The sequence below is a fragment of the Natator depressus genome, chromosome 2, assembly GCF_965152275.1.
Source record: "Natator depressus isolate rNatDep1 chromosome 2, rNatDep2.hap1, whole genome shotgun sequence".
NCBI lineage: Eukaryota > Metazoa > Chordata > Testudines > Cheloniidae > Natator > Natator depressus.
Window position 1 is genome coordinate 179,469,791 of NC_134235.1, and position 72,089 is coordinate 179,541,879.

General features: G+C 42.7%; 1 protein-coding gene across 2 annotated transcripts; it reads left to right on the forward strand.

Annotated features, from left to right (window-relative positions):
* The first annotated feature begins 9,272 nt into the window (after nt 1–9,272).
* DCLK3 (doublecortin like kinase 3) lies at nt 9,273–47,693 on the forward strand. Of its 2 annotated transcripts, XM_074945409.1 has the most exons (5): nt 9,273–9,398; nt 24,728–26,604; nt 38,697–38,829; nt 39,751–39,918; nt 40,522–47,693. In XM_074945409.1, the coding sequence occupies exons 1-5, from the start codon at nt 9,320–9,322 to the stop codon at nt 40,716–40,718; spliced, it is 2,454 nt and encodes an 817-aa protein (XP_074801510.1). In that variant the 5' UTR covers nt 9,273–9,319; the 3' UTR covers nt 40,719–47,693. The 2 variants fall into 2 exon arrangements, with proteins under 2 accessions (XP_074801510.1, XP_074801511.1); XM_074945410.1 differs by lacking the exons at nt 38,697–38,829; nt 40,522–47,693 and having other exon boundaries at nt 39,751–39,912.
* The last annotated feature ends 24,396 nt before the right edge of the window (nt 47,694–72,089 follow it).

Sequence of the window (72,089 nt, forward strand, 5' to 3'; positions counted from 1 at the left end):
GTTGTTCCAGTTAGGAGGAGAAATTAATTATACAGTGAGGTATTTTCTTGTTTAGTTCCAAAGATTATACTTAAAGTCCTGTTTCTCTGAACATAGTAGGAATCAAATCGCAGGAAGCAGCATCTTTGCTTGCTGATCCAAACCTGACTTTCCAGTTAGCACTCAATGCCAAAAAGAGCTTCTTCCCTTAACTTTCTCTCAAGGCTGTGTTACCAGCCCTGGTATTACTGTCTGCTTGGCTTTCTGGCTGCTTCTCTTTCTCTCCTGCTTCTCACTCATGCACTCGCTGCAAAAAAATTCCCAGCAAAAGCACTTTGCCCGCTTGGTTCAAATTCCTAGGGGGACTCACATATGCCTTTGTTTTAGATGGGAGCTGCTTAAAGGTCTCCTACAGCTACCTGAAATGAGGGTTGGCATCACACCCAAGAGTACAAATGAGGTTTAACCCAACCCACGACAGTATTCATCACAGTATAGTATAAATATTCAACCTTAATAGTCCACTGTAGCAGTGTTCTTTAATAGTCATGGAATGGCAGCATCATCTGAATCCTGTAGAAAAACAACTGCTGGTGGATGTGCGGCTCCATCTTCCCTGTAACACTTAAGGAACTTTGTCATATAATATAATCCCCATGGAGAGAGAGGCCCTATTGTGCGAGGCTTTGTAGATACGCATGCCAGGAGACAGTCCCTCCCTCCAAGATCTTACTGTCGAATGAGACAAGACAAAGTGTGGAAGGTGATGTGGAGATGCAGAGCGAAGAAGTGACTTCCGCATCATTACGTAACAGATCAGTGCCTGAGCCAGGAATAGAACATAGTCTCCGCTCCTGACTGGGGCCTTGTCTACACTTGTGGATGCCTGTAGGGTATGTGTAGCTACATGCCACACTGAAAAGCAGGCTGTGTCCATACTGTGGTATGTAGCTACCTGCATCGGTGAAAGGCTCTGGCCGGGGGGAGGCAGCTGGGAAAGGCTCTGGCAGCAGGACATTACACTGTTTGGGCACGAAGAGAGCCAAGGAGGGTGTACGCCCTAGGGTTCTGGCGTGTACGTATTATACCTGCTTAAGCAGTGCCTCACCAGTTACACTGCTATTTATACCCATGCTAGGACATGCAAACTATGTACTCCACACCCTACCATAAGTGTAGACATACTTTCTAAATCCAGGACCCCTTCCCCCAGGCCCTGCTGCCTCTCACCACAGACTGGAATGATTTGGTTTCTTTAATGAATAAAATGTTATTGATGTAGCCTTACAGAGGTAATATATATCTGAAATATAAAAAATATCTGAAATATTCTAAATATAGTGAATCCCAGGGTATAACTGAGGGCAGCATTTGTCCAATTTTCTGTGTGTGTGTGTGTGAGTTTAAATCTTTGTCAAGGCAAAAAAGAAAAATGTAGTTACTTCTCAAGTAGTCTATGTCATCACAGGATTCTTCTTAAGCTCTCATGAGTTATCTTGCTAATATGACCTCTCAAAAGAATTATACTCCAGTTATCTTTTAAAAAAAATATTATAACACTTATGATATGCAAATTCTGGGTTTCTGGCCCTGGTCAGTATAGTACAAATATCTTTGATTCTGTCACATTCTTCACTACAATGTAATTTTCTTTATTGGAGGACTTGTCTTTCTTTGTCATATGATGTAAATTGCAAATTCATACCCGCCCCCTCCACACCCAATTTCTTCCTAAGTATACAGCTGAGTACAAGTTACTTTGGCTATGGAATGATGCTGTCAATGACACAATCAAAAAAAAAAGTTTCCCTTTGTGCTAATTGTAATTTGTTAGAGAAGATCTGTTTTTAAAAGCAGCTTTTTCTCCTCCACACAGCAATGAAATGAAACCTAATCTTCCATACTGTAATGGATTCAAACAGAAACAGCCCACATATTTCCAGTTCACATGCCTGAGGCCGAGACAAAGGCAAAAGCCTACAGTATATTTTCTTAGGCCACGTCTACGCTACCCGCTGGATCAGTGGGTAGTGATAGATCGATCAGGGATCGATTTATTGCGTCTAGTGTAGACACGATAAATCGATCCCTGATCGCTGTGCCATCGACTCCGCTTCCGCCTCTCGCCATGGTGGAGTTCTGGAGTCGATGGGGGAGCAGCGGCCGTCGATCCCGCGCCGCGAGGACGTGAAGTAAGTGATTCTAAGTCGATCTAAGATACGTTGACTTCAGCTATGCTATTCTCAAAGCTGAAATTGAGTATCTTAGATCGATTCCCTCCCGCCCCAGTGTAGATCAGGCCTTAGATAACACAGTATAGCACATAGAAAAAATAATATAATATACATTTATCAAAGGGGTTCCTAAGGGTTTGTCTAAATTAGGGAAAGAGGTCTATGTTAGGCTGGGGTTAGCTAAACACTGACCTAATCACAGTCTTTTCTGTAGTGTAGATGCAGGTTACCTTGGTTTAGCTGGTCCATATGGAATCTAAGCAGTAATCTGGGTCTACATTAAGGTAAAGGGCCAGGTTAGCTAACACATATGAGATAACCCTGGCCTAACCTCAACCTCTTTTTCTAACCTAAACAAACTCTAAATGTTTACAGGGGCAAAGCTCGCTCTTTGTGTTGCACTTGCCTTTTATTGTGACTGGGAGAAAACTCTGCAAGGCTTGCATCCAGGGAAATTCTACCCCCTTTGTCATATCCTGTAGATTTTCCTGTGGGAGGGGCAATTAGACCCACAATCTCTGTGTTCCTCAGCTTCCCTATGTGTAAAATTATTAGTCACGTTTATTATGTTAGTACTTAGTGGGCCTACAAAAAATGGGGCCCTACTTGTGCTAGGCATTATACAAACATAGAATAATAGTCTCTGCCCTGAACAGAGAGGGATAGCTCAGTGGTTTGAGCTTTGGCTGCTAAACACAGGGTTGTGAGTTCAATCCTTGAGGGGGCCATTTAGGGATATGGGGCAAAAATTGGGGATTGCTCCTGCTTTGAGCAGGGGGTTGGACTAGATAACCTCCTGAGGTCCCTTCCAACCCTGATATTCTATGATTCTATGAACAGCTTGTGATCTAAGCAGACAAGACAAAGGAAGATAACACCGAGAATGAACAATGTGATGGCGGCAAATGTCACATTAGTTCCAAGATTTTGGGGGTGAAGGAGTGGACGACGGGGCCAGGGGTGTCAGGAGAGGGGAGGAAAATGAGGATAGTGTTGCTTACCCATCTTTTATAAAGTGCTTTGAGATCTACAGATAAAAGACACTATATATGACATAAGTAGTATTAATGAGAGTAGATCTTGCCCCAGAACACACAATTCAAATGTTGATAGAGAAGGTATAGAAAATCCCCAACCAGGGCTTATTTGTTACAATAAAAATGATTTTAATAGTTGGAGTGTTTCTGGGATCAAATCTGCAACTTTGTAGCCCTTTCTCTACTTCCTGGTTGGAGATGTGGCTGGAGGCATTATTCTGATGACAATCTGTGGCAGACGTCGTCAGAGCAACATCAGAGGGTTGGCAAGTAGGATCGCAGCCCGCTTGCCTATATAAATAAAAACACACTCCATGCCCCTACTCCTTCCCTTCGGGAGCCTACTTTGGGGGAGACAGGGAATTGGATTTCCCACGGTGTCTGACTGCTGTGCATGAGGCAAGTGAGAACACCTTATGTAACAGGGGGATGGGAAGGACAATGGCAGCTACAAGGCAGACCTGAGGCAATAGAAAAAAGCTGCTGCTGAAGAGACGCCCCGGAAACCAGGAAAGTGTTTCCCCCCCGGCCCGTTGCTGGTACCTAACTACCTCCTCAGGCACCAGCTGGCAGGAGCCGGAGCCCTTCATCAGTATTGAACTGCAATCGATTAAATGATGTAGAGATGAAAGGCTCTGTAGCTCTTCCATTGCAATTTCCATCTCTCTCTCTCTCTTGTTTTTTTTAAATCATACTCTGGGTCCACAACAAGAAACCCTACATGCGATCAGTAACTCCAGACTGGCTTCCTGCACACGCTACAAATGGCCATTTTCAAAACTGTGATCCTGCCAACATCACTTCTGTGCTCATCACAAGTAAATTTTCTATTGCCATGGCCATTAGTACCAATGAAAAACATTGTCTCCCATAAGGAGTTCCCCGAAGGCGCCTTTATAATTTACATCAGCACATGAAGTAAACAAAGCAAAATTAGATGAAGGCACAGCAGGTAAAATTTTCACACACCTTTAAAAATCTAGCCCAACACTTTTGGAAACATATCCAGCATCAGTTTCTCCGATATCGGAAAACGTTGTTGTGTTGTAAATTCCGTGGGGCCACTGACTACGTTGTCATATATGGTTGCCTAGAGCCCTGAACCTGTGCATGATTGCCCTATAAATAAAGGCAATAAATGCTGCTGAGAATTTGTCTTGATTTATGTAATAAAAGCACTGATATAGCACTTTTCATCTTCAAATGCTTTGACAATATCAAATGTCCCAACACGGGGGCATGGATCAGCGTTCACGTCGCATTCCCCGGCCCAAGCCAGGGAAGCTCATGATCCAAACAGTGGACCAAATTTGGTAATGAAGCCTGGTCACGTGCCACCTGAGGTGCGCTGTGCATACGCTAAGAAGTAGTCTCCCAACAGCACTGTGATGGTAGGTATCATCATCCCCCACTTCTTAAAGCTGGGGAAACAGAGACAGAGCAATTGGGCTACTTGTTCCAAATCATAGTCAAAGCTTCTCTCAGAGCTAGGATTAGAACTCAAGGCTTCCTGAGTGCCAAGCCTGTGCATGGCTTATTGGACTACACCTTTCTCTTAGGAACAAAGTAGAGTCTCACAGCTAAAAGGGACTGAGAGTCGAAATCCTGAGTTCTAGTCCCAATTCTGCCAGTGACTTTGCTGTGTGACCTTGATTGAGTTTATTGTTTGTAAAACTGAGATAATATTTATCTAGAGTTTTTTTTTTTAAGGTCACCCATCACTGAGGTATCTGAGCATCTCAGAGTTGTTGTGTGGCTTAAATAATGAATGTTTATAATGAGTTTTGACATCCTTGAATGGAAGGTATTACTGCATGAAATTTATTATTATTTTATTATAAAATGTTGCTCACTGAGATATCTGTCCTGAGGGAGACGTCCCATTCTGTGAGTTTCCCAGGGAGATAGCAGTCCTAAACCAGTATGTTTCAGTACAACACACAAGCCATATGATGCGAGGCACAATCTGGAAGAGCAGAGAATGTCAAGCGGTCACAATTTCTGTTCATTTTATTCTGACGAGGCTTTGCTAAAATAATGTATTAGTCATTTCTAAAAGCTTAATTATACAGAATTCTCCAGCCTCATCAAAATGTTGCCATTTATAATATTCCTATGATCAAGAGCCCCACTACATTTTAACTTCTAATTATCCTGATTTGACATTGATTAATTATCTCAGATACTGAAAAACTGAAACAAGGCAATTTGTTAAGAGGAAGATACTTGAAGCTAACATTACTTAATTTTTCCAAACAACAGTGCTTTGTATTTCCTCCCCATAAATAAAAATTCCAGGTGAATTACATTGCTAATGCAATGACTTGCCATTCCAGAACAAAAATGGAAGCAGCCAGAGTTGTAGTTGTGGGTTCAGAAACTTTACAGTATATCTACACACTACAAGTTTCTCCACACATTATAATAATAGTTGAAATTTAACAATTACTTTAAACTGAAACTCAACCTGTGATTCTGGAGCCTCATGCAGCTTTGCAGGACTCTAGGTTTGGCACCCGTAAGCATTGTTGTCACTGGGGAATATTATCAAAATATTCCCACTTGTTCAGCTGAATTGTTGTTAGTTCCAGTAGGAACCCTACTAGGTTTATAAATATAGAGTTGACAATTCAGGAAGCTGCTGGAGCCCTGTCTACATTAGGACTTCTTTGGCTTTTTTTTTCTGATTTCCTAGGAGTCCACAGGTTTCATGGGGGCTAATCTTGCTCTAGGAAGAATGAATAAAAACAACTCCCATTCTCCCAGCAGCCAGGATTTAAGGGGAGGAGAATGCAGAACAGATGATCTCTCAAGATTTCTGCCAGTGGGTGCTGAAATCTGAGGAGACTATGTGCTCATGAGTTTTTGGCACTGTTGTTACAGAAGCTATAGCTCTAGTTCAGTATAAAACAGAAGTCCAACTCAACCCTACAACTGCAGATATCTGGATCCAGACCTGAACATGGCCTCCCTGGCCCTCTGTAATAATATAAACCCTTTTTATCCTGGTATTGAAAATTTTAGATTTTAAAAATCTAATTAAAAAGAAACAATGTATATGTTTTTTCAAACACATACTTGAAATACAAGTTAGTGCTGGCAAGAGGTACAGAATGATATCATTATTACTCCTTGGGTGGTAATGATTTTTCAAAAGCTTGCCTCTCAATTTGAGTCATATTGCTGACTATCGTCATGGTAGTTTCCTTTACTGTTTTTTCTTTGATCTTTTTAATTTACTCAATATTGTTACCTACAGGATTGTATTAGGGTTATTCTGGGACAATACTACTTTTGCTTAGTTCAGGTCAGAGTACACTCAGCATGCCCACTTCGTTCCCTTTGGAAATTGTTCCATTCATTGTATCTAGCATTTATAACCTGAATTTGTTGGTACCTTGATTTTGATAATCTCTGTTGCTCCCATTTGGTTTGATGCGTGTTTGTTACAATTTGTGTTACCTCTATTCTGTATAAGATAACCACCATAGTCTGTTTTGCCTTTTCATTGACTCAGCACCTATGATTTGCAACTGAAATCCTTCTCTGACATAAATAAAGGGATGACAAAGAATTTTCTAATGTTAAACTGAATCTGTTGCAAGATGTGTGTATTTGGCTCTATGATATTATTAAATGCTCCTCCTTTCATTATTTGTGTTAAAATCTATTCAGAAACTTCAAATTTAATGTTATCTACTCAATACATTAATATGGCTTCCTCTATAAGTCAGATCTGAGCAATATGTATAATCTTGGAGATTTTAACACAGGCTGTTGGTATCTTACTGTACAGGCTTTAAGATTTTGCCTCTGAGTTCTAAAAGCTTCAGTCAGATTACATTTCTTCAGCTTTATAGCAATTGCAATCAAGCTGTAGAGTATACTTTCACTGAACTTTAAATATGTGGATTTGGGGGATTCAGTTAAGATTTGTTATTTTAGTCTCTTTTTTTTAGCCTTCAGTAAAGGTTAATTTTCTGGCTTTTGGTTATTTTATGTAAAGTGTTTTGAGATACTTTTTTTGAGCCATGCTATATTAATTGCAGTTCTATCTACAAGAGGGATAGTTTGGAAACATTTCCCACAGTTGCTACCACAGATCCAGTGATAGCAGTATAGCATCTGATGAAATGAGCTGTAGCTCACGAAAGCTTATGCTCAAATAAATTGGTTAGTCTCTAAGGTGCCACAAGTCCTCCTTTTCTTTTTGCGGATACAGACTAACACGACTGCTATTCTTATCCTTATTATAGATACCTATGTTTTAAGGATCACATTGATTATATCTGCTCTGAACAGGCTTATATGACATTATTCTTAAAATGTCTGTGGCAACCAGTATCTTATTTGCACTAGGACTCCCACTATTGGTGATGAACTAATAGTAATAAAAATATTGGCAAATTTTCCCTCAGAGCCTTAGACTGTATTATAGTGCTAGTGTTAAAACATGAAACCTAATGTGACATAACAAGGGCTACTAGCAAGTTGTGAAATAGCCTTGCATGAATAATACTACTACATGAATACAAATCAAGTAACCAATACTTTCTCAGATGAGTTTAATTTTAACACTGTCATGTTATGGAACCCCCATTCCTAGCTTTATTTGTACAGTGCTATGGGCCAGATTTCTGGGCATCAGGAAGACAGATGGCATTCCCAGCAGATGCTGGAAATAAATAGATTAACTTTAAAGCAGCATTTTGTATCCATGGACAGTTGTAGAATATTTTAAGCAAAGTACATAAAGACAACTGGGGGTAACTACATTTGATTTAGGACTTCATCTGCTCCTGTTACTTATTCCTGGTCTGCAGTAATAAACCTGTTCTGAAATAATTTTCCCAACAATCAATTGTAATATCACAAACAAAGGATTATAGCAACAGGAGTGGAGCAGGAATGGTTAAAAGTTAAAATGTAGATTTTATTTTCATGCAGCCGTCCCTAAGCAATAACAATGTGAGATGAGAAATTAAGAAAATGCAGTATCACACCCAATGATATCTAAATAGAATGCTTTATTAGAAGAATCAGTGGGTCCTTAAATTCAAATGGCGGTGTGGTACGAAATCCCAGCCCTTGTGAAACAGATTAGGCGGGAAGGATAAAGAGAGAAGAGGATGATGGTTTGAGAAGTGGACTTAAAGGGTTTGAAGAGGGAGGAGGAAAGGGTTAGAAGATTTGGGGTGAGGTTATGAAAAAGAATGGGTTTTTAATTAAAGAGGCTCAACCAACCTAATAATTTTTTCTAAGTTCTTCCCCCATTTTTAACTGCTATGTCAGCCATAGGTGGGTGAGAAAGTGTTTGAAGAACACAATTTATATAATTGAAAGTTTTTGATGTTAACGTTAGGCTGGTGGAGCATCAATCTAGCACATTTTAACCCCTTGCTTTGATCCATAGATTTAAAGACTGTTTAACACCAGAAGGAACCATTAGATCATCTAGTCTGACCTCCTGTATATCAAACACAATTAAGTTTCATCCCTTTACCCCTGTACTGAGACCAGATAACTTTGAGTTTGGCTAAGGCATAGGGGCTATGCAGTCTTGATTTGAAGACATCAAGTGATGGAGTATCTCCCATTTCTCTTGCTAGTGTGTTCCAGGATGAGGTGTGTGTGTCCGCATCGGGGGGGGGGGGGGGCGTGGTAAGTGGGGTAGGGCCTGGGCTGAGGTGGGGAGACTGGGGGAAGTAGGGGAGTAAAAGGATTTGATGAGACCCTGCAGGTTTATGTGCTGGGCGCTGGTTAAGAATCAGAGGAATCCACTCTGATAAACTGGCCGGGCTGGGGAGGGACGAAGGCGGGATGCGAGGGGTGACAGAAGCTTAGGGGGCGGAGGGTAGTGGGGGGAGAAGGGCGGGGGCAGCGCCCTGGGAGTGGGGCCTCGCCCGCGCCCCTCCCGCCTCGGCTCATGGGCTGCGCCTCTCGAGCCACCTCCCCCGGGGCCAGCCCTGGCCCCTCCCCGAGCAGGGGGCGGTGCCGCCGCTGCTGCCGAGCGCCCAGACAGCGAGAGCGGCCGTGGCCGCAGCAGCTGCCGGAGCGACCCCCGGGACGATGCCCGCCGCGGCGCCTCCCCCGCTGCACCCCCCAGCGGGGCCCGCGGGCTCCTGCTGCCCCTACGCCCACCACCCGGGTAAGTGACCCCGCCAGCGCCATTCCCCTTCCAGCCCCCGGGCAGTGACCTCCCCACGCCTCCCGCCCTGCCTGCTCTGGGGCGCGGGGTCCTGCCCCCCATCGCTGCCCCCTTGCCCCCTCTCTGGTGCAGCAGCCCCCAGCTGGTCCCTCGGGATCTGTGGGCTTCTGTTTCGCAAAAGCGGAACAAAATATCATTTCCCCCCCCCCAGCCCATTGGAGCAGGGGGACTGGGTCCTGGATCACCCCCATCCTGGCTCAGGGCGCTGACCACCAGGCTGTCGAGCCATTTGCATCTGCCCCAGCCCACGTGGGGGAAGCTTTGATGTTTATCAGTGTGACTGCATTGGGGGAAGGGGGTGAGTGGGTGTGGTGGTGGCAGGTGTGTAGCATTGAGGCCCAGGGCTTTAGTTAGCTAGGTTTCAAAAGAGATTGGACTTTGATAACTGGATATTTTTGTTATCCATATAAGAGTAAATATTACAGTGAAATAAGAGCTTTGGAAGGGATGTAAACAACCCCCCTCCCCCAAGCTTTGGGGCAGAAGCCAAGCTCTGATTATTGGGGCTTTAGGAGGAAACTTTCCCCGGCCATCAGTGCCTATGGCAGAGTTTTCTCCTCTGAAGCAGTTGGGACTATTCACCTTCAGAGAAAGGCTACTGGACTGGATGAACCACGGAGCAGTTTATGGGCAGCAGTTCCTATGTTGCTTTGTGAAAATCCATGTTGTGCCTGATGCCTGCCCTGCTATGACAGGGAAGCCAAGCCCTGCAGGGCAGTTTCTGGGGAGAGTCTGCCTTGGAGAGGATGTAATTGTATTTAGTTTGGTCAGGGACACAACCCAGGCTCTAGGTGTCCCTAAGCCTCTGACTGCCAGAAGCTGGGAATGGGCAACAGGGGATGGATCACTTGATAATCAACCTGTTCTGTTCATTTCTTCTGAAGCACCTTGTATTGGTCACTGGGCTGGATGGATGGTTGGTCTGGCCCATTATGGCCATTCTTATGTTCGTCCCCTCCCCACACTCCATGACTTTTCTCCTAGTTATTTCTGTAGCTGCTTCCCGCTCCCCAAATCTTGAAGAATATTTTATGGATGATTTTCCCCTTAATACACATAGTACTTTCTCTATGAGTCTCTCTTATGGTTGTGAGGGTTGGGATAAAAAAAAGTGTGTCTCAGATTTATAACTCGATGATGTCTCAGAGTAGCTGTAAAGCCAGTGTTGTTGCTCATGAACGTTTTGTTATATGTTATTAAGGTAGTAGTTGTACCATGTATAGCAGGATAAGCAGCTCAATAAATCATGTTTTACAAGAACAGTTACAGTATTGTTCTCCGAGTACAAACTTGGGGTGGGGGTATGGTATTCACTTTTGGTGTGTCAAGGGGGAAAGAAGAGAAATATTTGTTACATTTTAAACTTGGAACTATGTAATAGCAAATTATATTAAAGATAAATGACTTCTCACATTGAGGTAAACTTATGAATACCCAGCTGATCAAACTAGGATTATAGTTTTGTTTTTTAAAATATTTACAGATTATCTGAAGTTGGTATCTCTTTTCATCTTCCCATTTATACTGTGCTCATTACTGAAGTATCTTGAACATGGGATTTTTTTATTCATTTTTTTTAAGGAAGGAGAAGTGCCCTTATGTGATGTGATAAACAGTAAAAGCCAGTGAGGGGTTTAACTGCAAGGCCTGTGGGAAAATGCTGAAAAAGGCTACTAAAACTTGAGTAATTTTTTTGCTGTTTGTTGCAGAAGTATTAGAGGTCAGGTAAACTTACCTTTTCCCAGGCTGTAAGACCCTTTAATAAAAGTAATAAATCATGGTTTTAAATTCACAAGGTAAAATTCATGGTTTATTGTTCAGACAGGCCTGGGCAGGGTTCCTTTATATTACAGTAAGAGCCAAAGAGTAGAAGTTACTTGCGGTTCTGGAAAACATTCAACCTCTTGTAGTATTTGCACTATATACATAAAATGAATGCAATCCAGTGGACCGATAAAGAGCAAACAAGCTTTGTGAAATTAATAGCTCTTGTTGTACAGAGATTTAGGTATTGCACAACTGTGTGTTAAAACAAGTTTAAGGATTGTGTATTAGCCTTCAGTTTTAAGTTGTCTTGGAAGTAACTAAAACTGCAACTTGTAGTTGTACATGCGTATCCTCATTTCAAAGGGTGGGGAAGATTGTCACATGCCTTGCATGTCAGAAGCAGATTCTTGGACATAGGGAGTGGAGCTACATGAATAAACACGTGGACAGAGTTCAAGATTCTACTCTAGCATTGAACCCTCTGACTTCACCGATTATTTCAGCTTTAGAAAACAGGAGTTAAATTTGTACATTATAAACAAATGGAATAGATATTTATGGATAAGGTATTCCGTAATTTTCCATTATGGGGTTTCTTGAGATTTCCTCAAGAAAATGTGGCAAAAACCACTGAGAGAGAGAGAGAGAGAGAGAGAGAGAGAGAGAATAGATGGATCATTGGTCTGTTCTGGTAGGGCAATTTTCTGCTTCTCTGGTCACAACACATGGAAGATTCCCCGGATGCTAATGATATTTTTGCCACATAATATACTAAAAGGTTTCTTAAAAACCAAAACAATAAAACCTTCTCTTAGGAAAAGATCTTTTCTTTCTAATGCGTAAACTATTATTGTGGGTTATCTCAGAGTTTGCAATATGGTTTACAACCATAAACTAATTGTTTATTTGGAGTATTTTTGCCACTAACATATAAAATATTTTAAAAACCTACTTAGAAGTTTGTCCAATTCATGATTGTTTTGCTGTACTACAGCTTCTGCTCTGACTTGCTTTTCTGTCTGCCTGGCTGCAATTTTTGATTGTATATTTCATGCATTCTTTTTCCATGGAGACTGGTCTGGAGAAAAATCAAAGGAATTAAATTATTCATAAAATAAATAAAAACAAAGGAATTGAGAAGCAAGTAAGTCAGAGAAAAACCTAAAATATTTCTGGAGCTGAAAAAGTGGGAACCAGGGAGAAGCATTTACAAATTAAAAAATTCCTTTGGTTTGATGGTTTCCAAGGAAATACTTCCTGGCAGCAAAGGAAAGGGGTGGGGGGGAAAAAAAAAGGAAGGCTCAGTTGGAAAAAATTTAAACATGAACAGTGAATTTCCTAGAACAAATTTAAAATGTTAGTGTAATATCCCCTTCTGAAGTCAATGACCTGGACATCAAAGTACAATGTCCCTCCCACCCTACCCCCTGCAGCTTCTCTAGCCATTCTTTCCATTTTTCAGTTATTTCCCTTCTCTCCCACTCAGAATGCAGTTTAATTCCTTGAAATATTGGGAGCAATACACTTATGAGAATATATAAGAATAGCCTTCAAGTGATGTAAAATGCGCACGAAATCTTCCTGGTCTAACTTGTCGGATGCATCTGTCATCTGCTCAACAGCTGTTCCATCATTCCCTTCTCAACCCCTGCATTTCTTATCAGTTGAAGCTGTCTTTTCCTTTTCTTGACAGAAAACTCGGACAAATTCCTGACTGATGTCCCTTGTAGTAGATTGGGTGGGGCAGTGTTTGGATCTGCTGATGGGGTAAGAGGCATAGGTTTCCTGAGGAAAAAAAAGGTATGGAGGGTTAGGATATTCTTGCAGTCTCCCTGTGTCATCAGGGGACTGTTCCTTTCCTTCAGTATTGCGTCCTTGAGCTGTGTTCTACCACTGCTTCTTCATCTGCTCCAAGGAATCCTTGGGAATTTCCACATTTGATTGTTAGGCGAGGCTGATGGGTAAATTCCCTGGTTCTGTCCTCATTCTGATTAGTCCAACACTGTGAGCCCTTGCCGTCTGGCTTGCCACAGGGACAAGCATACATATGGAAAAAGGTGAATAATGATATTTCAAAAAGAAAAGGAGTACTTGTGGCACCTTAGAGACTAACCAATTTAGTTGAGCATAAGCTTTCGTGAGCTACAGCTCACTATTTCAGTGGCTCCCTTTCCTTATCTTCCAGCAGTTTTAGGTGTAATCAGATGGGATTCTACTACTGTTACCACCCTCCAGGCTTTGCCTTGATTGTAACTAAAATATTTGACAACTTTTGACGTCTGTTTTTATATTCTCAAAAATGTATGTAGCATCTGGGCACTACTGTGAAATTAGCATCTCATTTAGGATATTATTGTGCTCCTTCTGTAGGCAAAGTGAGTTGGATCAGCCTATTGAAGAGCTGAAGATTTAGCGAGGGCAAGATGCAAATCTGCCACTGCTGCTTTTCAAAGTGTATTGCTCCCAGAAAAATAGATGGGTGGTCTGGAAAATATGCTATACACACTTAAATAAGTAATTTTCCTTTTTTATATTTTCTTAATTGATTCTAGTATGCACTTGAAGTTTCCATAACACTTGGAAGTTGTTAAGTTACCTAGAAGTAATTTGTTTTCATTGCAAATGAAAATGAGATACATTTCCCTGCTTCTCTCTGTTCCTAATGTAATTTACTCAGTCTAATTATTACAAGAATGCAAAACAATTACCTGTGTTAAGTAGTCCTAGAGGAAGCTTCCAGTAATCATAGAATCATAGAATATCAGGGTTGGAAGGGACCCCAGAAGGTCATCTAGTCCAACCCCCTGCTCGAAGCAGGACCAATTCCCAGTTAAATCATCCCAGCCAGGGCTTTGTCAAGCCTGACCTTAAAAACCTCTAAGGAAGGAGATTCTACCACCTCCCTAGGTAACGCATTCCAGTGTTTCACCACCCTCTTAGTGAAAAAGTTTTTCCTAATATCCAATCTAAACCTCCCCCATTGCAACTTGAGACCATTACTCCTCGTTCTGTCATCTGCTACCATTGAGAACAGTCTAGAGCCATCCTCTTTGGAACCCCCTTTCAGGTAGTTGAAAGCAGCTATCAAATGCCCCCTCATTCTTCTCTTCTGCAGACTAAACAATCCCAGCTCCCTCAGCCTCTCTTCATAAGTCATGTGCTCTAGACCCCTAATCATTTTTGTTGCCCTTCGCTGGACTCTCTCCAATTTATCCACATCCTTCTTGTAGTGTGGGGCCCAAAACTGGACACAGTACTCCAGATGAGGCCTCACCAGTGTCGAATAGAGGGGAACGATCACGTCCCTCGATCTGCTCGCTATGCCCCTACTTATACATCCCAAAATGCCATTGGCCTTCTTGGCAACAAGGGCACACTGTTGACTCATATCCAGCTTCTCGTCCACTGTAACCCCTAGGTCCTTTTCCGCAGAACTGCTGCCTAGCCATTCGGTCCCTAGTCTGTAGCGGTGCATTGGATTCTTCCATCCTAAGTGCAGGACCCTGCACTTATCCTTATTGAACCTCATCAGAATTTCTTTTGGCCCAATCCTCCAATTTGTCTAGGTCCTTCTGTATCCTATCCCTCCCCTCCAGCGTATCTACCACTCCTCCCAGTTTAGTATCATCTGCAAATTTGCTGAGAGTGCAATCCACACCATCCTCCAGATCATTTATGAAGATATTGAACAAAATCGGCCCCAGGACCGACCCCTGGGGCACTCCACTTGACACCGGCTGCCAACTAGACATGGAGCCATTGATCACTATCACTAATCATGTTGAAAACACGAGCTCCCACTCAATTAGTATTTGCCTGCTTGAAAAAAAATTGAAATTTGTCATTTTTGTCCCATCCTAAACAATGAAGTTAATAGAAATATTTAGCAATTAATGGCTGTCGTTATACTTTTAAATATAATTAGCACTGGCTGACAGTCGCTTTGCAGAAGACACGTTCTTTCACAACTGTTCCAAAGCAACTCTCTATTTTTTAAATGGTCCTGTTGCTATTGGTGTGGTTCTACTCTTAAAAAGATATTGTATAATATTGACTTTAAGGGCATCCCATGTTTGTGTCTGAGGCCAGGTATCCACCACAGAACTTTGTTGGCATAGCTATATTGGTCAGGGTTTGAAAAAAACCACCCATCCTCACCAAGATAGCTGTTCTGTGTAGGTGCAACTATGCTGTCAGAAGAGTGCTTTTACTGACTTAGCTAATGTCCGCAAAAAAATTCCTTGTGTTGGCATACGTTGCATCTACACTAGGTGGCTCTGCTGGTATTACTATACTGGTATAGCTGTATCAGCAAAGCCTGTGTAGTATACGTTAGCTCTGAGTGACTCTGTATCAGGTTTGCTCAGTTTACAAGTAAAGTGATCGTTTATCTAATTGCCAATTCTGCAATCTAAACATGGCATCTGACAGTCAAGTGGGGCCTTTATTTCCTTATGCAACATCATCACAAGTAATAAAGGTTCTGCAGGCCTAATTATGCCCTTAGTTGACACTTGTGCCTACTCTTTGTTTTCATTGAATTTGCGCAAGAGTAACTGAATCATTCTCTGTGTGGATGAAATGGAATCCAGAAAAATACATTTGGGGAGCAGATCTGATGAGTCAGAAGTGCCATTCTTTAAACCTTGTTTTGGTGTAGAACTTTAATTTATCTTTGACATTTTGAGGTGTAGTAGCTTAAAAAAGAGGCATTAGGAAATCTCTTTAAAAAATTTACTGACTTACATTTTGTAAAGATGTGATGCACTGTACACATAAATAAAACAGTCATTTGGAGTGTAGTTCAAAGCTATTAAGTTATGACTTTGCATAAAACATTAAAAAGAAAATTCTGCAACTGCTCACTTATTTTTGTGTTTTTATTTTAAATGGTAGCTTGTATATTTTACTCATAATGATGCACTTGCCTGGCAAGCTCTAAGTGCATCTGTGGTCTGGCATTGTTCATTGTTTTTTTAAATAAGTGGGGAGTGGAGTTGCCTAATGGACTGTTTGAATAATTCTCTACCTACCTAAACTCAGTAAAAACCTTGAGTTCAAAAAACAAAACGGGAAACCAAACACTGTGAAACTAAACAGACTCCCTCCCACCAATTGTCTCAGCACCACTGGGGCAAAAGCCTGACTAAATAAATGGGGTTATGGTACCATTGCAGTTACTGTGCTGGCTGAGCCTCCAACATGTGTAACATATCACAGCCCCTCGAGGGTGTGCCCCTCCCAGATGGAAAGGACCCATGTTTCGAGAAGTAGAAGGTGTGCATGCTTTTGAGTCTGCAGCGCCAGCAGCAGGAGGGGAGATTTCTCTGTAGCCCCTTCCAGTAATAAAGAGATGTTCTTTTGTTTGTTGAGCTCTCACCTGTGTCATCATTTTGGGGAGTATACCTGCTTGTGCTAACCCACCAATAAATGCTACAGTTAAGAGACTGTGAGGTCATGCAAAACCCATTGGCCTGGAGCGGCGAACCGCGGCTAGTGGGAGCTGCTGTCGACTGAACCTGCAGACGCGGCAGGTAAACAAACTGGCCCAGCCCGCCAAGGGGCTTACCCTGGTGGGCCGCATGCCAGAGGTTGCCGATCCCAGATCTGGGGATTCCTCAGCAGTGACCTGGTCTCTGGCTGGGCTCCATCAGGCAGTACACGCAGGCAGCCTTGCTGACAGAATTCAGAGTGGAAGCTGATTTTTCCTTTCCCGCCACAGGATATGTGGGTCATGGATCAACAAACATGAGATGCTGAGGATTATGGGAAAGTGTGATAAGCAGACCTTATGGTGTCTCAGTGGTTCTGAATAACAACTTCCAATGGCACAGTGTCCTATGTCACTGGGCCCAAGGACAGGAGTGAGCCATCTGTTCTGTCTACAAGGTTGGGCATTGCCATTGGCTGCACTGGCATCTATGAAGTTGTCCACAATCCTGGAGTCTGTGAGTACCCATTGCAGGGGAACTTATTGAGACCTGCTTGGGATGTAGAAGCGGATCTGAACTTGGAGGTGTAATGAGGGCTTGACGTGCCTTGGGCATGTTTCAGTAAGGGGATGAGTGGCTCGGGGCCCACGCAGACCAGCCCCCTTTAGTGGGCCAGGGTTTGGTTGTTTCCTGAATGTTGCCTGACTGTGGTCCTTGACGGGTAACCGGCAACTAATTGTGTGGCCAGTTCCCCACAGTAGGAACAAAAATCGTGGCAGTGATGGCATTTTCTTTCCTTGGGAGTCACATGGCAGTGGGCTGCATTGAGTTGCATAGGCTCTGGGACTGGGCCAGGGACCAAGTATTGCCTGGGATGTGGCACGGACCCCTTCCTTTCTTCACATTGCTCACGCGGTCTGTTGTCGATGCGTATGGCCTGAAGTGGATGACATAGGAGGCGACTTGTCAGAGTTTTCGCAGGGCCAGCTTAGCTGAGCAAGTGCAGAGGGGGTTGTCAAAAACAATGCAAAAATGTTTCCACTCAGTGTCTTGCATTCCTTTTTGGCTCTTCCTTGCAAGATCGTGGTTTCAGTATTTATGCCTTTGCAGTGCTTTTCCCTGCAGCGAGATGAGGTATCATGTCACAGTTTCACTGGGATGAATATTTTAAAAGCAGTATTACAAAGCGACTTTAAATAGTAAGAAGCCATATAATAGTTAGCCGTGGCTTCACTGTTTGTGAATATCATTTTTATTAGGTCGACACTTTAAGTACAGAACCCCTTGGAATAATTATAGAGAAGAATAGTCATAACATAGTACAATCTAAGGCCCTGATCCTACACACACACACATGCATACAAGAAGTCTCCTTAAAGTTAGTCGAACTACTCGCACAGGTAAAGTTACACACATGCTTAAGCCTTTGCGGAACTGGCACCTTGTGAGATAGTGATTTGCTTTCCTCACAGCACAAACACAACAATTTTATTGTAGGAGCAGAAGAAGTATCTCATACAAAGAGCATTCCTATTAGACAATAAAATCTCTTCAGCAAAGGATAGCGAGGGACCTGTGGAGGCAATCTAAAGCTCGACAATCTTTTGCTTCATTTATCTAAGCATCCACAATTCCTATTTCAAAGCAGGTGAAACAATGGAGAACATTAGGGTAAAAATAATCTTAACTTGAATCCAAAACATTTCATCAAATAAGTTTTAAAAAGAGTGAAATCCACTAGTTCTCAACATTTTTTGTCCTTTCAGTTTCTGGTGATGGGGACGGTGGTATCAGAGTGTAAGCTTTTTCCTGCCGGATCAAATAAAGGAGCTAGGAATTTGAGTATCCACTTCCTTTACTGACTGAATCTCAACAAGGAGAAAGATTATGTTGTTATTCAACTCTTATTTAAAGCAGAGCTACAAAATGATATCTGAATGCAAATGATCAGTGGCCCCGCTACACGGTCAGATGAGAGATTTATGGTCAGTTTATATATCCGAAGAGGACTCTAAAAATAAATGACTTCAATTCTTTTATTTCTAAAGATAGTAGATCAATGGTCCCAACAGTACTAGAACTACAGTATTTGAAGGACTGCATTGTTCCAGGGGTGACACAGATCACTGCATATATGGTTATCTGAAAGCAACTGATGGCAGAGATTATCTCTTAAGTATGCATACTTGATCTGCACTCAGTTCAGAGCAGTCCTTTAAATGTCATGGTTTCCTTAGGTAATTCACACAGGTTACCAATGTGCATCAGCTGTTATCTGTAGGATGTAATCTGAATCTTGCAGAACTATACTGCCTTGATCTCCTGTTCCTTATTGTAAATTATTAACTCTTGCAACTTGCAAGGCTAATATATACCAGAGAGTAGGAAAGGGGCACAAAGAGGGAAGGCACAATATAACAAGTTTCCTGAACGTATTAAATTAGTCAGATGGAAATAAAATGTGATCACAGGCATCCTTTTACAGTAAGTAAATTTTACATAGGTATTGTTTACGCAGTCACTACAACTGGAAACACTAGCCTATTCGTCTTGGAAAAGTTTTGTTCAAATGTATAGCATGTCCGTTGCAAAGATTATTCTTAAAAGCCAGATATTGATTACAGGTTGGGACTGGAAGAGAGGGGGAGCTGGGTGGCGGCTGCGGGTGGATTTGGTGGGGAGGCTGACACTGGCAGCTAGGGGGCAGGAACTAGTTGGGCATGGAGACTGGGAACCAAGGGGGTGACTGGGACAAGGGGCTGGTGGGGAAAACTGGTGAGGAGACTGGGAATCAGTTGGCTGAGGGGGGGAATACTGAAACAATATTTTTGTGCTTTTTCACTTGAATGTCAATTTCCATCAAATAGAATTCAACGCAAATCTTAAGTAAAAAATTAGCCATCTTGTAAACAAGAAAAACACCATTTTCTAACCTAAAAATGTAAAAATTAAAAATCTGTATGTTAAGCTATATAATTGCTTAAATACATGTGAACAGATATAGTGGCCTCCTGCTTAGCAAAAAGTAGTACCAAATATAGTGTAAAGCCTATATTTAGTTGCAAATCAACATGGTTTAATGATTACCAACCTATAAGAATAAACTTTTCTTTAAGAAAATAACTAAAAAGTACAAATGGAAACCAAAATATAAATTAAGGTTTCCTGTTTGCTAATTTAAATCATGATTAAAATTGGTGATTTAAATCACTTCGATTTTAATCAATCCATCCATCCTGTCTCCTTGTAGATAGTTATTTATGTTAGTTATTTATTTATTTGGATAGTCACCACTGTTTATTTTTCTTCCTACATGTGTCTACATCTCCCAACCCCCCCGAACTGCATACCTTTTACATGTCTTTTTGCAAAACTTCATGGCCCCCTGTGCTCAGCTTGGCTTACCCCAATACTGATTCTCCCCAGCTTTGCTCCCTTCCCATGTTTGCCAACAGCATCAATCCTCAACATCCTTCTGTCACATTCAGATTTTACATGTGGATATGTATTGACATTTGTATATGTCCATGGTGATACATGTAAAGATAGATTCATATCAGCATTTACAAGGAGTAATGGTCTCAAGTTGTAGTGGGGGAGGTTTAGGTTGGATATTAGGAAAAAATTTTTCACTAGGAGGGTGATGAAGCACTGGAATGCGTTACCTAGGGCCGTGGTGGAATCTCCTTCCTTTGAGGTTTTTAAGGTCAGGCTTGACAAAGCCCTGGCTGGGATGATTTAGTTGGGGATTGGTCCTGCTTTGAGCAGGGGGTTGGACTAGATGACCTCCTGAGGTCCCTTCCAACCCTGATGTTCTATGATTCTAAGGACCTTGTAGCTCCCCCCCCCCGCCACCCCAGTTATGGGTCACAATAAATATGGAAAGAAGAAATGCATTTCCTGTCCGTTGGCTTTCCATGACTTCAGCATATCTCCCACAAAAACGGTTTGGGTGCTTAATCCATACTTTATTTCTTTGCAGCTAGTACAAGTATAGGGACAAGAATGAGTTTAAATTCTGGATTTCATGATTTTTGCACTTTGCATATTGTTTGGCTCTCTGTTCTCTTCTGCACATTCACACTAGAGTGCATATATACTATGCTATGACGTTGCTCAGAACATTTCTTTTAGTGTTACCAGTTTCAGGAACTTCCAAGCTGGAAGCTGCTTACATTTTTTATTTTCCTAGTTAGTTGCTTTTATTTGTTGTTTTAATCACAAACTGGAATAGCACATGTAGACTCCTCAGCTTTTGATGGTTTTGTTTGACAGAATTCCCAGCACAGATGAACCATTCATTCCAGCCCTATCATTAGTATTATTTATACGGTGCCATAAATGTGCATAGCACTCTACAGACAAAATTTCAGTGTCCTTGACTTGAGGAACTTGCAAGAATATATGGCGGGAGGGTAGAGGGATGAGGGAACACACCTTATGGGTGTTTTAGGTTAGTGATGCATGCTTCTTGAAGGTTTTATTGTTATTATTTTAAATACATTGACTTTGAGGGAAGATTAGGCTAAGACGCATGCTTGAAGGAGAAACATAATGGAGGACAGGGTGGAAGCATGCTAGGCAGAGTCAAGAAGAGGGTTACAGTCATGGGTGATTGCCTCGAAAAAGGTCTAGAGAGTGGGAAAAGATAAAGGGGTGGTTGTGGTCAGGCAAGCTGCAGGAAAGGAATGAAGGGTGGCGAGGGAGGTAGTGGGGGAAAAAAGGGTAGGAGAGAGCTGATTTGTGCAGGGCCTTGAAAGTGAGAACAAGGAGTTGAATTTGATATAGAATGTGAGCAGAAGACAATGAAAGTATCTGAAGAGGGGCTGGGCATCATCCCGGCGGTGGGGATGTTAGAAAAGTTTCACAGCTGCATTCTGGTTGGAATGTGGGGGAGGAAGAAAAGAGTCAGGGAGGCCAAAAAAGGGGAGTTTACAGTAGTCAAGGGAGGTGGAACCAGGTCTGCACAAGAGTTTTGCCATAAGGAATGGATGGATGTTGCGAAGGGAAAAAACAGCAGGATTTAGGAATAATATCAATTGAAGAGGAAGAGAGGAGTAAAAACCAGCACTGAAGTTGCAGACTGAGGGACAAGTAAAGATGGTGGAGTTACCAACAGAGAGGGAGGAAGAGGATAAGAGCCCTCTATGGAGTTGTCCTGATGTTGATATGTAACATTAATGTTAGCAAATATATTTGGCATAACTTGGAAACTTCCATTTAAAAATATCATATCTAATTATCCCCTAAATGCCTGGCTTCAGCTTGGTGGGAGTTCAAACTGGAAAGTCTTTGTTAAAATAACAATCAGTCAACAACCTACCCAAGGGATTTTAATAAATGGGTATTTTTGCAGACACTTATAGCAGTACACGTGGGAAGCCAGAGAATGATGATCTGTAGAGAAGTTAATTCTCACCGCACCATTGTGTTCATACTGCAAGAGGATAATGTGATGTATCACTTTGTCTTGCATTGTTTCCATACAGTGAGGTAACATTTTGACAGTGGCAGATGCCTGTGCGCACAGGAAGTGTGGACATACAGATGTGCATGAAATTCAGAACTTTATCACTTCCTAGAAACCAGCATGGTTTAGACTTCATTTATAGGAGAGCATCAGTTCTTTTTCTGTCTCTTATTTCAGAGAACTAATATATTATCTGAGTTACATACATTCACAGTAGGCTTCCGTTCTGGATAAAATATAAATACATACGGCTGAAGAGTTTGTAGAGCACATTGACCTTTCAATAACCAGGACATCATCATGCTTATAAAATGAAGACAAAAATAACTCTCTCCAGTACACCATTGGGCATTAGTAGTGCATAGCACTTACATAACGCTTTACAGCAGCCTGAAAGACATTAATACTTCTTCACAACACTCCTGCCGAGGAGAAATAGCCTCTCATTTTACAGATGGAGAAGATGATGAGACAGAAAGCTAAGTGACTTGCTGAAACCATCATTGCTGAGCCACAATTACAGCTGAGAAACTTCTTTTTTTCTTTTCTTTTCACATTGCCTCTCAGATGGGCCGTTTTAGGGAAAATGGAGGATGCTGAAATACTGTCCATTTAAGAATGGCTTTCCCTTTTACCCAAGGTTTAGGAAAGGAGTCATGTTCTCCTTCACTTACTCTGAGTTAATGAAAGGAACAAATAAAGATACATAGTTTAACACATTGAAGATGATGGTCCCAAAGATGAAAAGCAAAACACTATAGCAGAAGTCCCGAGCCCTGGCAGGTGTTCCCTGCAGGACTGAAGCCCTGAGGCCCCCCTCCCCGCTGGGCAGAAGCCCCTATCACCCCACCCCACTTCAAGGCAGAGGTTTTGAGCTTCCCCCCGAGTCTGGTAGGTGGAGAATGTGTGTGTGTGCGGGGGGGCTCCACGAGCCGCACTTTAATGGTAAAAGAGCTGCATGTGGCTTGCCAGCCGCAGTTTGGCCACCCCGCACTATAGGCTTGAAACCTGCAAGGTGCTAAACACTCTGACCTTGACCCATTGAAGTCAATGGGACTATTCCTGTGCAGTTAGACAAAGGTTGAAGTGCCTTGCTGGCTGGGGTCACAATGCTCAGCACCTTGAAGACTGGAGCCCTGAATGCTGCAGAAGAAAACGGAGATTTGAGAGAAAGGTAAAGAAGGATGTTTGAAACATTGTGTCTAAAGGATGGAACCATCTGGACGACTGAAAAGATTGGATACTGGACTTTCTATCTTCACTGTCCAGTAATTGTTATAGCTCCCATTTAACGTCTGATCCTTTTGGCTACAAATATGTTGAATAGGCCATGTGATAGGGTGCTCAGAGGGCTGGGTGGTGCACCCAACTTCTGGCCTCTCTCTGTCAGGGTGGTAGAGGTGCCTGTTTCTGACCCTAAGCCAGGAATCTTCTGTTCTCCATCCACATCTAGGTCTCAGCCCTTAAAGGGGCTTGTCACAGGGATTTTATTTTTTATGGAGTCCCCTACACCGAATCTATGTCGGTATTTATAGGGTCGCCACTACTATGGTATCTGAATGAGTGTACGTAGCACTTTACAACCACATAAAAATAAGATCTTCGCTCTGAAAAGTTTACATTCCAGTTGAGACAGACAAATATGAAACACAGGCAAACATTTCAGAAAATGATCTTTTTTTAAAAGACAAGCAACCATAACTCAGGTTTCAGAGTAACAGCCGTGTTAGTCTGTATTCGCAAAAAGAAAAGGAGGACTTGGATGAGCTATTGCCAGCAGGAGATATGCATCCGATGAAGTGAGCTGTAGCTCACGAAAGCTCATGCTCAAATAAATTGGTTAGTCTCTAAGGTGCCACAAGTCCTCCTTTTCTTTTTGTGAACCATAACTCACTATTTCCTTGGTTTCTAATATTTGGTTTGGGAGGTTTTTTTCTCTCTAAAATTCATGAAAGATCTTGTTTACTGAAAACACTGCGACCACACTTGAAAGGTTTCCACGTAGGATTTCAGTACAGAGTGAGTATACCCTTGTCTGGAAGAGGCCTTCAGAACCATACCAAATACCAGGTTGTAAGTGATTATTCTGAGTTCTTAAAGATATATTTTTATGAATTTTGATGATATATTTCTCAGCGATATATCATGATGGAGTATACATGTTAAATGGTATGTTGCTTCAAATGATAAAATGTAACTATTTTTATTATCATTTGATGTTATTTAGAACCACAAAGTAATAATTTTATACTACTGTAGTTTTACAAGCAATTAGTGCAAAACGCTGTTTATAGAAGAGTAGAATGCAAATTTCATTTGTTTCAATATATTACATAGGAAAATTCCAGTTTGCCATTCTTGTTAGAATGAAGTGTGAGAGAGTGTGTGTTTGTGGTGAAACCCTTACCACAAAAATGAAAATACTGTTGGAGATGCAAGTATATACTGCCTTCTATCAAAGGATTTCAAAGCACTTCAACAATATTTAATGAATTTAGCTTTACTTCCAGAAGTTATATATACTGATGTGTAGAAAATTGTTAACTGGAAATTTCCTCTGATGGAAAACGAATAATCTGCATTCTCTATATTTGTTGCAGGACACCGAGGCTTGTTTGACCACACTTTAAACAGCATAAGCTCAAGGATAACACAAAGGAGACTACAAGGGACTTGTCCACCCATCGGTCATGGAAATTTTGGAAAACCTTTCTTCGGTGCAAACAGTTATAGTTCCCCATTTTTAAACCCCCGGAATGGTTTTCACACTATCCATTCAGAGAATAGCCCTGTAAAGCCGAGGATTGTTACAGTGGTGAAACCAAGTGGACACACACTCAGGAAGATCACATTGCTTCTGAACAGGCGATCTGTCCAGACCTTTGAACAGCTGATGGCTGATATTTCAGAAGCTCTGGGATTTCCACGTTGGAAAAACGATCGTGTGAGAAAACTTTACAACCTGAAAGGCAGAGAAATAAGAAGTGTTTCTGATTTCTTCAGAGATGGTGATGCATTCATTGCTATGGGAAGGGAACAGCTGACTTTGAAGAACCTTGAAGTGGTAATGCAAGAACTTTATCCCAGTAGCCCATATGCTCTTGGTATAATTCAACAAAACTTGGAACAGTCCCAAAAACTTAAGAGCAGGCTGTGTGACAAAGCTGTGGATAGTGGCTTTGAGACAGAGATTGCCAAGAATGGCAATGATGCCATATCTTCCCAACTAGTAGGCAGGCATGAAGGAAAAATTCAACCTAAGACCAGGCAAGAAGAAAAGGTGAGGGCCAAAAAAAAATGGGGCAGAGAGAGTTGGGGCAGAGAGCAAGATGTGAAGCCATCTAGACAAGCCAGAGAAGGAGAAAGGTACTTTAATCAAGAGAAGAGTCTTGAGAATGAAACAGAAAAGAGTTCAGATGAGATAATGAGATGTGAGAAGTGTCAAAGAGAGAGACAGCTCAGGCAAAAACTACAAAGGGAAAGGCAGGCTGATGTCTCATTTGAGAGCAGAGACCTGAATGTGGGAATGTGTCAGAGATATAATTTAGAAAGGAATGTAAAAATGAGGAATTGTAGGAAGTCTTCAGAAAACTCCTTAGAAGGTGAGGAAGTCGAATGGAAGGATACTGGCTGTAGAAGGAGCTGGAAACCCTTACAAAGGAATGTTAATGAAGAGCTAGAAAACCAAAAAAGGAGTTTTGAGAAGGAAAGGGATCCAGAAAGGCATGAGAATCATGACAAAGAGTTAGTAAAGATAAAGAAAAATACTATGGAAGCTCTGCAGGTGGCTCCTGAAGCAAAGAAAGAGAATAGAAGCAGTTCCAGAAGTAATCAAAGTTGTTGGTTAATGAAGGACTGTCAAGGAGATGCAGGGAAGCCTATAAAAGCAAAGGGAGAGGGCAAAGAGGTGCGGAAGGCAAAAGAGGAAGGTGCTGGAGGGGAAGAGAATGTAGTGCATGGAGAGAATGAATTGACAAGGATGAAAAAGATGGGAGAACATAAAGCTAACAAAGATGAAAAAAAGCCACAAGAATTTGAAAGCACGAGGCTGAGGCGAAATGTCCATACTAGAGCTGATGTGGAGAGCTATTATGAGATAGGCAGAACCATTGGGGATGGGAACTTTGCTATTGTGAAACAGTGCCGGTGCTGCAACACCAATGAAAACTATGCCATGAAAATTGTTGATAAGTCCAAGCTGAAGGGGAAGGAGGACATGATGGAAAATGAGATTTTGATCATTAAGAGCCTTTCTCATCCCAACATAGTGAGCTTGATTGAGGTGTATGAAACTGAGGCTGAGATCTACCTAATCCTGGAGTATGTTCCAGGAGGGGACCTATTTGATGCAATCATAGAGAGCATAAAGTTCACTGAGCACGATGCTGCTCTCATGATAACTGATCTGTGTGAGGCTCTAGTTTATATTCATGGCATGAACATTGTCCACAGAGATCTGAAACCAGAAAATCTTCTGGTAAGTACTGAAGTTTAGTATGTTGCATCTGTCCAGAAATTATTGTGTTTTTTTTTTGTTGTTGTTGTTGTTTTTTTTGGGGTGGGTGGAGAGTTGTAGATATGTAATTTTTTTTAACTTTTAAACAAGTACAGTACAGAAAAAATCCAGTAGTCGGGAAAAGATACACACTGTACTGTTATCATTTTCAAAGAAATAAATGTACAAAGGTGAAGAGAAATCAGTCTTATAGTTTCCTTAACACAAATACAGAGAGGCCTACCATATAGTGTGGATGCCTGCAATTGTGCACTAAGTAGGTGCCCTGACTTTCAGGGATGCTGAATGTTTGCAGTTTTTCTGAAAATCAGGCCTCTTATTTAGGGACATATTTTTAGGCACAGAAGCTCAAACGTTTTGCCTGAAGTGTACTCTGAATCATAAAACATTTCACATGGTGAACCAAAAATTATTAAATAATGCCCATTCAACCTGTTAATTTGAAGGTCACTTTCTCCATCGCAGCTGTATCATTCAGTCCAGCACTCCAGTCCTCTATTGGAAATTGTATGGTTATTTCTAACGTTGTAAGGATTATGCCTGTTACTGATGATAAGTGCATGATGCAATTGTTTACTTCATGCACCTGGAATTTACTCACTGATTGACAAATCTCCTGAAATGAAAACATATATGTCCCAGTGAAGTATGGTACTGAAGTCAGCTGAAGTATTAAGCTCCTCCCAAAGAGCAAAATTCTAACTTGGCTCCCAATGCCAAAAACATTTACACACGTTCTTAACTTCAAGCATGTGAGCAGTCCCATTGAAGTCGATGGGATGACTCGTGATTACATGTAAGCATGTGCATAAGTGTTTGCATGACTGGGGCTTTGGGTTATGCCCTATACAAGGTGGTAAAAGTGAGTTATTCTGTCTTGCTGGTCATGCATTTTGTACTCTTCACCAATATTCCAAAATTCTGACCAGATGGAAAACCACAGATGGCTGTATTTGCATGTCTTGAACAACTCTAATTCTATCTGGTAGAAAAGGAACGTAGAAAAAAAACTGGACTCCTTGCAAGCCAAATCCCTAAAGGAACATATGCGTCTCATGAAAGTATGTCCAGTGTGACAAAGAAGGAAGTAGCCTGTGGGCAGACAGAATGAACAGGGATAGATATGAAGGGCTTGCTTTGGAACCCAGATGGATGTGTCTGACAATGTGGGGACTGGCTTCTGGTGAGTACTGGTCAGTCTCAGGAGTACTGGTCAGTCTCAGTCTTGGGATCTGGTCTGCATGAGAAAAGATGGAGGACATGGTGTGGATTGAAGCAGCTGGGTGTGTGGAGAAGTGTATTTCTATGCTCTGCCTTGAGCAGGGCCTGCACACCCTATTATTTTGGCATGTGTGATGGTGCACCCCATAAGGCTTTATGGAAATATGCTTATGAGTGTGTATATGTATATGTGTATGTGTGTGTATGTGTGTGTATGTATGTATATATATATACATGTATATGTATATATATATACATAACTGGAATATGTTCTATGCTACATATGCCATGTAACATATCTCTGTAAAGGTTATGATCTAGTGAATCTATTCATCCTATTTGTATGCATGTATCATTTTTGTATTCAAAGTTATGAATATTGGCTGTGTACTGGCTTGATTTCTAAGTAACCTTAGTAGAGCATTTGGTCAGTTCCTTGAGAAAGGAATGTGCAAATTAGGTGCCCAATCAAGAAACACTTAAAGGACAATGAATCTTGTAAGGCTCCAATGCACATAAGAAGTCTACCTGAGGACGTTCAAGGAAACATGTGAACCATGGCTGCCACCTGTAAGTTCTGAGTCAGGCCTGGACATGTGACTTGCCCATGTCACTCCAAAATTCCATTTTGTAGCTGGACTTCTGCACAGGGGGAGGAGGGGTATCCACCCACAAGAGAAAGTGTATTTAAACCCCTGGGAGACCCCTCCATTTTGTCTTCAGCTGGCTAAGGAGATAGCCTCTCACCGCCAAGGAAACCTGGAAGAAACTGGAACAAAGGACAGTAACTACAGGGGGTGTGAGTGATTGCTGGATCCAAACTAGAAGGAGTCTAGTCTGTAAAAGGAAGCTTACTGGAATTCCTCTAAGGGTGAGGTTTTTATCTGCATTCAGAGTTCTTACTGTATTAGACATAGACTTGCGTGTTCTATTTTATTTTGCTTGGTAATTCACTTTGTTCTGTCTGTTACTACTTGGAACCACTTAAATCCTACTTTCTGTATTTAATAAAATCACTTTTTACTTATTAATTAACCCAGAGTATGTATTAGTACCTGGGCAGGAGCGGGGTGGGGGAGGGGAGGATACAGCTGTGCATATCTCTCTATCAGTGTTATAGAGGGTGAACAATTTATGAGTTTACCCTGTATAAGCTTTATACAGGGTAAAATGGATTTATTTGAAGTTTGGACCCCATTGGGAGTTGGGCATCTGAGTGTTAAAGACGGGAACGCTTCTTAAATTGTTTTCAGCTAAGTCTGCAGCTTTGGAGCATGTGGTTCAGACCCTGGGTCTGTGTTGGAGCAGACTGGTGTGTCTGGCTTAGCAAGACAGCGTGCTGGAGTCCCAGGCTGGCAGGGAAAGCAGGGGCAGAAGTAGTCTTGGCACATCAGTTGGCAGCCCCAAGGGGGTTTCTGTGATCCAACCCGTCACATCATGAAAGGCTCAGAATTCAAGTGCACTCTTTCTGAAGCTAGTTTTCCATTATGAACCAGGTTTTGACCCTTCCTCCAAACTTTACCAGAATTACATCAATGCTGGTAAAATACTTGGGGCTTGATACTTCATTTCCCTGCGTGTGTGTATGTACTTATCCCGGTGCAAAGATTTTCTGGCACTTTACTCCCACTTTGTACTGGTATAAATTACTACACAAGGTGCAAAGTAATGGAGAATCTGTCTCCTAGTGAACATTTACAGGATTAACATGTTCATGTTGGCCACCCTGTTGCATACAGATAAGGTACAATGGGATACAGAAGATTTTATGAAGAAAACTTGCCTAATGTTCAGCAGATATTTGTTCGGATTAGAGCATGGATATTTAAAGCTAATGAGAAATAGCTGTTTACAAAATTGTGTTTTAGAGGCCTTCTGCTGTTACGTGGCTGAATACCTATAATAGATACTGTCTTGCTGGTCATGCATTTTGTACTCTTCACCAATTGGAATGCACCAATATTCCAAAATTCTGACCAGATGGAAAACCACCTCAGCTGGTTGTAACTGGGTATATCAATCATATCACATTCAAGAGGTTGAATGGGCTATTAATACAAATGAGTTTAGGAACCTCCAATATTGTTTTGTGTATTTGTAGATACTGCTGTAAAAGGCTGTTTGAAATTCTCTTATTTATGAAAGCCTTGTAAGGAAAAAGGAAAAATTCCTTTTAAACAAACAAACAAATCCATAGTGGCCACAATATTTTAAAACTCAATGTTAAAAGAAGTATTACACATAGGGGTATTATGGAAGGAGCTGAAATTGAGGTCATGGCTATTTTTTAAATATATAGTTCTTAAACTTTTACAGTTACAGTGATGGTTGCTTGTCAGTCTGTAGGAAATGAATTTATGCTCCACATCTCAAAAACTGCAACCACAACTGGCACTAATTAGTCCCCTTGTTGGCAGTCTTGGCAGAGAGGACAAAGTTTGAATGAAGCAGAGAGGCTGACCTGTCCTTTCACGCATAAATGTCTTGAACTGTGCTATTGCTGAGCTTAAACTTTGTTATTAATCTGTCAGGGAGTTTAAACTTTGTTATTAACCTGTCAGGTTCTGCAGAATGTCAGCTGTCATTTTGCTGTTTTTGCTTTCCTTTTTCTTTAGTTGCCAAGCCCCTTTCTTTTCCCATTCTTCATGTTAACCAGGAACTTGCTTGTCTCTTGGGTCTTGCATTTGTCCTTATGGTGGACCTTAGTTTTTGATTGATATGCTATTTGGGCCGATTGATCTTTATTTCTAATTATAATGCTTGGTGGGGGTGGTTTTTGTAAGGCACTTATGTGCTGTCCAATAAGCACCTTTATAAACACAATACATTCAAGAAATAGTTTTTAACTTTCTGACCTTTTAATGTGACCCATTGTAGTACTGTTTCCCTGAGTGTTCAGACAGACTGAAAAAATGGCTTAGGAGGGACTGCTCCCAGTAATCTTAAAGTGCTGTCAATTGAAGACTAGCAATGACAAATGTCAAACCCAAGCTAATGGTCTCATCCCATTGTCATATGCATTTGGCAGGTAATGGGGTGTGGAATGGGTCCTGGGGAGGGGAGTCTCATCAGTTTAAACAAAGAGTGCTGCTGCGGGTGTTGGAACCCTACAGTGTTTCCGTTTTCTCCTTGACTATCAGAGCCTGTCCTCATACTGGATTCCCTGAAACTTCCAGGACTTGGGGAATGGGAGGTGTAGTTGTTTGTTTGAAAAGTGTGACTGTTTGACCATGTGGTTGGTTGTTTGAAAAGTGTGAATTGGGAGTGCTTTTTTCCAGGTGGGCCTTGAGTCGTTGATTGGAGGGAAGGCTTTGAGCCGGGGCAACTGCTTCGAGCCAGCAGCCTTATAAAAAAACGAGCCAACTACGAACGGAGTCAGCTGTGAACCGAGGAGAAGCAAAGAGAGGGAGTTCGCCTAGGGGAGTTCCCACAGAGTTTTTGCCTTTTCAGGCTTCTATGAGCAGTAAATATGATATCTGAAGAGGCTCTTAGAAGGAAGACAATATGGATAATGAGCGATCAGCTGTTGGAACCTGCACAGGATGTGTCATGTTTGTCTTTCTCCCAGAGGATAGAAGTTACTTCATCTGTACAAAGTGCAAGCTGGTCTCCATATTGGTAGAGAAGATTAAAGGACGAGAGACCCAAGTATCAACCCTACGTTGCAGAGAAAATGAAGACTTTCTGGATAGAAATCAGTGTTTTGGTACTGCAGGCACAGCATGCTGAAGAATCAGAGAAGGCAATGTAGCCCGGGGAAGAAAATTGGCAGCATGTGACCTCCAGAAGAAGAAAGAGGAGAACCCATGTACCCCCAGTGAGATAGAGGTAAGAAACTGTTTTCAGGCTGTCTGCACAGGTACTATGACGGAGAATGGTTTGGAAGAGTCATCTGAGGGAAGGGATCAGAAGGGGAGACCCCATCGACTGGAATGGGATGCATTGTCTTAGGGATGGGGGTTCCATGACCACCACTCCCAAGCGGAGGGACAGAGTCATCCATCTGCTGTCCAGACTAGGAAACCTGAGAAGTGTGCTGTTTGCTTGGAGCTAGAATTCAGGATGTGACGGAGTGCCTTTTTGCCGAGACTGATCATGCCCTCGGACTGCTACCCCTGCCTACTTCTCCATGTGGGCACGAATGATACTGCCACGAATGACCTTGAGCAGGTCACTGCAGAGTATGTGGCTCTGAGAAGAAGGATAAAGGAGTTTGAGGTGTAAGTCGTGTTTTCGTCTATCCTCCTGGTTGAAGGAAAAAGCCCAAGTAGGGACCATCGAATTGTGGAAGTAAATGTATGGTTGCACAGGTGGTGTCAGAGATTCTTTGACCATGGGATGTTGTTCCAGGAAGAAGGATTGCTAGGAAGAGATGGGATCCAGCTAAGGAAGAGAGGGAAGAGCATCTTCACAGGCAGGCTTGCTAACCTGGTGAGGAGGGCTTTAAACTAGGTTTGCTGGGAGATGGAGACCTAAGCCCTGAGGTAAGTGGGGAAGTGAGATACCGGGAGGAATCTCAAGGAGGAGGGTGCAAGAGGGGAGGCCTCCTGATTCATGCTGAGAAAGTAGGGCAATCGGCTAGTTATTTTAGGTGCCTGTACACGAACTCAAGAAGCCTGGGAAACAAACAGGAAGAATTGGAAGTCCTGGTACAGTCAAGGAACTATGATGTGATTAGAATAACAGAGACTTGGTGGGGTAACTCACGGGACTGGATCACTTTCATGGATGGGTATAAATTGTTCAGGAAGGACAGGCTGGGGGAGAAAAGGTGGAGGAGTTGCACTGTACGTAAGAGAGCAGTATGATTGCTCAGAGCTCCAGTGTGAAGCTGGAGAAGCCTTTTGAGAGTCTTCGGGTTAAGTTTAGAGGCGAGAGCAACAAGGGTGATGTCGTGGTGGGCATCTGCTATAGACCACCAGACCAGGAGGCTTTCTTCTTTCTAGATGAGGCTTTCTTTGGACCACTAACAGAAGTTTCCAGATCACAGGCCCTGGTTCTCATGGGGGACTTCAATCACCCTGACATCTGCTGGGAGAGCAGTACAGCAGTGCATGGACAATCCAGGAAGTTTTTGTAGAGTGTTGGGAACAACTTCCTGGTGCAAGTGCTGGAGGAACCAACTAGGGACCGTGCTCCTCTTGACCTGCTGCTTGCAAACAGGGAATAATTTGTAGGGGAAGTAGAAGTGGGTGGCAACCTGGGCAGCAGTGACCATGAAATGGTAGAGTTCAGGATCCTGACAAAAGGAAGAAAGGAGAGCAGCAGAATCTCTAGACCTCAGAAAAGCAGACTTTGATTCCCTCAGGGATGGGCAGGATCCCCTGGGAGGCTAATATGAAGGGGAAAGGCATCCAGGACACCTGGCAGTATTTTAAAGAAGCCTTATTGAGGGCACAGGAACAAACCATCCCAATGTACAGAAAGAATATCAAATATGGCAGGTGACCAGCTTGGCTTAACAGGGAAATCTTCAGTGAGCTTAAACACACAAAAGAAGCCTACAAGAAGTGGAAACTTGGACAGATGACTAGGGAGGAGTATAAAAATATTGTTTGAGCATGCAGGGGTGTAATCAGGAAGGCCAAAGCGCAATTGGAGTTGCAACTAGCAAGGGATGTGAATAGTAACAAGAAGGGTTTCTACAGGCACGTGAGCAACAAGAAGAAGGTCAGGGAAAGTGTGGGACCCTTACTGAATGGGGGAGGCAACCTAGTGACTGATGATGTGGAAAAAGCTGAAGTACTCAACACTTTTTTTGCCTCAGCCTTCACAGACAAGGTCAGCTTCCAGACTGCTGCACTGGGCAGCACAGTATGGGGAGGAGGTGAGCAGCCCTCAGTGGTGAAAGAACAGGTTAAGAACTATTTAGAAAAGCTGGACATGCACAGGTCCATGGGGCCGGATACAATGCATCCGAGGGTGCTGAGGGACTTCGCTGATGCGATTGCAGAGCGATTGGCCATTATCTTTGAAAACTTGTGGTGCTCTGGGGAGATCCTGGATGATTGGAAAAAAGGCAAATATAGTGTCCATCTTTTAAAAAGGGAAGAAGGAGAATCTGGGGAAATACAGACCGGTCAGCCTCACCTCAGTCCCCGGAAAAACCATGGAGCAGGTCCTCAAGGAAACCATTTTGAAGCACTTGGAGGAGAGGAAGGTGATCAGGAAGAGTCAACACGGATTCACCAAGGGCAAGTCATGCCTGACCAACCTGATTGCCTTCTATGATGAGATAACTGGTTCTGTGGATATGGGGAAAGCGGTGGACGTGATATACTTTAGCAAAGCTTTTGATAAGATCTCCCACGGTATTTTTGCCAGCAAGTTGAAAAAGTATGGATTGGATGAATGGACTATAAGATGGATAGAAAGCTCACTAGATCGTCGGGCTCAACGGGTAGTGATCAACGGCTCAATGTCTAGTTGGCAGCCGGTACCAAGCGGAGTGCCCCAGGGGTCGGTCCTGGGTCCGTTTTTGTTCAACATCTTCATTAATGATCTGGATGATGGGATGGATTGTACCCTCAGCAAATTTGTGGATGACACTAAGCTTGGGGGAGAGGTAGATACGCTGGAGGGTAGGGATAGGATCCAGAGTGACCTAGACAAATTGGAGGATTGGGCCAAAAGAAATCTGATGAGGTTTAACAAGGACACTTAGAACAGAAGAATCCCATGCACTGCTATAGTTTGGGGACTGACTGGCTAAGCGGCAGTTCTGCAGAAAAGGACCTGGGGATTACAGTGGACGAGAAGCTGGATATGAGTCAACAGTGTGCCCTTATTGCCAAGAAGGCTAACGGCATATTGGGCTGCATTAGTAGGAGCATTGCCAGCACATGGAGGGAAGTGATTATTCCCCTCTATTCGGCACTGGTGAGGCCACATCTGGAGTATTGCATCTAGTTTTGGGCCCGCCACTACAGAAAGGATATGGACAAATTAGAGAGAATCCACCGGAGGGCAACGAAAATGATTAGGGGGCTGGGGCACATGACTTATGAGGAGAGGCTGAGGGAACTGGGTTTATTTAGTCTGCAGAAGAGAAGAGTGAGGGGGGATTTGATAGCAGCCTTCAACTATCTGAAGGGGGTTCCAAAGAGGATGGAGCTAGACTGTTCTCAGTGGTGGCAGATGACAGATCAAGGAGCAATGGTTGCAAGTTGCAGTGGGGGAGGTCTAGGTTGGATATTAGGAAAAACTATTTCACTAGGAGCGTGGTGAAGCACTGGAATGGGTTACCTAGGGAGGGGGTGGAATCTCCATCCTTAGAGGTTTTTAAGGCCTGGCTTGACAAAGTCCTGGCTGGGATGACTTAGTTGGTGTTGGTCCTGTTTTGAGCAGGGGGTTGGACTAGATGACCTCCCGAGGTCTCTTCCACCTCTAATCTTCTATGATTCTATGATGAGGAAAACTATTTTTTTCCCCATTTAGTGTTGCCCTCCACCTACCAGTGGCAATTTTTACAGCAGTCATTTGCTCTCATTGTTTTTGTTTTTTTTACTCCTCTGTCTGCCAGCTCCTTCCACACTCAGTGCAGCAGAACTGGGAGGCGTAAGGGCTGTGGCTGCACTACAGAAACCAAATATGCTCAACAACAGGTGAATGCAGCTGCTCTGTCTCTCTCTGAGCAACTAACTCAGTCAGCTGAGCTAAACTTCGATGTTGAGCAAGCAAACTTCACTACCACGGATGTTGAGTGTGGTTGACTCTGTCCCACAAAAACAAGACACCTGTTTAATTCCAGTTGAACGGGTGTAGGAGGAGCAGTATTTGACACCTCCTGTTAAACATGGCTCAGCTTCATAGTGTAGACATGGCCAGAGAAAAGGAGCAGGAGTAGCTGTGATCAGGGTAATGGAGAGGGGGAAAAGAGGATCCGCTGCTGCAATGTTCCTTCCAAGTCAAATAGTGGCTTGATAATAGAAAGAATATGGGTGCACAGTGATGGATGCATTAGAAACCCCTAACTATGATGGTGGCAGCACTAACCACCTTGTTTTGTTGGCAAGATTGTACTCTGTTCCGTGGAACATACGCTGTCGGTTTGGGAGAGGCAGTCGGTTTTCAGCTCAAGTAGGCTGTGGAGCTGTGGATCTCTGTCACATCACTAAATATACTTTGACCTCAGAAGGAAAAAGAGATTGACAAGTAATTTATTCTACCGGAGTGCATAAACATTTGTGTAGGGGAAGTCTACCTGCTTTTCTGCTGCCTGATGAAAGGCTCTATAGCAGAGAAAGAGAGATAAGGACAGGGATAAAAGGACTGTGTGGAGCAATGGTAGCCACCCCACCTGGCTGGCTTTTAAATTGTTTCCAGGCACAATGAGCTAGTATATCACTATGTGGTTGGGGCCTCCAAGCAGCTCAACAATTTACAGCACTTTCTTTGAAAGGTGTGTTTGTTACACAGCCATAAAGTATGTCAAAGATGTTTAGTATTCCTACTTATTTCGCTGCTATGTGAAAGGAAAACAAATTGGTGGTGTTCTGAAATAACAGGTGGTGCACCATCGCCACCTTGTGTTGTAATGAGAGAGTAGAGTTGAAGATTGGTTGAGAAAAGAGAAAATACAATATCGCATTCAGCATGGGTGGTACCCATGCACTTCTCATTGAGTTGAGCGGGGTTCTGCACAGGAGCGGCAGTCTGCCTGCATGGAACTCATTGCAGGACTGGGGCCAATGTCCCCAAGTTTGTAAATGAGGATGTGAGAATTTCACTTTTATTTATTTCTTAATAAGATAATTTGCAGGGTTTGAGTGGTAGTTGGGTATATTTGATATGCATTTATTAAATATTTGCAAAATGTTCTGTGTATATGTACATAGGTATACATAGATATCCAGATACAGGTGACACATACATACATACACAGTGTACATAAAGACTTTATGTACTTCAATTGTATCCTTGTATCCATCTTGATTTGTTGCTTGTATTCTTCGAGTGTGAGCTCTGTTAGGTAACCTGGACTGAGTTTCCCTCTATGTCAGTGGTGGGCAACCTTCCGCCCATCAGGGTAATCTGCTGGTGGGCTGCCAGACCGTTTGTTTACATTTGTGTGGCTGCCCGCAGCTCCCAGTGGCTGCGGTTCACTGTTCCTGGCCAACGGGAGCTGCAGGAAGTGGTGGCTAGGCTCGTGCCGCTTCCTGCAGCTCCCATTGGCCAGGAATGGCGAACTGCAGCCCCTGGGAGCTGCGGGCAGCCGTGAAAATGTAAACAAACAGTCTGGCGGCCCACCAGCGGATGCGGGCCGCAGGTTGCCCACCACTGCTCTATGTATAGACAATGCTCTAGAAAACTGTGGTTGCTACCTTTGTATAAATAATAATGTTTTTTGCATTTTGTCAGCTGTGCTGCTGAGAAATTAGAATACAAAATGTCATCAGGGAAGTTGACTAATTCTTAAAAAACCCCAGCAGGTTTGGGTGTGCATTACTAAAGAGTAGTATGGATTTTTTCTTAACTATATTATTAATACAGACCTTATTTTCTTTTTTGAATTGAACATGTCTTTTTTTAAAAAAAGTTTTGCTTTAATGGATTCCGGGAGCATTGCTATGTTTATAATTTTTGCAATGAATACAAATGTACTTTGACTGGGTAGTGCATATGGGATAGCCGACCTCATCCCATCTGTTCCCTCAGTTGTTTTGTTACAAGGACCATCTTGAATTTTTGGCTATCTCGAGCTGTGATTACAGGGTGTGAGGTGTGCTTGGCATCTCACATTCTAACTTATCCCTTTAAAACCTGTGAAGTCCAGATTTCTCTGGATTTTGCTGGATTTTTTGCAGAAAAGTTAGTCACATTTCTTTGTTTCCTATTTTGATAGAGGCTAACACTTTCTCTTTCAAAGCAAAGACATGATTAGTTTTCTTTTAAAAATTTAATATGAATACTAAGTACTAATATTAAGAATATTTATATACTCAATAGCATTTTTCTGTTGCTGGACTTTCTAGTACTTTGGTTTCTCAAATGTAATGTTTCTTTAATTATGGTTTTTAAAAAAATTAATATTAAATATCTGTACTAACAACACTAGAATGGAAGATACATTTTGAATATTTTCCAGAGGGGTATCAGAGATGTAATCTGCCAATGATCTATAGCGATGAGAAGAACGCTCCAGAATCAGGGTCCTTCTCTTCTATCCTTTCTATATTATTCCTGTGTTCAACCTCACCAATATCCATTTGCATAACAGGATGTAGAGTACAGATTTGGGCAGAATAATGTGCAAATTTTAGGGTTTTGAAAACCCTTAATAGTGCCATATAAATGAATCAAGTTGAGGGGAATCAGTTTGCAGTGCTAAGACAAAGTTGATATCTTATCTGAAATACCTGTGCAACATTGATGTGACCAGAAGTGTTACGAGTGTGAAAGAACCCCACAGCTTTTTTTCTTTGTGAAGCATTTAGTTTCCAAAGGTGGTGATGGTGGGTAAATTAACATTGAAATCTCTGTCTGAAACAAGAACAATTTCGTCTTTATTCATACCTGCCACACCACTTGTTTTTTCCTTGGAAATTGCTGAGTAACACAATTTATAGAAGAGTGAGTTTTCTTTTTCATTTATAGCCTTTTCTTCTGAAAATGTTCATTGTCTTTTTGACTTTCTGAATGTACAGACTGCTCTTGTTTATTGGTATGTTGATTTTACTTCATTTTGGCTAACTTGAATTTGTTACTGTTGGGCTAAAGATTTTATCCTCTCTGTTTATCCCCATCCTGAATTTAATTTGTTCATTTGCTTCTGTCCCTCAAACACCATTGGATTAAAGATCTGTTTTGGTTTTGGTTTTGTTTTGGTGCAGGTTCAGCATAATGCAGATAAATCTACTACGTTGAAACTAGCAGATTTTGGCCTTGCAAAGAAGGTTACAAAACCCATATTTACTGTGTGTGGAACACCAACATATGTTGCCCCTGAAATACTTGCTGAGAAGGGTGAATATAATATCTGTTTTTAAAAAATCAAACAATTACTCTGCCTTTTCTATTCATAAAATATTTCTGTGCATTGCTTGTCACTAAAGAAACCTCACTAACCTTTCTATTATTAATGTATTAATACTAAAATGTATATTCTTCTCAGTTGACAAGAATCAAACTAGCATAGATTATGTTTGTTAAAATTATATAAAGAAAGAAGAATTGTTTTGGTGTTACTCACTGAAGATTCCTGTTTTCTTCTGCCCCATGGTCGAAGCCCCTACAACCTTACAGTCCCATCAGTGCAAGAGAAGGCAGTGAACCTGAATGGTCACACTAAGCAACAACCCAACATATTGGAAGATCAAGAGAGAGAAGGAAGATTTGAGGAGTTTCTTATCCAAATAGATTCAAACCTGGAAAAGGTTTGGGGTTCAATTTGGCTCAGGGCATGAGTGTGCCTTTTATGGTTCTTGTTTTGTAGAGCAGACTCACGCATCTCTAGTCATACAGAATTACAAAGGAAACTTGGGATCAGTTTACTGCTTGTGGAAGGGAATGTGAATCTAAAAAGAACTAGTTTACAAGGGTATTTTTTAAATGTATGCTGCATTTTTTCATTTAAGCTATAAATGACACTCGTGACACTGACACTGTTTGAAGAGGAAAGATGCTATGGAAGGACTATTATTATAAAAGGATAGTGTAGTGTAGTACACAGTTTATCAAGCGGTGCCTTGGTCACTTCTTCTTCCGTTCACCACTCTTGATCAGTAAATTGACTTTCTGAACAGCGGGCAAAGCTGTGTTTCTTAAAGAATGTTATATGAAGCCGGCAGTTCCTTGCAAGTATGAATTTCGTCTCTAAAAGGTCTTTTTGGTAAGAGGCATTTAACCTGTGGTATGAAAAATGGTATTTTCCTTTCTTTTCCCTAGGCTATGGACTGGAAGTAGATATGTGGGCTACTGGTGTGATACTCTATATTCTGCTGTGTGGCTTCCCTCCTTTCCGAAGTCAGGAGCGAGATCAGGAAGAACTGTTTCAAATCATACAGCTGGGTCATTATGAATTCCTTTCACCATACTGGGACAGTATTTCGGGTGGTAAGATTCATTACTTATAACCTACTTCAGGATCTTACGGACTCTGTCGCAGTATTTTTTAAAACATGACTTTAGTCCTCAGTTCATATCAACAGCTGTGTGTATGAAAATCAGATCTGATACATTTAAATTGAATATACTTCCCTTTCTGAAGATCAAGGGGTTTTTCTGCAGTTTGGCTATAAATGTGTCCACAAATAAGGCATCAAAGCAGTACATTTGGTGATGTTAGAGTCTGAAGGTCTGTGCAAAAAGACACACAAGGATAATGTCCAAGGGTGACACCATGGCCCCATTGAAGTCAATGGGATTCCTTATCCAGTTTAGTACTTTATCTGTCTGCAGTATCTCTTTTGAAAACCTGGCTTCTCCTGGGGGACAGTGGTGATGCCAAAAGTCATATTAGGGATATGTCACCTCATGGCATTAAATTCTGATTCCAGTCACTGCACTGACTCAGTGATAGTCATACATATTGTTATGACAAAAGTGGTAAGAAAATGAAGATAATGTTTTCTTTGGTTGTAACTGGACATCAGGCCATCCACATAATCACACTGTACTTTTTTCCCCCTTCTCCTATTTTTTTTTGGCATGAAATAGCAGCGAAAGATCTGATAACCAGGCTGTTGGTGATAGATCCTCTAAAGCGTTACACGGCTCAACAAGTTCTTCAGCATCCCTGGATCAGAACAGCTGGAAAAACCAACAGCAGAAACCTGCAGAGGGAAGTGACAATAAATATCGAGCGCCACTTTCGGAGCCAGCGCAGGAAGGGAGTTGTAGATGACAATACATGAAACCCTTTCTTGTTAATTTAGTCCTCTTTGTTTTTTCCTTTCCTAAATGAATTGGGCCCATAGCTTGTTGTTGTTGTTACCTGACCTTTTTTAGATTTTGAGAATCTGGGGAAGTACTGGATTTCCAGGGCCTGGTCCAGCTCCCACTGAAGTGACTGAGTCTTTCCACTGACTTCAGTGGGCACTGGATAGGTCTACAGGTGTCCTTTTTTAAAACACTGAACTGGGCCTTTATGTTACAAACTGTTTCTCTTTTATAGATTAAAAGTATTTGCTTTTGCAGTTAACATCAGTAATGATTACAGAGTGTTTTCTGTACTCATTTTGTATGGAAGCTGCCAAAAGTTTTGTGTTTATGGCACCTTGTTATGGTAATATGTATATGTATGTACACACCCTGCACTTAACTTCTAGACCGAGCCTTTATACCAGTTACTGCTAGTGACAGAAATGATAAGTAAACAAAATATAAAGGAATATATCCTTTAGCTATAGGTTACATTAAATATGATGCAAGCTACTTGTATTCAGTATAAATAGTGGTGAGTTGATCCAGGTAGAGAAAAATTTGAACCCCTCTTCTTTCAGCAGTGGGATGCTATATTATAAGGTCAACTCAAACCTCTGTGATTTGTCTTATCATGTGAACACCTAAGTATGTATGAGGGAATAAAAATCCTTGCAGTCTTACAAAATTAGTTACCCAATTAGCTATTTTATTGTATTAGGTATTAGGAAACATCGTTCCTTGGTCATTCTCAGAGACAGAGAAGTAGAGTGGACCATTGGTCTGTTATGGTATGCAATTCCTATGTTTCTACATTGGCTCTTGAGAGAGAGGAAGGATGTCATGGCTGGTAATTTTTCATGGCAGCTTTGCAAGACTGTTGTAACATTTTGCTATATGCTGCTGAGGAGTCTCTTTTTTCCTTCTCTGGGAACAAAAAGTCCAGGAACATGAGCAATTTCTGTGGGAACTCTGGCTCTCTTTTATGAGGTGGAGTGTGGAGAACAGTTACTCAGTATTTTTTCAAGATCAGATTTCTCCTCTCAGATCCACGCTGGTGGATTCCAGTATTCTCATGTGCTTCAAGAGGGGGAAAAAGTTGTGGGACTCTTTTAAATTCTCCTTAGCCCCTTCCCTGATCTTTTTCCTTCTCTCAATGTGGTGGCTGCTTAATCGTCTTTTGACTCTTCTGGTGTCTGTTGCTGCCCTCCTTCCTCTTGCCACCTTCCCCTGGTGGCTTATGCCCCCCTTCCCTGGTGTTTTACTCGGCTAGTCTATAAGTATGAATAATGGGATGAAATTAAATAAAAACTAAACTCAGGAAAATAGTTGCTATTATTCTATGGGAAAGTCTCCCAAGGGAAGTGGAAAAATCTTCATTTCGTGAGTTATTTAAAACTGGACTGGACAAAGTGGAAAAAAAAATTCTGTCAGGAAAAATCTGGTCCAGGGAATGAGTCTGACCTAATATATCTTTTGTATTCCTGAGTTATTTGTTATCCAACCAAAATCAACAAGCACATTTGTTGTCTGTTTCTAGTAAAATTGTCCAACAGCTCACAGTTAACAATATTGACATTTAAAATGTTTATTGATATTAGCTTTGAGTTAATAGCTCATTGAGATGAAGGGGGCACACTCAGAGCTATTGTTTCAGTATTTGTGTCTGTAGATACAGTAAAACAATGTTGTATTGTTTATTAATCAGAAGGATATTTTAGTAACCATAAGGACTAGAATATTTTTTTAAGCTGAAAGTTTAAACTGATTGGACTGCCAGGAAAATGAAAGGTGTTGCATCACGTGTCCATTCTAACAAAGCATTCTGCAGCAAGATGTCAGAGTTGAGATCTGGTAAGTGGCCAGAGAGAAGAATTGCACCTTCAGTACTTATGATCAAGTTGAACTGGCTTATGTTTAATACTTACTGAATTAAAAGTTGCTGTGGAATTCAACTACTAATCAGAACTCTCAGACCTTTAAACTATGCCAGTAATTATATTTAATTGATATGCTGTACATTTGTGTCTAGGCTCTGATTAAGGAAAGCATCTCTTTTTGGGAAAGAAGTAAAGCACGGGCTCAAGTGCTTTCCTGAACACGGATGGGTTTAAGCATGTGTGTAAGTGCCTTCCTGAGTCAGGCCCATAAAGAGCCCCGGTATTCCGGAGGCCTTGTGTGGTAATTGTGTGTGAGTAATAATTTTCCCTCTGTAAACTTATTAATTCTTTGACAGGAAGCTATTGGAAAACACAACTTCTAACTTGCAATATCAAATATTGCAATTCTCTTAATTTACTTGATATTTTAATATAAGAATAAGCTTGAAGTGACATTTTTAGGTGCAGTGAATCTGCCAGTCTGGATTTCAGACTATCGGGTTGTCTGATCACCTTTAAGAAATTGTGTGTAACAGCTTTATGGTACTGAAGAGGCAGGACGCACTAGTGATTAATATAAAAGAGATTCTTATTTCTGCTGCTACAAGGACAGGTTCTTGTCATTCTCTCTGGCTCTCTAGATACCAGACTGACTAAACACAGCCTATACTGCCTAATGTCATTGCAAGGTCTCCTTCAGTCCTGGCTCTGGACTATGCAGTTATGGAAGGGAATGCTAATACACAACACTGTGAAGGAAGCACTGAAGAGTTTTACCATTGGTCTTGCACAGGACAAAAGGAGACGCTCGGCCATGGATTCCAATCGTCTGCCTCAATTGAGATGTTTAGGAAGCATCTTGGTGCTCCTCGGGGATTTCACCTTGTCCTTTCCCTTCCCTTTTAGCTATTCTCTTCTTTTCTCTTCTTTTCTTTTCTTCCCTTGCTTCCAGGGCCCAGTCTCTGCAGCTCTACACTCGCCAGTTCTGTGGATTCAGAGGCCTAGAGTGGTCTAATCCAAGAGCTTGAAGCAATGACTCTGCAGGGGGCCAGAATGTTTCGCTTGCCCAGTACCACCAAGGATCCCCTGCTCATGCTGACATTTAACAAGTGGAGGAGGATTCAGCTAGCAAAGAAAGCTAGCAAAGGCAGGCAATCTCTGAAAGCCCCTCAGTCTTGAGGGCTCGCAACCCTCCCCCCATCTAATACTATCTCTTCTAAAGCATTCCCCTTCCTATTCCAAGACCTTCCAGTCCAGACCCAGTCTTTATGGTGCATAGAACCCAAATGTTCTTCTATATGGATATGTTCATTGGAGGGAGCTTTTCCCCACTTGCATGTCGTCGTCTTTTTTTTTTTTTTTTTTTTACCTTTCCCTCCCACCATTCAGCAATCTCCTCCGATCACCCCTTCTCCCTCCTTTGGTTCCCTGAGATTGAGTCACCTTTCCCTTAGATTTGGCCCATCGTGAGCCAGTTTCTTTGCCTCAGCAAAGCAAAAAAACCTAAACCAACCAAACAAAAAACAAGCAAACCCCAAACCACACAGGAAAATAGCCAAAAGCAATAGAAGACTAAAGCCCGCATTGAGATCTTGTTCTCACTTTTCCTCTTCATCCTCCTGAGAGAGTGAAATTTCTCTTTCTTCCTTGTCTTCCTCTGATTAAATTCTTACTTAATTAAGTTTTCCCCAGACCACCTCCTCTTTTTGTCCACAGAGGGCAAGTCCCACTTCCACCTGAACAAAAACATAGCATTGCCTTACTTGGGTCCTAAGTCTCTAATTTATCTACCTTAGATATTTACATGTCTCCATTACTGTAATATCTCATTATCTCACAATCTTTAATGTATTTATCCTCACAACAACCTTCTGAGGTAGGGAAGTATTGTTATCTGTATTTACAGATGGGTAACTGAGGCCCAGAGAGACTAAAGATGCAGATAGGTTCCTATCAGGAACGTGCTTAGGCACCCAACTTCCTTGAAATCAAGGGAGTTAGGCACCTACATAACTTTAAAAATCTAGTCCTAACTGGTTTCTACAAGGCCCCACCGGAAGTCTGCAGCACAACAGGGATTTGAACCTAGCTTTCCTAAATCCTAGGCTAATGCCCTCACCACTGGGTTATCTTTCCTCATCTGAGTGCTATTTGTTATATAGCTACTTTATGGGTGCCTCAGAACAGAGTCATAATCAGAAACCTTGAAAGCTACCAGCTGGTCCTTGATATACTCCTTCATCAGACATTATGAGGTAGGTTTTCCACCCCTCTGCTGAGGTAGCCTTGGTTGCAAGGTAATGTAAGGACTTATGGAGAATCACCCTCAAACTCTGGTCTGACTGGTGGTTCCACTGAGAAGGAAAAATTGCCTACTGCTTGCCTTTCCCCAGTGTCCAGAATTCAGATTGATAGATGCAGTCTGCCTGGGAATGTGACAAGTTTATTCTGTCTGTAAATTGATCTTCTCAAAGGCATGAATCCACCAGTGTACATCCTTCCTTCCTAGAGTTCCTTTCTCTTGCCTCCTAGATTTCTCCTGAAACTTCTTTTGGTGTCAATTTTCTGTCCTACGCAAATCCAGCAGTAGAATTCTACAGGGTTGTGTCATGGGCTTCTCAGAGGAGTGTGGGCCATGACAATGTTTTGGCATCTGTATCAGTACTGTTGGTCCTATAATAAGACCAATTTACAGGTAGGATGAAATTGTACCATTATTCCAACTGACATTGGGATATAAACTTTAGCATGAGAACACTGTATATCATGTTTTCTAATTTACTATATTACAAGTACTGGCTGTAAGTGTATGGGTTTTCTAATAATATTTTTTTTTATCAGTTTTGAAAACATATGTTTAAAAAGTCTGATGCTGGCACTGTCCAGGTGTAATGTGTGTCTTCATTTTCACTGGGAAAGACCCATTCTAAGGCCCTGGTCATACAAACACACACATGCCTAACTTCAAACTACAATCACTTCATTGATTTCAATGGAGGCTACTCACAGTAGTAAAGCAAAGCAGATATGTACATATTTTCAGTATAGGGGCATAAATTAGTGTCCTTATTTCAGTGCCACAACTAATCATGTCCATTGAACATTTTGTTCCTGCAAGCAAGCATGACAACTGAAGCTATTTCCATTAAAACCGCATGTACCTAGCAATTCACTGAAATGTCATATATTCATTTCTTAAAATTCTAATTTATTTATTTAAAAATGTATTTACTTTGCTTGAGGAAACAAGCAATTATAAGTAAGATTGACAATTATTACAGAAACTCCTTCTTCAAAAGGACTCATTTTTTCAGCCGTTCATATATATTTCAGTTCTGACATTGAAAAGTACTGTTTTCCTACAGGTCTTCAGCATCAGTACTCCTGTACCTGAAACAGCATAAGTAGAAATGTATATAATATATTGATGACATATTAAGAAGTTACACAAGTCAAAGGCTTTCTCTATAGCCAGTGAATGCCTGTGATAAAGTGGTTGCCATTTAAAATCAGCATGTGTCCACATTTACTGTAACATGATACCTGCAAAACCACAGCTTCCCTACTATTCAACTAGGAATAGCTGTGTGGTATCTGTTATCAAATAGTGGCCTTTTTATAGCAATCACTCTAATTTATAACAGTGCAGTATTGCATTTTAGTGGTGTGTACAGAGGGCTAATTACGACTGTGGCTTAATGCTTTGATCTTAACAGCTGAATATAGTTATGTTTCCTCCGTTGCTAATAAAGTCCCAGTCTGGCAATATTTTACTGCAGTATGCTTTTAAAATTGTCACAACCGGATGCTATTCGTTGGGAAGGGAAGGGGTGATTTCTTGTAACATCCAGTCTACTGGTTCACTGTGTCAGCCTTGCATTACAAAACAGAGATTTTATTTACATGCAAATAAAACCTGCACTGGCACTTCAGAAATTGCTTGGATAGTGCAGAAAGTTAGTTTTAATCATTAAAAAGGAAATGGTTCAGAACAGGAAAAAAAGTACATTGTGTGCTGCCGTCAGGGCTGATTGTGATAAATAGGGATGTAAGTAAAGAACTAATTTCTGGAGCATTAAGGTTATCTCTAAGTACTAAATTAGATCAGTGCAGCTTAATTTAGAAATAAAAGGGCTTCTGCAGTAAAGTAGTGGGAATATCCGCCCAATGGAAAAATTCAACCAGACTATATTGATTGGGAGAAACATTTAGGATCTATTACAAACTATTTCCTAAGTCCTTTGTGGATAGCTGTACTGTACTGGATGCTAGGTTTGATTGCTGGAGGAGTGTCATGTCTTAAATGAAAGATGGTCCTATTATTATTGCTGTGAGGCAATGATGCCTCTTAGAATACGATTGTTGGTGTCCCTTCAGAAGGCCTGTCTCTGGAAAGATTTCAGCACAAAACTTTCTGAAAAATATTTAATCTCAAAGGTTTCAGTAATGAAGACAGTTTTTCTAGAGAGACTTGTAATTACAGAGTGGATCAGCAGTCTGTGGAATTCATTACAGCAGCCCATTACCAAGCAAATTCTGTTACTGAATTGTTAAAAGGAAGGTATAATTTTGTGACCGTAAACGTTTGTAGATATAGGGGTTGAGATGTTGACAACTTTAATTAACTACAGAGCATAAGCTTATCACCTGCTGGGCTCAGATAAAATCCACCCTTGCACCCACTTTATGTATGGCACTGAACTGGCCAGGTTCGTTGTTTTTGTTTATTGTCTTCCCTATCATCTGATATTGGCCAATATTGGAAGCAGAACCAAATAGGATATGCTAATGTCTACATACTCATGAGTGTAGGATACATTGTGGGCCAACTTTCAAACACAGAAGCAGTGGTAGCCTGAAAAAACACATGCATGCATGTTGCACATATAGAAACTCACCAGATATGCAGTAACTCTGTTGGTGTGCACCTTGCACCTATTTTAAAAATTGTGGCCCTTGTGAAGTAACAGCTAAACAAAAGAAAAGGAGAACATGAAGACAGGCAAGCACAGGGGATGAAAATGTGAAGAAACTCTTTACTTTTTCCAAGATGTCTTTATTTTCTTGAAGTAAATCAATGCTGTAAACGAGGAGAACGAATCTTTAATGAGTAAAATAAAAAATGTGTTTCCTTGTATGTAACTTTCCAGTGTTTGTTCCCCAGTTATTTCTACGTGTGTCTGTGGAAAAGTGGTTTTGAGTATGTACCATAGCAACCCTAATATTCTCCCGTCTGGGTCATCACTCCCAGACAACAGAATTGGGGGTTGGAGGGAGTCCTAAAAAAAGAAATAAAACTGAAACCTCTCCACCATGTAAATAAGTCTGAATAATGATTCAACCAAGTAAGGATTTCATTGGAATTTAATTTTAAATGGCTTCATAACTCTCTCAGGCAATACTCAAGGGTACTAAAATGTAATAACAAGCCCTTAAGAAAGACAAAAAACACAAGTTTATGGAAAAGGGGTGGGAAGGTTGTTAAACAAAAATGTGCTGAACCTAGCGTCCAGATACCATGCTGAACTTTAGAAGGGATGCAGGAAATGATGAACAAAGCTCTACACACAAAACCACTGAAGGCAGGAGAATGAATCTGAGATTTCTAATTTTTTTTTAATGGTCACACCGCTATATAGCTGACCCTAGTTTTATGCAATGACACTCCTTAAACATTTAGGATGGCATCTTTTAGGTCAGCTGAGGAGTTTGCATGCCAAGGATCTGTACTGCAACCAGTGGTGTTCAACATATTCAAAAATGTCTGGAAAGAGGGGTACATGGTGAGGTGGCAAAGTTTTGAAACAAACAAAAGGAAGTACTTCACACAATGTACAGTCAACCCATGGAACTCATTGCCGTGGGATGTTATGAAAACCAAAATTGGATTCAAAAAAGAAATAAGTTTCTGGAGGATAGGCCCATCAGTGGTTTAAACCAAAATGGTCAAGGATGTAACCAATGTTCCCTCTAATTTTTCCCATCCATGTGCGAAATTAATTTTGTTATGTGAACCAATATGAAGGTGATGTGTGGTGGGGTTGGGGCTGAGGAATTTGGAGTGTGGGAGGGGTCTCAGGGTTGGTGTGCAGGGGGTGAGGGCTCCGGCTGGGGGTGTGGGCTCTGGGGTGGGGGTTTGGGGTGCAGGCTGCCCTAGGGCTGCAGTGAGGATAGAGAACTCCTCTCAGCCCTCTCTCCCTGTAGCAGCACCTGGGCTGGGGGAGAGCATCTCTTCCCACTGCAGCAGCTCCAGGGCTGGGGTTGGGGGAGAGCGTCTCTCCCTGCCACAGCAGTTCCGGGGCTGGGGCCAGGGGGAAAGGCGTCTCTCCCTTCCACAGCAGCTCCGGGGCTGGGGTTGGAGAAGAGGTGTTTCTCCCCACAGCAGCTCCAGGGTTGGGAGGGAGAGGCATCTCACCCTGCCACAGCCCTGGGGCTGGGGGAATTGCCGCAGCTCTGCATGCTCCAACCTCCCCCATCAACATCCCCACCTCACCCCACTGCACCCACCTCCTCCCTATTCCTCACCTCACCTCATCTTCCAGGCCCACCTGTGGCCACACCCCTGAGTGCAGTGTGAACGCCTGCGCGGCTCTGCTCATTAAGTGCACAGTTCTTGGTGGCCTTCTGCGTGGCCGCGCAGGCGCACACCTTAGAGGAACCTTCAATGCAACCTCATGTTCTGGGTGTCCCTCAATCTCTGACCGCCAGAAGCTGGGACTGGACGATAGGATGGATCACTCAAGTACTTCCTTATGTTTGTTTTAAACCTGCTGCCTATTAATTTGAATGGGTGACCCAGATTCTTGTGTTATGTGAAGGGCTAAATAACACTTACTCCCTTTCTCCTCACCATTCATGATTTTATAGTCCTCTATCATATCTCCCCTTAGTCATCTCTTCTCTAAGATGAACAGTCCTAGTCTTTTAATCTCTCCTATGGAAGCTGTTCCATGCCCCTACTCATTTTTGTTGCCCTTCTCTGTGCCTTTTCCAGTTCTAGTGTATCTTGATAGAGATGGGGTGACCAGAACTGCACGTAGTATTCAAGGTGTGGGCACACCCATGGATTTATATAGTGGCATTATGATATTTTCTGTCTTATTATCTATCCCTTTCTTAATGGTTCAGAACAGTCTGTTAGCTTTTTTGACTGCCGCTGCACACTGAGCAAATGTTTTCAGAGAACTATTCACGATGCTGCCAAGATCTCTTTCTTGAGTAGTAAGAGCTAATTTAGAACGCATCATTTTGTATGTATAGTTTGGATTATGTTTCCCAGTATGCATTACTTTGCATTTATCAACATTGAATTTCAATTGCCATTTTGTTGCCTGGTCACCCAGTGTTATGAAATTCCTTTGTAACTCTTCACAGTCTGCTCTAGTCTTAACTATCTTGAATACTTTATTATCATCTACAAACTGGGTCACCTCAGTATTTATCCCCTTTTCCATGTCATTTATGAATATATTGAACAGCACTGGTCCCGGTTCATATCCTTGGGGGGACCCTGCTATTTACTACTTTCCATAGTGAAAACAGACCATTTATTCCTACCCTTTGTTTCCTATGTTTTAACCATATACTGATTAATAGAGGACTTTTCCTCCTCTTCCATGACTGCTTGCTTACTTTAAGAGCCTTTGGTGTTGGATCTTGTCAAAGACTTTCTGAAAGTCCAAATTCATTATACCAACTGGATCACCCTTGTCCACATGCTTGATGACACCCTCAAAGAATTATAATAGGTTGGTGAGGATTTCCCATTTACAAAAGTCATGTTGACTCTTCTCCAACATATCGTGTTCGTCTATATGTCTGATAATTCTGTTCTTTACTATAGTTTCAACCAATTTGCCTGGTACTGATGTTAGAGTTAAGGGCCTGTGATTGCCAGGATCTTCTCTGGAGCTTTTTTTAAAAATCGGTGTTACATTCGCTATCCTGCAGTCATCTGGTACAGAGGACGATGTAAGCAATAGGTTACATGCCACAGTTAAGTAGTTCTGCAATTTCATATTGGAGTTCCTTCAGTATTATTGGGTGAATGCCATCTGGTCCTGGAGACTTATTACTGCTTAATTTATCAGTTTGTTCCAAAACCTCAGTGTCATAAATATTAAGGGAAGAGTAAACACCTTTCTGTATACAGAACTATAAAATCCCTTCTGGCCAGAGGCAAAACCCCTTCACCTGTAAAACATTAAGAAGCTAAGATAACCTCACTGGCACCTGACCAAAATGACCAATGAGGAGACAAGATACTTTAAAAGCTGGAAGGCAGGGGCGGGTGCGCGGGGGGGGGGGAGGAGGAAACAAAGGGTCTGTCTCTCTGTGTGATGCTTTTGCCAGGATCAGATCAGGAATGCTCTTCAGAACTCCTGTAAAAAGTTAGTAAGCAATCTATCTAGAAATGCGTTAGATTTTCGTTTGTTTAAATGGCTGGTAAATAAGCTGTGCTGAATGGAATGTATATTCCTGTTTTTGTGTTTTTTGTAACTTAAGGTTTTGCCTAGAGGGATTCTCTATGTTTTGAATCTGATTACCCTTTAAGGTATTTACCATCCTGATTTTACAGAGGAAATTCTTTTTCTTTAATTAAAATTCTTCTTTTAAGAACCTGATTGCTTTTTCATTGTTCTTAAGATCCAAGGGTTTGGGTCTGTGTTCACCTATGCAAATTGGTGAGGATTTTTATCAAGCCTTCCCCAGGAAAGGGGGTGTAGGGCTTGGGGGGATATTTGGGGGGAAGACATCTCCAAGTGGGCTCTTTCCCTGTTCTTTTGTTTAACATGCTTGGTGGTGGCAGCATAGGGTTCAAGGACAAGGCAAAGTTTGTACCTTGAGGAAGTTTTTAACCTAAGCTGGTCAGAATAAGCTTTGGAGGTCTTTCATGCAGGTCCCCACATCTGTACCCTACCTAGAGTTCAGAGAGAGGAAGGAACCTTGACACTCAGTCTGGGACAGTTCCTCAGATTTGTCACATAAAAAGAACGGCTCAGGTGCGGGAATCTCCTTTACATCTTCATCAGTGAAAACTGATGCAGAGAATTCATTTAGCTTCTCCACAGTGTATTCCTGTGGGAATTCTGCACCACTGCACAAGCACAGCATTAATGTTCCTCACAGATTCGCTCGGCCTCCCCCCCAGCATAATTGCTTCTGATGGGGAGGCAAAGGGAAGTGTAATTACACCTTTCGCCCACCAGGTTGTGTCAGAAGAGAGGGCAGTGGGCTCACGGCCTGAAGCAGCCACCAGCGGAGAGGGAGAGGTTGTTTTTCTCACAGCCCCCTGTCTGCAGGGACAGGTGAGGAGGCACAGGCTATGGGAGGGGCGGGGATAAACAGAGTGGGGCACACAGGGCTGCTGGGGGGGGGTCACACAGGCTGGGGTTCAGAAGGGCTAGTGGGGGGAACAGATTGGGATGGGGGCACAGGAGCTAGTGGGGTGATAGCATTGAGCCAGGGGCTGAATGGGAGTAGGGGTGCAGGGCCACATGGGGAGAATGGGGGTGTAGGGATACATAGGGACAGGGGGAGGAGGGTGCACAGATACATGGAGACAGGGGCAGCTATGCCTGGCTGAGTGAGAATACAGGGGAACATGTGGGACAGGGGAGAGTGGAGGTGCAAGGCCACATGGCAACATGTACAGATGTGCTTGGTTGAATGGAGAATGGAGGTTCAGGCACACATGGGGACTGGGGCAGATGTGACTGACTGAATGAAAGAGGCTAGAGATCAGCCAGGGTCTGCATGGGTGAGGCTCCCCAACTCCCTAACAATCCCTTCCCCCGCAAAAAATCTGTTTCATACTTCCCCTGCTAACCCTCCAGGTTCACTCCCATGCTTCTTCCTAGTAATTGCTTCCCTCTCCCTCAGCTTCTCCGTTACCCTGACTCCCCCAAGCCTTTGCACTGCTTCTGAGGAGTGGGGGAAATACATTTCTGTATTGTAGTTTAAATGAATTATTACTCAAAGTTCTATATTAATATGCCTAGTAAGGAACCTATTTGTCAAAAAACATTTCCTGAATCTTTTTTATTCTCTGTATTGTTATAGACGTACTTGGGGACAATAAATTACCAATATAATTGACACTGGCATGATTATATTGTGTTATTTTGACTAATACAATATGCAGAATTTTGCAAAATTTTAAAATAGTGTGCAGAATTTTTAATTTTCAGTGCAGAATTCCCCCAGGAGTAGCAATGATCTTCTCTGCCGTGAATGCTCCTTTAGCACTTGATCATCTAGTGGCCGCACTGGTTATCTGGCAGGCTTTCTGCTTCTGATGATTTAATTTTTTTTTTTTTTTTTTGCTGTTAGTTTTTATGTCTTTTACTAGTTGGTCTTCACATTCTTTTTTGGCCTGGCTAATTATACTTTTACACTTGCATGTAGCAAGGAGAGCTAGAGAGAGCTGTTACCAAGGGAAAGGGATGGCGAGAGGGTGCACTGTCTGAAAGTGAAGGCCCAGGGATTCTGTACTGGTCATTTGGGCCTACATTATAAGAAAAAAATAGATGCTTACGTTTATGTATCACAGAAGAATGCCATCATACAAGTGTACTATCAGCTGGCTTGAGGCTGAGAGCTCTCTATAGATGTAAATCATTAGTTTATAGCTAAAGGGCCAGTAGATAGCACTCAAAGTATGTAGTGTTGTGCTTTGCCACAGCTCTTAACCATATGCAGGCACTGGTGGCCATCTGGGGAGATGTGGAGATCCATGGTCAGCTGAATTCTGTACACTACAGTATTACAAATGACAATCTTTTATTGGACCATGGATTACCTCATCCACCGTGTCTCTAATATCCTGAGTCTGACATGGCTAGAGCTACACTGCAATCAGGTGTCCAGGTTACTTCCTCAGATGGTAAGCAAGCACCAGTGGGATTATGGGAGTTTTCCAGGGCATTATGGAATCAGCCACTCAACAGGATTGACATTTGTGCCCAAATGTATGTTTCCTGTTACATCACCAGAGTTAGGGTAGATGCAATTTCCAGGTTGAAGCTTATTGTCTGACCTGAATGGATCCTTTCTTTGTGCCGCTCCTATCCTACGTCACACTGTGAAGCAGCATGGGGCATTCTAAAAAGTGGCTTGAGGCATCTGTATTGGGGAATAATGCTCTCTGGTATTAGTGCTTTTATGGCAATGTTATCTGAGGAGTGCTTTTCTTAGGTGAATAAGTGTGATAATTCTAATGCTAGAGACTGGGAAAATGAGGCATAGAGAAATTAAGTGACTTGCCCAAATTCCAAAGCAAGTCTGTGGTAGAGCTGGGAGTTGAAGCCTGGTCCCTGACTCCTAGTCTAATAGTGCAGGAAAAAGTCAGGGAAATTGGTTGTCAGGTCTTTTAAAAAAATGAACATTATTATTTATTCAGTGTTAATACTATGATAGCACTTAGATGCCAGCCAGATTGGACTCCGATTGCTTGCAGGTGTACAAACATAGTAAATGACGTCTTACAAACTGAAGACTACTAATTTCTTCTCCAGAGACATAAGTACTGAAAATTGCAAGGCATGTTTATGATTTGAAAATTCATACTGAAAGTGAGCAGCACATGATATCCATTCTATTGCTACAGGTAAACTGTTTTTTCATGCTAGAACCTGTAAACATGCCATTAAAAATAGATAGGGCTGTACATTCAATCTGACAGGTTTCACATTGCCAAGTGCATCTTGAAAATATGACATAATGAAAGAATATGTTTAGGAAGGACTGCTATTAGGAAAGCCATGGTAGCATAAAAGAAAATTACTGCTTTACATATTGTGACATTAATATAATTTATGTCAACAAAAAGACAAGTAATAGTATCATGTTTTTAAAACAGATATCACTTTAGAGATGACTAATTTCTTATACTCATATAAATAATGCACACAGGATTTTTAAACAAACCAATCAACTTCTCAGAAGAACTTTAAAATGAGATAGATAGTTTTAGGGCAGGGGTCGGCAACCTTTCAGAAGTGGTGTGCTGAGTCTTCATTTATTCACTCTAAAGTAAGGTTTCGCGTGCCAGTAATACATTTTAACATTTTTAGAAGGTCTCTTTCTATAAATCTATAATATAGAACTAAACGATTGTTGTATGTAAAGTAAATAAGGTTTTAAAAATGTTTAAGAAACTTCATTTAAAATTAAATTAAAATGCAGAGTCCCCCGGACTGGTGGCCAGGACCCGGGCAGTGAGTGCCACTGAAAATCAGCTCACGTGCTGCCTTTGGCATGCGTGCCATAGGTTGCCTACCCCTGCTTTAGGGTCTTCCTCATTTTGCATCTACCATGGTAAAATTTGTAAAGACAGGCTCTGTGGTGGTTGACAGCTGGGAAAAAACATCTGTTGGAATAATAGTGATGTAACCATTGAAATGGAATGTGTTTATCTTTTTAATTGCATGGTGTAAAATTGGGCTTTTGAAGTGTTTTTGGAAATGAAAACATGAGATTGCAACGAGATACTGACATGAATGTGAATATAATATACACTGTATAGGTGTATGTCCCTCTAGTGGCTGGTCCCAGCAACTATGCAGCCTGCAATTTAATTCATATGTGAAGGCATTATCCTTTAGCTCAAATGGTGGAGGCTTTTGAGGCGAAAATGCCCAGATTCAGTCCCGCTTGATAACTGTGGCTGAAACTTGATGTCTGATCTGTCAAAGATCCATATAATTCAAAGGGTCAGCCCATACCACCAGTAAACATCATTTCTTTAATTTAAGGCTCTTTCAGCAAGTGTTAATGTTATAAATGAAAAAGATCCTCTCTCTGGAACCTTAACATTATGTTCCTCTTGGCTAAAAGATTGCAATGTATTTACGTAAAGGTGATAGCCAGGTGACAAACTGGAGAGGCATGTGATAAACTGCACTGGTATGTGATACATGTGTTTATCACACATCCACATAATATATTACGCTTATGATTGCACATCCTGCCAGTTATTCCATTTACAGAGGATACAAGCCCTAAGGGAAGAAAATGAGAATGGAGATGAGGAAGAGAGAAAGAGAATTAAAGAGGCTATTTGACCTCTGATGTTATATTTCTACCAATCTGTGAATCCAGCATTACATACCAAAGCATCATACGACCCTATGCTGCTCACCTAGGGTTATACTGTATTGTCAGTCTGCATGTGCTGGTCCCAGTGATCTGTGATTGTTTCTCTGAGGAAATTAAATGTAGGTAATTTGCTCCCAAATTATCTCTGTGTGGCCTTTTTTCTCTTTAATGGTTATGTTCTGGATTTTTCTCTTTAATGGTTATGTTTCTGGATTTGCTCCATTGAGGGTAACTTACCAGCTAAAAGAGGCCCTGAGCCTGCGGAGGAGTGAGTTTTCTGGCTTCCGAGATGGAAAAGGGTTTAAAGGACAGGGTGGACCAGGTTCCTGGGAGATTTCTGGCTCCCCACAGGACTTCTGTTTGAATTTTTTTTCCAGGTCTTCCTCTCCGACCGTGATCACACCACTCAGCGGAGCAGCCTTTCATACACCGATTGGGATTCCCCTTCAGACTCATTCAATTCCTAGGAAATATCCCAAAGTTGTGTTTTATATTAAACACTGCACAGTTTTCGTTGTCTTTGCTTATCAGTCAACCAGGCAGAGCCAGTGGGAGTTTTCTGTTAGAGACACGTTCTTCTTTTTTTTAATAGACATGCACATTTTTCCCTGTTAAGATTTCCATTAAACAGTCATATACTTAGATAAATGATTTCCCACAAGGATGTCTCCCTTAGCTCACTTTGAATTATTTAATGTATTTCTGCAGCAGATAGCTCAAGAACACACAGATAGACCCTACAGGACCAAGTTCTTTATTTATTGTACCCAAGGGAGACGGATGACTGTGAAACACTAGCTGAAGCCTGAGTGCAGCACAGAAATAATTGCAAATGAAGAGGAAGGCACGAGTCCCTGGTCACAGTGAGCAGGAAGCATAAGGCCTCAGAGGAGTAGTGTGGTCTAATAGCTAAGATAGCATTGTAGGAGGAAGAGACTGCAGTTCTATTCCTGGCTCTGCTACAGACCTGCTGTGTGACCCTAGTTAAGTCAATTCTCTGTGCTTCTGTTTTCCTTCCCACCCTTAGTCTGGCTGGTCCATTGAGATGATAAACGTTGGGGCAGGGACAGCGTGTATGTACAGTGCTAGCACTGCAGAGGCCCAGTCTCAGTTAGTATCTCTAACCACTACGGTAATGTCCACAATGAATGATGATAACTTCCTCCTCCCACAATGAACTTTAAATGCTCCTTCCCCTTGAGAGGAGTAAAAGAGAAGCTCAAAGGCAGGGTAGCAACTGAGTATTCCAAGCTTCTTTCACCTGCTACACTCCCTAGAAACCAGCAGGGAGCAGAGACTGGCACACCTTCCCTCAATTTCCCAGATAGGTGCAACAGGAGCTCCAGGGAGTTCTTCCTCCCTGCTATGCTGGGAGAAGCAGGTAGGTGCAGGATGTTGATGCCATCAATGGAATGATCCCTATTGCAAAGTGAAGGGTGCGTGTTAACACTAAAAACTGGTCAGGTGGAGAATGGGAAGAGCTAGCCTGTGGGGGAAAAGAGTGAAAAAGGGAAGTAACATTGCAGCCAACCTATGGTTCCCAAGGTTAAAATAAATGAAAAATACTTTTAAAGCAGGTAAAGATTGATTGTCACTGAAAGAAGGAGGAAAAAGAGTTAAATATACAGTGTTTTAAAACTTTAACACTCTATAAGGCCAGGGTTAAATAAAACATTGAGTGGGGATAAGGGTAAATATGTAAACTTAAAAAGAAAGTTTGGAGTAAAAAATTGTATTTAAGATTTCTTTAAGAATGTGGTAAATAAGATGTGCATCTATCAGTCATCACCCTGGTGACTGGCTTGGAATGTTTTAACCCTTCTTTCTCCCCTCCCCTTTGTTTTTGTCTGTTAGGCCCGATCCTGCAATTAGATCCACAGGACGTCTTCAGTAGGATTCCAGAGGGTTCTGTGGGTGTAGATCTGGTTGCAGGATTGGGATTTTAGATGTGAGCTCTTTGGGGCAGGGGACCATTGACTTTAATGGGTTTATACAATACCTAGCCCAACGTAGGTCCTGTAGGCAGTGCTGCAATATAGCTGTGACTCAGGGTATGGCTACACTGGCAGAGTTACATCGCCAGCAGTTACATCGCCACTCGGAGAGCGCTGAAGGGAAACCTCTGTTGTGTGTTTACACTGTCAGCTGCCTGCACAATAGTGTGTTCACACTTGCAGCACTTGTAGTGGTATTTGGAGCAGAGCACTCTGGGCAGCTATCCCACAGAGCATCTCTTCCTCTTCTGCCACTAAGAGTTGTGGGAAGGCAGAGGGGGTCGCGAGGCATCCTGGGTCCTGTCCCAATGCCCCGTGATGCATTGTTTTGCATCCCAACAATCCCTGTGCTTCCATCTGCATTTGGCGCCATCTTTCAACAGTTTATGTACTGTGCATTCTGCCTCTTTGGTCTGCAGGAATGGATCCCGCACTGTTGACCAGTATGCTGCTCGCTCTGACTAACACGTCATAAGGGGCAGTGGAGTTATTCCTTAAACTACAAAGGCAAGAGGAGTTCGACATTTATCTTGCCATGTGTAGTAGCTACGACCCGAGATAGCTTGTCATTCACGGAGGTGCTGACCACAGTGGAACGCTGCTTTTGGGCTCAGGAAACAAGCACTGAGTGGTGGGATCACATCATCATGCACATCTGGGATGGTGAGCAGTGGCTGCAGAATTTTTGGATGAGGAAAGCCACATTCATGGGACGGTGTGATGAGCTCACCCCAGCCCTGCGGTGCAAGGACACGAGAATAAGAGCTGCCCTGTTGCTGGAGAAGCACGTGGTGATGCACTGTGGGAGTTGGCTACTTCAGACTGCTACCGATCAGTCGCTAACCAGTTCGGAGTGGGAAAGTCGACCAATGGATGCATGTTGATGGAAGCGTGCAGGACCATTAATTGCATCCTCCTCCGAAAGACTAACTCTGGGCAACGTGCGTGACGTTGTGAATGGCTTTGCACAAATGGGCTTCCCTAACTGCGAAGGGGCGACAGATGGCACGCGTATTCCGATTCTGGCACCAGACCACCTAGCCACTGAGTACATTAATCAGAAGGGGTATTTCTCCAGGCGCTTGTGGATCACCGTGGGCATTTCACGGACATTAACACAGGCTGGTCCTGAAAGGTGCATGACGCATGAATCTTTCGGAACACTGGCCTGTTCAGGAAGCTGCAAGCAGGGACTTTCTTCATGGACCAGAAGATCACCATAGGGGAAGCTGAAATGCCCATTGTCATCCTGGGAGACCTTGACTACCCCTTAATGCCATGGCTTATGAAGCCATACACGGGGCACCTTGACAGCAGCAAGGAGTGGTTCAGCAATGGGGGGGAAGGATAGCTCAGTGGTTTGTGCATTGGCCTGCTAAATCAAGGGTTGTGAGCTCAATCCTTGAGGGGGCCATTTAGGAATCTGGTTCTGCTTTGAGCAGGGGGCTGGACTACATGACCACCCGAGGTCCCTTCCAACCCTGATATTCTGTGAACAGGCTGAGCAAGTGCAGAATGACTTTTGAGTGTGCTTTTGACCATTTAAAGGCCTGCTGGCACTAGCCTCTATGGGAGACTGGACCTGGCCGATGACAATATTCCTATGCTTATAGCCGCATGCTGTACACTCCATATTTATGAAGGGAAGGGTGAAAGCTTCACTCAGGGCTGGACCGCTGAGGCGCAGTGCCCAGAGGCTGAATTTGAACAGCCAGAGACCAGGGCTATTAGTGGGGTGTGGTGTGGGGCCATAAGGATCAGGGATGCCTTGAGGCAGCAATCTGAAGCTGAAAGCCGCTAATATTTGTTGCTATGCTCAGGAGCGCAGTGCTTGTAATGCTAGGAGGTGACTGTGACTGGCACAGAGGATGCACTGTGAAGGTGTAAGAAAATTGCCTGTTGCTTTGCAGGGCTCCGTTTGCTTTCAATTACTGGAATAAAAATTGCTTGCAAACCAACACGATTCTTTTATTAAAAAACAACAACCGGAGGAGAGAGACAAACAAAAAAACACATCAGCACTGAGGGGGATGGGGGAAGGAAGGGTCCCAGGAGAAGGTGGGGTCCCGGGACGGCTAAAGAATTGTGTGTGTCCAGGTATCATATGCAACCTTGTCCTTTGGAGTACAATGCAGTGGGTACTGTACTTCAGCAGGGCCAAACCGCAGAGGGACGGGTGCTCGGCTTGCAGTGCTAGTAGTGCCTGGAGCGTGTCCGCTTGGCGCGCCATAACATTTAAGAGCCACTCCGTGGCTTCATTCTGGCGTGCCGCATTCTCCTTTCGGTCCCTCTTCTCTCTGTCCCGCCTCTCCTTCGATTCTTGTTTTTCGGCTACGGAGTGCATCATAATCTCACTGAGAGAGTCCTCCTTAGTTCTTCTTAGACACTTTCTAATTCTACGCAGCCATTCAACTGGCTAACAAAGAGGGAGGCTGGGCTCCCAAGGTCTTATCTGTGAAGCCAAAATGCAACATTTTACAGAAGCAGTATTGTTTGCAACACACAGACCACTGATTTAAAACACAGTCACTATTCACATACCTGTCATGAACTGGCTGACCCCAGGCAAACACACATGAGCCACAAGACCCCCAAAATGGTGAGTAACTGCAGGGGCAGGGGAAATCAGAGTTCCAGGACTGAACTGTATGCTGGGCACGTCGCTTTTGGGGAGAACCAGCACTGTAGGGTGGGGTCTTATAATCATTCCTGTCTCCACATTTTCCACAGGCTGTGTTCGTTATGGAAGATATCTTGCTGCTGAGGGTGAGCAGGGACTCAAGGAAGGGTCTTCTCCAAGACTGCAGCTTCTGCCCTGGCCCTTATGCAGCTCGTCTGTGTGCAGCATTGGTCCTCCCCTCCGCCCATCCCAGTGAGGGCAGAGTGGCGTGGGAAAGTTACCCTTAATGGGGCAAGAAACAAAGCAGCTCTGCCAAAGAACCTGTGGCAGCAGATTGCCCAGTATCTCCATGAGAGTTTTGTGGAGATCTCTGAGGCAGATTCCCGTGAAGTGAGGGAGTCAATCGACACTCTGTTCTGCCGCTCAAAGTAGGCATATAGTGGTACGTGCATCATCCTCTGCCTGCTTCCTGCAACCCTCCTGCCCCCAACAACTCGCTTCAGTGATTCCCAAAATCAAAGCCACTTACCAGGGGCATCCTCTCCTGTTTGCGCTTCGCCAAGCTCTGACAGCTGTGACTAGCTAGCCTCCTCTGGGGTAGAGAGGAGCTCCTGGCTGCATGCATCTCTGGCCTCCAAGTCGTCCTCTGCCTCTGGGTCCCCCTCTCCCTCCACATCCTTGCCCAAGATTTCCTCCTCCTGGCTCAGTCCATCCTCGACTGGCATGTGAGCCACCGAAGTATCCACAGTGGAGGTGGGGTCGCCACCGAGTATCGCGTCCAGCTCTTTGTAGAACCGGCAGCTCGTGGATGCAGCACCGGAGTGGCGGTTTGCCTCCTGCGCCTTGTGGTAGGCGTTCTGCAGCCCCTTCACTTTGACCCTGCACTGCAGTGTGTCCTGGTCACAGCCCCTTTCTGTCATGCACCGTGAAATCAGTCCATAGGTATCATCAGTTCTATGGCTGAGGCGCAGCTGGGACTGGACAGCTTCCTCTCCCCAAATGCTGATGAGGTCCAGTAGCTCGGCATTGCTCCAAGCGGGGGATCGCGTGGTGCGTGGAGCAGGCCTGGTCACCTGGAAAGATGTGCTGAGACCACTGCATGCGTCACCGAACAAACAGGACAGGGACTTTCAAAATTCCCAAGGAATTTAAGGGGTGGGGTTCATGGTTGGTCACCTGAGGGCGGGGCAGTAGAATTCAAACCAATGACCAGGGAGGTGAGAACAGGCATTGGGGGACACCTCCCGGAGGCCAATTGCAGCACTGTAATCGACCAGGGTGTCTACATTGGCACCGCGGTGCTGAAGCCCCAGCGCAGAAAGCTGTACGCCTCTCGTCAGGGTGTTTTTTTTACAGCACTGCAACTGCGCAGTTTCTGCGCACTAAGTGGCTTGGCAGTGTGTGCACCTTGGGAGTTACACCACCGATAGCTGCTTCACTGCGCAGAAATTTGTAGACAAGGCCTGGGACTTAGTGGTGAGAGGTAGGGAAGGTTGCCTAGAAGCCAAGCCAAGCCAAACCAGTATGAATTCCTGAAACTTGATGACTTATGAAGGAGCACAACTCTATCATATGAGATTAAACAAACAAACCATTTCTCCTGTGTTATCTTTAAGATGGTAAGTGCTGAAATCTGATGAATGACAATGTTACTCTGGAAAACCTAAAGATTCTAGAACACCAATAATTTCCTTATCTGAGAACAATTGTCAAGGAGAAGGGAGGATGACTGTTATCCCTTTTCATGGGTGATGCTGCTTCAAGCAGCCACTGCAGTAACATTTTACTGAGCATTTAGTAGATCAAAACAAAAACCAGTGAAGTATAGAGATTACCAGCTCCTTTCATATGGGCACTGAACTATTGTCACACAACAATGGCTTTCATTCACTTCTAACTTAATAATAATTGCTCTAAATGAAGTCAATCCAATAAACTCTTAACGTCAACCCAATTCTCACAGAGCCCGAGTTTCTGACTTGTCCTCTCCTTAAAATATTTTCATCCCTTGACTTTCTAATGCACTGGGAAAACATCATTTTCAAGTAATGACCACCAGATGGTGATCTTGGCACAGAAATGATAGTAAAATCTTGACGATCACAGTATGTACTTCCTCTGTTTTGTTTAAAGTTTTTGTTTTTACTGGAACAACATTAATTTTTAGATGGAGTCTGCCACAAACAGTTATTTTTATTCAGAATGCATAAAAGTCCCTTTGCTTTGAAACTAATTCAGATGAAGCAGTTATACAAAATTTCTCTATGTAAAGTGTTTCCACAGGAAATAGAGCGGTTTTACATAGAACTATTGCTGACCTCAGGTTTAGAGCATGATTGGTATATAGGACTATCATGGCAGTGTCCATACTTGACCCATACCTGACCCTTGGATGGTGATATCATTGCTTTAAAAACACTAACAGAGTGAAGGAGTTAAAAAAAAATAAAATAAAAGTAATGGCTCGGTTCTGGATTTTCATGGGGGGAGAAACGTCAAATATATCTTCTCTCTGTCCTCTTCTACTAGGGGTATTTTCTTTTCTTCTACTTACTCCAGATAGACTCTGCAAAGGGGAGTTTGTTTTTTCCTCTTGTTAGATCAGAGTAGCGTTCTTCCATTGGTGAAATTGAGCACAGTTCCATTCCAATCAACACTGATGTCAATGGAGTTGTACATACCTATGTCACCAATGTATCTGGTCTTTAGAGATTCAGCAACATATCCTGAACAACAGCTAGTGCTTGAACTTAGTTGTAGATTTCGGCTCTGATTCTGCTCCCATAGAAATCAAGAGCAAAATTCCCATTGGTTTAAATGTGACCAGATCAAGTGCATATTCTTTAAATGCCTTCTCCTGGGGTGCAGGAGCACACCTGGAACCTATAACAGAACCCAAGCCATATAAATGATTCATATAAAATAGTACCACTCTTTTTGCATTGAAAAGGCTTTAGCATTTTTTTGGTCTTGTTTTGCTTTTAGCTTGCTAGAATGTTGTCTAGTTCAGAGGAAAACTAAAAGATCTGTCTTGCTTACAAAGGTAAACAGCACAGTTGTTAGCAATTTGCCAGCAGGAGCCTTCAGACACTAAGGATAGTGGGTCCACATCAGAGGTAAGCAGCTCAGGTTCTTGTAAGTCATGTTTGTATACAATAAATAATTTGAGTGGATAGAGATTCTGCTGTTAAAATATGTATGGATTTAACTATGGTCCCCATTTCTGTTCCCTACTGTGAATCAGTAGGTGGCACACTTTCCTCTGAGTAAGAACTGACCCAGTACTTTGTGCCAGCACTGTTGCTGGCTTCTGGGGGGGATGACCAAGTGACCACTTGAACTTTTCTAGTGATTTTGGAAGAGTTAAGGGTGCATTAAACCTGCTGTCCCAGCCCAGTGCCAAATCAGGCAATTGTATTTTGCGTAACCCGGCAGTTTCAGTAGAACATGTTGTTGTTTTCCTGTTTTGAGTGGTAGCAAGCCTGGCTTCTCAAATGAAGGCTAAAACCCACCTCCAATCTGTCTCCTCTGTGTCTGCCTGTCCAGGTCACCTCTGATGATGGCTTCAGGAGTACCGCCAGATGACATGTCTCCATGAGGTTGAAGAAGATTCTGCAGTGCTCAAACACTTGATTAACCAGACAGTGTTGCTGCTACTGCCTCCTCCATGGCTGTGCCAGCCTGGTCTCCCCCCTCTCCCTCACCTGCCTCTGCATGTAGAAAGGAATTGTATCTGGAACCACGTGTACTAAGAGGCCCTGAAGCATAAACCCTTGTATCAGAGGCCTGGTCTGAGGCCTAAAGCCTGAACCAAAGTACTTCCAGGCATTGCTAAGCAAAGCTGGGCTGTGAGCCAGAGGCAGGCCCTAACTGCAGAACTTGGCAAGAAAAAGGCTCCTAGAAAGCACATGCTAATGATATAAGTAGTAATAAGAGGAACAGGTGGCAAGATGGCACCTGGACATCCCGATACGAGGACACTTCACAGAGATAACAAGGAACAGCCAGGTGCATCCCAAAGACAGGGTCAAAAGGACAGCATGACGGACAGATGTGTTTGTTTGAACCAGCATGATCAAAGGGGGAGACAGCACCCTAATGAGTCAAGGGGCTGTACCTCAATATGTCAGTAGGGATGAGTAATCTGTCCTGCAACTGTGTAAAAACCGGTCCCGGAGCGCATATCTTTGTCCAGCCTAGGGGGCAGTGGAGTGTCCCGCTACTGACTGAGCTGAGTCCATTGCCAGGGGGCACATATTCGTAGTATGTCCTGTAGAGTCTATAGGGAACTATTACTGTGCTTCGTTTGACAATAAACCAGGCCGGCTGCCTTCGTACCTTATTAGAGTCTGTGGTCTTTGGGGGTTCTCTCAGGCTCTGCTGTGTCAGCTATCTGCGCAGAGCTGGGGCAGCACACAGAGGGAACACGCACGCAGCCGACTGTTATCATCATCGAACCAGAGCAGAGCACCTCACCGGTAGCTACCAACAACAGCATGTATAGCTGGGCAGCAGCCTTCAATTAGATCGATCCCCATGCCCGCCTCTCTTCACTTCTCTTTCTGCCAGCCTCCTTCTGCCAAGGCCAAACCCACAAACAAAGACTAGATTCTAGTATACTCTGTCTCTCTAATCTGTGCTGTGTGTTTGGCGGTCTTTTAGTCCTGAGCGCTAGGGCCAACAGCGTACCGCATTTTCCTCAGCCAATGAGGGCTTGGGAGTTCAGATTATTAGCTGACTATTAGCTGGTGCGAAAACATGACTAAAATGGGTCCATGAGAGCCTTAGTCGGGCTTACGAGAATCCCAGCTGAGTAGCTATACCCTGAACAACACCCCTCTTTCATCTACTCCCATCTGGGCATTTATACCCTCCCCTCCCTTTTAAAAATATTTTCACCCAGAAGATCTAAATGTATCATTTGCTAACAGATTCATATCCTCTGAAATTGGGCACAGAAGGGAACCTGTAAAACACTCCATGAGTGCCTATTTGTAGTCACCCAAGTTTCCAATGCTGGCTGTGTAAGCTTCTGAGAATTGTGGCCATAGTTTGAGATGCTAAATATTTGAGAAACCAAGGTGGATAATTTGACATCAGACAATGCGCAAATGTTCCCAGGTGATGGATGCTGCTTTCCTTCAGAGGCAGGAATGCAAAGTCTCAATTGCACCTGTAGAGGAGTTACATAGAAGAGCTGCTTTGTCATTGGATGGATCTGCAGAAAGCCGTAAGTGAATGGAAACTTGTTTGGCTCACAACAACGCCTGCAACAAATGAATTGCAACATAAAAGATAAGCATTCAAAATAATAACGTTACAATGGTAGACGTTTTTGCTTATTTTAGCTTGCTACCTGCTACATAGACAATCACGTGTGTGTGTGTGTGTGGGGGGGGGTCTCTTTGGCCCAGAAATCAATGGGCGCTAGGGGCCATTGAGGATCCCAGCCTCTGTGCTTTTACTTCAAACTGGACTTTCTCATTGCTGGGGCTATAGCACTGCTTTGTTTGAGCATGGAAAAAATGCTACAATTCAGGGCATATAAAGAGCTGTGGGGTGAGAAGCATTGTATGCCAAGCAAATCAAGCAGGGAGGAAAGCATGGTAAGTAACTAGGATCATTTCGACTTCTGGATCACACCTACTGTAGCTTTCAGAACAACTGTACTACAGCATAGAAAAAAACATCTATGAACATTACACTATTTCCTGTTGTAACAAATAGGTGGCTCCCTAGGAGTGTCACTGCTGTCCTTGGCTATGATGTGCGGCATAATCAGAACTTCACTGTAGCAGAAGGAACAGAACTCACCGCCCCCTGCTCTGAAAGCACTGGCCTCTACCACTTCAGCAAGACGAGACTCTTCATTAGCTCCTACCACTGACAGGTCTATGACACACAGCTGAACAGTTCTGACTCTATCCTGTAAAGGGCAGTGGTACAATGCAACCTAAAGAGCTCATGAGTTCTCAATCCAGGGTCATGAAGGGGTGTTGGGGTTGTGACCACCCTGCCCTTTCCATGTTACTAAATAAGGGGGTCTCAGTAAAGAAGAGGTTGAGAAGCACTGAACTAACCCATTACACTTTAACCCCCGCCCCCAAACTCCAAAACAAAACAACCCCTGCACATACACACCATCCTACAGAATTAGCCTTTAAATCACTCTTTATTCTTTTTAGCCACTACAGCAATCACAACGAAGAGTCCGGTGGCACCTAACAAATTTATCTGGGCATAAGCTTTCGGGGGGTAAAAAGCCCACTTCTTCAGCTGCATGGCATAGCAATCAGTGCTTGAATGCTGATCAATTCTCCTTGCAGGTTAATACTAGGACTTCTGCTATTTTTATTTTCATTTTAATGACTAATGAAATAATTGTGCCCCGCATCCCGCATGTAGCTTCTGCAATTATCTGTTGGGTACTTTGCTGACTAACTGTCCCAAGCTTCTACAATTGATTTCTAAGCCGTGGATTTATGCTGTCCTGCTGCCTCAGTTAGAACACAGTCATGTCTCTCTGATGCTGAATGCATTAGGTCAATATCTAGGCACTGATTGGATGTACCTGATTAAATTATGAATATAATTATGGCAAGAGGGGTATAATCACCCCCAGGATAATATTCCTTTGTCTAGATGGCCCTTTAAAATGTGTAGCTTGGAGTACCCACCACTATTCTCCTAGATAAGAAATTTTCTGTTGTCCTGACCTGACTGGATAATTACACCAATTTAAATAGATTATTGGCTTTCTTTCTCACAAAGAACGTGTGTTGCTAATCCCCATTTTTCATGGCAGCAACCTTCTATTGTTTTGTATGGATTACAGCCAGTATTAAGAAGTTCATATGAAACTAGGGGCCTGATTCTCCCCTGCCTTACATTGTCTGTTGCCTGTGCAAAGTGGGTGTAAAACGCTACCACTGGTGCGAGTGGAGAATTCTGATCTGGAAATGTTTAAAATCCTCCTTCACTCAGGTATAAATGATGTCACAAAGTGCACAGCAGAAGAGAATCTATCCCAAGAATTTTAGGATGCCTGGTCCAAACCTGTTGCTGAATTTAAGGGGCTGAATTTTTGAACTATGTAAACAGGCATAGCATCACTGAACTCAAAGGAATTGCCCCTTTTTGCAGAATTTCTGAAACTGGCCCTATGTTGTACAGAAACACTTTCTTCTGAATAAGGGACTGATTACTCTGAAGTAATAATGAGTGCTGGGCTGGTGTGTGCAAGGAGCATGGGTGATATTATTTAGACAGCTCACCTAACTCTACCATGTCACTCAATTTACCAGAATCACTTGTATGTGTATCTCTGAGAAGAGTTAGACTTTTTTTTAGAGCTGGTCAAAAGTTATTGCTTGTCCATAAAATCAACCTTTAATAATGCCAGAATTTACAATATTATAAAAAGCATAACCTACTGAGGCCCTGATTGTGCAGACACAAAATCAATGTGCATCACTTTACTCACCCATAGTGTACAAAGAAGCTGCTAGCATGAGAAATGTTAAATACATACTTAAGTGTTTACAGTACTGGAGCCTATTCAAATATATAGAATGGCCTTCCTTTTTGTTCTTGCATCTCTTTCCATGTTCTGTTTCTTGCCCCCACATTTATTTCCTTCTGCTTTGTATCAGTGTATATTTTTCTTCTGTCTTTTGCTGGGTGTTTCTTTGTCAGTCTATTTTATCTTTACCTCTCAGTCCCCTACTTCTGTGTTCTTTCATTCTCTTCCTCCATGGACGTTTGTTGTGGGAAGAAATTTAGTGCACTCACAAAAACAATTAATTAGTAAATAGTTGAAGTTAATGGGAGTCTTTCCTTTGACTCCAATGGGCTTTGGAACCAGGCTCCAAGTATTTGCTGTTGTTGGTTCAGATTGTTTCCTCCCATGAGATATGTTACAGGAGGGGACTAGGGAAGGACAACTGAGATTCCTCTTGCAGTGCTTTCTTCAGATTTGTCTGTCAGTTGAGCAAGATGGGACCTCCTATAGAAGAAGCCCATGGGTAAGGCCCCCCAAACGTCAGGGATGTCCTAAAGGCACAAGGCCATCTGTGTGGAAGTCCTGTCCATTAGCTCTGGGACTCTCAATGCCTCCTTGTCACCACTGCTCCAGTGGCTGAGGAGAGGTGGGTAAGGAACAGGAAAGGGGAGGTTTTGTGGCTTGGAGGGAGAGTTAAAGGACGTGGAAAAATCTGGGTGGAGAGAAAGGGAAAGAGTCAAGGAGAAGAGTCCTTCAACTCAGCACTCTCCAGACTGGCTCCTGTAATTGTTATGTTTACTTGGAGTAAATTACTCATTCATTAGATGTCTGTGTGTTCTGTATAGGGTTCCAGTCAGGCTATAGTTCCTGGTAAAGAAGGGAGACAAACCTGAACTCTGGCTGTGTGGAAGCCTGTTAGTTTGTGTTTATAGTTAATAAAAATACCTCCAATTTAAGATGGGTTGTGATTCTATGCATCATGACAACACCTGCCCCTCATCCAAGAAATCTCAGCATTAAATATATTTGTCTTTAGGATTCTAAGGTTTGAAAGTAGACTGGACAATGGACTAAAATGTGTAAAGTAGAGAATAATCCTATATTGCCAGGGAATGGACGATGTGATCTATACAGTCTTTTCTAGTTTCTGTGATTGCATGACTTGCAACTGAAGAATTTAGCAATAACAGTCTGTCTTAAACACAGACAGGACAGAAACCTGAGTCAGAATGCTGCTGGCCTCTCTGAAGTGGTGAAACTAAGGCCTGGTGTACATTTAAAGGTTAGGTCAATATAGCTACATCAGTCAGGGATGTGAAAAAACACCTCATACCAACATAACTATGTTGACCTATCCCTCAATGTAGATGGAGCTATGGCAACGAAAGAATGCTTCCATCGATATAGCTACCGTAGTTTGGGGACATGGTGTTACTACACAGATGGAAAAACCCCTTTCATCGGTGTAGGGTGTGTCTAAACTATGGGGTTATGCATCCATGGCTATGCCAGCATAGCTACGCTGGTATAATCCCCATAGTGTAGACACAGCCTAATTCTATTTGTAAACAATTTTGCTTATAGGCCTAATATTTTCTGTATTTGTCTTTTTTAATTCTTTGTTACTAAGGACACTTGCATGAAAACAGGATCTTTGTCTCTGAACAATCAGTTGGCCCCTTCATCGTGGTGACAAGCATCACATTGGGTTGCTGTGGAAGTGATTATCACAGGCAGAGGATTATGCTGTCAAGTGGGCAACAAGCTACAGGAGCTGATGACCTCTACACAAACTAAGATCCTGTTCTTAAGCAAATGTTTTGAGCAAAAAGGCACAAGGAAGGGGAGAGAGCAAGTGGTGGTGGTGGTGGTGAAAATGCTATTACTACTGTAAGTAAAATAGGGGTTTTTTTAAAACTGCCCATTAGGGATTGGCAGTTTTTCAATCCTTCAGGCACTGGCTCATCCTTAGGGATTAAATCATACAGTTTTCTGAAGTCTATGGATGCTTTCCCAGAGCAACGTAAGAACTGCAGGAGTTGGGCTTAAGTGTATCACATACTGGAGACTAGCACTATGCTGAAAGGAGAATGTATTCCTGGCTCCTGGGAATCAGTACCCGTCCTCTTGCCTGATGTTATTTCCCCAATATCCTATCTTTGTTCTCAATTTAGATTGTAAACTCTTCAAGATGGGGCCTATTTCTTCACATATCTACTGTATAGAAAGTGCCCTTAACATCTGCGGTGATACATACAAATGTTTAGTAAAAGCAGCAGGGCAGGATTTTTGCTTAGAATGAGTCCTGTTTAACTCCACCTACCAGGAACCCCATTCCTCTCAGAGCAGATGACAGATTTATTCCCTCTCCTTTTCCTACCCATTTTTCACTTTCTCCTCAAGTGGAATGTGGAATGATGTATGAAACCAAGGCGAGTCTCACACTGATCCTCTGAAGAGTCACATACAACTCCAAAGCCATAGGTTAAAAAGCACTGGTCTGAGCACACAACTGGTTGAGTCCAAACTCAGAACTTGATGATTTGACAACCAGACACCCATTGCTGCCAATCGGTCTGAAATTGTGAGAGGGGCTGGTCACCTACTGCTGTTTTGCTCATTGAAGTCCATAGTAGTCCATGGCTGATTTAGAACAACGCTTCCTCAGCTCTCGTCCCCTAACGCCCCTACTTTACTTGCGCTATATTGATGACATCTTCATCATCTGGACCCATGGAAAAGAAGCCCTTGAGGAATTCCACCATGATTTCAACAATTTCCATCCCACCATCAACCTCAGCCTGGTCCAGTCCACACAAGAGATCCACTTCCTGGACACTACAGTGCTAATAAACGATGGTCACATCAACACCACCCTATACCGGAAACCTACTGACCGCTATTCCTACCTACATGCCTCCAGCTTTCACCCTGACCACACCACACGATCCATCGTCTACAGCCAAGCTCTGCGATACAACCGCATTTGCTCCAACCCCTCAGACAGAGACAAACACCTACAAGATCTCTATCAAGTATTCTTACAACTACAATACCCTCCTGCGGAAGTGAAGAAACAGATTGATAGAGCCAGAAGAGTTCCCAGAAGTCACCTACTACAGGACAGGCCTAACAAAGAAAATAACAGAACGCCACTAGCCGTCACCTTCAGCCCCCAACTAAAACCCCTCCAACGCATTATTAAGGATCTACAACCTATCCTGAAGGATGACCCAACACTCTCACAAATCTTGGGTGAAAGGCCAGTCCTTGCCTACAGACAGCCCCCCAACCTGAAGCGAATACTCACCAACAACCACATACCACACAACAGAACCACTAACCCAGGAACCTATCCTTGCAACAAAGCCCGTTGCCAACTGTGCCCACATATCTATTCAGGGAACACCATCACAGGGCCTAACAACATCAGCCACACTATCAGAGGCTCGTTCACCTGCACATCCACCAATGTGATATATGCCATCATGTGCCAGCAATGCCCCTCTGCCATGTACATTGGTCAAACTGGACAGTCTCTACGTAAAAGAATAAATGGACACAAATCAGATGTTAAGAATTATAACATTCATAAACCAGTCGGAGAACACTTCAATCTCTCTGGTCACGCAATCACAGACATGAGGGTCGCTATCTTAAAGCAAAAAAACTTCAAATCCAGACTCCAGCGAGAAACTGCTGAATTGGAATTCATTTGCAAATTGGATACTATTAATTTGGGCTTGAATAGAGACTGGGAGTGGCTAAGTCATTATGCAAGGTAGCCTAACCCCCCCCCCCCAAGACGTTCTGGTTAAACTTGGATTATTGCTGTGCACATTGTAAGATGAGCTATTGCCAGCAGGAGAGTGAGTTTGTGTGTGTGGTTTTTGGAGGGGGGTGTGTGTGTGTGTGTGGGGGGGGGGGTGGCGGTGGTGAGAAAACCTGGATTAGTGCTGGAAATGACCCACCTTGATTATCATGTGCATTATAAAGAGAGGTTTCAAAGAGGGATGGGCTATTACCAGCAGGAGAGTGAGTTTGTATGTGTGTCTGTGGGGGGGGCGGGGGGAAGGGTGAGAAAACCTGGATTTGTGCTGGAAATGGCCCTCCCTTGATGATCACTTTAGATAAGCTGTTACGAGCAGGACAGTGGGGTGGGAGGAAGTTTTGTTTCATGGTCTCTGTGTGTATATAATGTCTTCTGCAGTTTCCACAATATGCTATGCATCCGATGAAGTGAGCTGTAGCTCACGAAAGCTCATGCTCAA

Bases quoted from the DNA above. Each gene is read 5' to 3' on its own strand.
- DCLK3 (XM_074945409.1), top strand. From the start codon at position 9,320: ATGCCCGCCGCGGCGCCTCCCCCGCTGCACCCCCCAGCGGGGCCCGCG. The intron at 9,399-24,727 runs GTAAGTGACCCC...TATTTGTTGCAG, and splicing joins CCCCTACGCCCACCACCCGG to GACACCGAGGCTTGTTTGAC. The intron at 39,919-40,521 runs GTAAGATTCATT...GGCATGAAATAG, and splicing joins CTGGGACAGTATTTCGGGTG to CAGCGAAAGATCTGATAACC.